The sequence below is a fragment of the Lycium ferocissimum genome, chromosome 8 (assembly GCF_029784015.1).
Source record: "Lycium ferocissimum isolate CSIRO_LF1 chromosome 8, AGI_CSIRO_Lferr_CH_V1, whole genome shotgun sequence".
Classification (NCBI taxonomy): domain Eukaryota; kingdom Viridiplantae; phylum Streptophyta; class Magnoliopsida; order Solanales; family Solanaceae; genus Lycium; species Lycium ferocissimum.
In genome coordinates, this window is record NC_081349.1 from 66,402,415 (window position 1) to 66,474,503 (window position 72,089).

Consider the following 72,089-nt stretch of genomic DNA (forward strand, 5'->3'; position numbering starts at 1 on the left):
CATTTTTGCACCGGCAGCGACTTGAAGATAGAGAGAGAAGCTCCGACGAAGAGAGAGGAAGGAACGCGAGAAAATAGGGCAACATCAAATATATTTTTTTTCACTTTCTAAAATTATTTTGCTTTTCTTTCTTTTTTTTTTTTTTTTTTTTTTTTTTTTTTTTTTCTTTATTTGGACAAATTTTGAGATCATTTTGTTTTGTTTTGAATAAATAAATAAAATGCTCATCCTGGGCGAAATTTAATTTAAAAAAAATCCGGATAGTCAAAAGAACAAGGTTGTTTGACTAGTTTCCTCATTGTATGTGTTGTCTGTGCTTGATTGTCCATGCCATGAGTGCATACCAGTAAAGGTATTATATTGAGTAAGACATTGTTTCACTTGGAATCTGTCTCAAGCGCTCTCTTTTCAAAGTCAATTTGAGGAGAAGTTTGATGCAGTCAGTTCATCTTCCAATCTTTTCTCCGTAGCTGCTTCTTCTATCAAAGCAGGTTATTGTTGATCCCTGCTTTTTCAACAATTTTTTCTAGGACTAGTTTCTTTGTAGGTGTTCTTCCTGATAGGTTGTCCTGGCATTTATTTCTTCGCTCTTCTTTAGAAAACCAGTTCGTCCATGTGGTTTGAAGTTTTAACTTTTGTTATTCACTTTGTGCTTCACAAGTCACAACTAGTGCTTGATCTGAATGCTATGGGAAAACCTTCATAATGAGAGAGAAGTAGTAGATTATGATGTTGAGCCCCAAAGGACACTTCACATAAGATTGCGAGAAACTAAGCTGGCCAAAAAGGCTAAGGAAACTGAGGATCTTACAGAAGATAACCCGAATGGTGTTCCCGTAGTCATTATTGATGAATGAGCACCTACAGTGATGACAAAGAACTTGGAACAGGCAGTGATAGAGGCGACTAGGCCACTGTTGAGAATATGAGCCAAGCCATTGCTAAGTGTATTATCACTGAACACTTTGAGCTAAAACAGAACATGGTGTAGCTGGTCCAACTTCACAAGAGTGAATAAAGAACTATATCGATAAACTTTGTTCCATTCTCCTTGTTGGGGAAAGAAAAATCATGTTAACAGAAGGTGCCCATGAATTCCATCGATACATGGGATGATCTTGATTGAAAATTGTTGATAAAGTTCTTTTCATCTAGGAAGGCTAAGTTATCGAGGAGCGAGATAGCGGGGTTTCAACAAATGAAAGGGGAGACACCATATGAAGCCTGAGAGTGATTCAAGAAATTGATCATTGAGAGCCGAAGTATCTTTGTTAACTAACCAAGTCAGTAAGATGCTTTCGACTTCACACGTTACAAAAACATAACCTTTAGCAGGTACAACAAATGACTGCAGTTGTGAGATTTGTGCAGAAGATCAGAGGGGTGGCCGCTCAATTATGAGTCGATACTCTTGATGAACCAAAATGTGCAATACAGTTACAATCCCAATTAGGTGAACCAGCGTAAAAGAAATAATTATTAAAATTACATTCAGCTTATTACAAAGTGAAATAGTGTTGATATACTTAAAGTATATGTGTCACACCCAACCCCGTAAAAGCCGTGACTAGGAACGTGATGGGCACCCGTACGTACCAAAAGCCAAAAATGATAACTCGTGCGGACTAGAAAATTTTAGTCATACTCACGCTTTTTCTTACTAGCCAAAATTTACATAACACAATTTAAAATACCAACAAAGGCCACACCGGGCCAACATATCCATATATACATATATAGGCGAGCCGACATGAAACTTATAATAAATCGCCCAAATAAATACGTGCATCTAGCCATTTACATAGCGCCACACCTACGTACATATCTACGTACCTCTACATAGAGTATCAAAGTCATATGACGGATAATCCCCGCCGTACCCCGAACAAATATACACAAAGGTAACAAAAGATCGTACCAAAATCCCGGGACAAGGGAGCTCTTCAAGATAGGCGAAAATCTCTAAGTCTCGGCGGCTCACTCAAACGTGGATGCGTACTTGCGCGCATGAAACGCAGCGGCCCCGAAGACAGGGGGTCGCACGAAATATGTACCGAGTATGTAAAGCACGAGTACAATACAATAGACCATAATCATACGGAAATACAATACCGAAATAAGTATAGAAATCCGGAACACAAAAACTTGCCTGTGAATCATATACCATGCGGGTCCATATCATGTCATTAAATCATTATATACATATAACGTACCCGGCCCTTCGGGGAGGGACTCGGTAAATAAAGTCATGTACACATCATGTATAGTAATCATGTAATCACATAATCGTATGCACATCCCGTACCCGGCCCCCTAGTGAGGGACTCGGTGAATAGGATCATCAAATGCCATCCTGGCCGCCATCCCCATATCATCACATCATCATATCATCACATATACATATATAGCGTACCCGGCCCTCTAGTGAGGGGCTCGGTGAATAATGCAATAAGATTGTGCACGAATACATACCCGGCCCGGGACTCGGTGAATAGCGTATTAAGCTTGCACGAGCAGAGTAGTGAGAAAACCATATGCAATATAAAACATACAACACTTCACAGAGACTCGAAGGCGTAACACAAATGATAGAACTCATAGCGGACCTTTAATAATAATCCGAGCATAAGTCTTTCGGATGTCGAAATATTTCGTGTCAGAATAATCTTTCTGGAGTAATTGCAAATTCCGAAGTAGATCATAAAACTCAAATAAATAAGTATAACAGTTGTTCCGTAGAAATTAGAAAGGTAGCTAAAAACTTTCCTTAGTTTCTATTTCCAAAGTAGTTCAAGCGGAATAATAGGGAGAAATCCGGACAAAGTGGGCCCACCTCGGTCAAATGAGGTGGCGTATATAAATTACACATGCCAAACTTCATAACATCATTTATGAGTATTTTAAAGTAATCGGATTTCATTTGCACAAGTTTTAGAGGTTTAAAACAATTTCTCTAACTATTCACACAATAAACCATTCAATTCTACTGAATGAACAAGGAGCGTTTCTAGACGTAGATTCTGAAGAGTAGAGTTGTCCCCAAGGTCCAAATTCGAGCCTAGTAGATCTAAGACATGCCAAGAGAAGAAATGGGAGAGCTTTACTGTTATACCCCGCGTTTTCAGAGCATGAGTTTGACATGTACCTCATCGTAGTAATGGGATGTTTTGAAAGGCACAAGCCATGGAGAATTTTGGAAAATTTCGGGATTGAGCAAATTGAAGAAAATAAGTTCGACGAAAATTTGAGAAACGCGGGACGGATTTTAGTCAACTTTGGAGGCGCATATCTCATAGTATATGTGGAGTTTTAAGGTGTTTCAAAATCCTAAAATGAAGTTCGTCGAGTCTAGTTTGTAATGCAACAAACTGTTTGTTGATAGGACATCGGAGTAGAGAATTATAGACGTTACAAACTGAACTGTCGACGCAGAAACAGCATTCCCGCGGTACCGCTACAGTACCGCTACAGCATCGCTCGCACGACCGCTACAGATCGTAGCTAAGAAAACCGACTTCAGCAGTCCGTTTTAAGGGACAAAAATCACATTTTTTTCAGCACAAAAGTCCCAATATTTCCAGAAAATTCAGCACAAAAAGAGAGAGGAGAAAGAAGAGAAAAAAAAAAAAAATCCTTGGAGCCTTAATCTTTGATCCAAAAATTCCTTTCTTCTTGAATTACTACTAAGCTTGGGACCCTCTTTAACATGGTATAAATTTTGTAGCAAGAAAGTACTTGGGTGGCAAGTGAAGGAAGTTGAGGAAAAGGTAAGAATTCTCATTCTTTTATATGTTATGAAAGGTTTGTTTATGTTGTTGTAAGTAGGAATGGATAGAATTCATGAAAATATGGGAGTTTGCATGGTATTGGTGTGTATGCATGTGGCCGTGTGCATGTGTGGTTGTGTAGACAAAGATGAGTTAATTTTTATGTAGCATTTTAGTTGTTGATGTTATGGAATTTATATTGGAAATGGAAGTTTGGTGATTTTGGTTGAATTGGGGGGGTGTTGGAAGGTGGCCGAATGTATGTGTGTGTGTGGTATGAAATATGAATCAAGTTTTATATAATAATTTAATTGTTGTTGATATGTATTTTATGATGCAAATGAGAATTTGATGGCTTAAATTGATGTTGGAATCGTTATGGGCTGATTTGGAAGCGAATATAATGTTAGTGTCGTTTCTCTATTTATGAGTATAATATTGTTAATGTGTGCATTGTTGAGGAAGTTTATGAATTTGGAGGATAAAGAGGTATTGGTGGTATTCTTGTTGGAAATTGGAGGGTTCGGGTGGTATGAGATCATTATGAGTATTGTAAGTATTGTTGGAATAATCGTTGGAATTGTTGTCAATACGTGGCCGAGTTCCATTCTCGGGTTTGTTGTTGTATTTTTGGCCGAGTTGAATTCTCGGGGATGGCGCATTTACAGGGGAAATGCTTTTCTTGAAATTTTTGTAGACAAATGTTAATTCAAGATTAAATTTCTAAAGGCTCTAATCAATGTTTGGTAAATGTGACCATTTATAGATTTTGGAGAGTTTTGAACTTGGATTTGGAGAAGCGTAAGAGACAAAAAAAGGTATGTAAAGCTATCTCTTTCCTTCTTTTGGCATGTCCTAGGTGTGCTAGGTTTGGATTTGAGCCTCGGGGGTTATTCTGTTCATAGAAATCCGAGCCTGAATGTGAGTACTATTCATTCAACGTAATTGAACTAGAATCTTTCCGTCTTGTTGGAAAAAAATGTTCAAACATCTATAACTTGCATACTCGTAATCGAATCACCTTGAAACTTGTTCTGAGCCGTTAGGTGTCGGTAAGTGAACGCGTCTATCAAGTCTTAACATTGATTTGCGTGCATATGGTCGTTAACCTTCTTATGCTAATTCGGATTAAGTTGAGACGTGTTGTGGTTTACTAGCAATTTAAGAAAATTGTTTTACACTAAAGAAAGTATAAAGTTTGATTTTCAAAACCACTCCGAGGGGGTGCGATATTTTATTATTTAAGACTTTTCAAAACCACTCCGAAGGGAGTGCGATATTTTATTATGTAAGACTTTTCAAAACCACTCCGAAGGGGAGTGCGAGGCTTTAATATTTTATTTCATTTACTACTTATGTTTACGTTATCATTGCTATTCTGCCCGAAGGGGCCACTATTGATATTGAGCCGGAAGCGGCTGCCCGAAGGGGCCACTATTGATATTGAGCCGGAAGCGGCAATGCCCGAAGGGGCCAAGACTCTCATTATGTCGGGACCAGCATGCCCGAAGGGGCCAGGATAGCCGTATGTTGGACCGATATGCCCGAAGGGGCCATCATTATTATGCCGGAAGCGGCAACGCCCGAAGGGGCCATCATTATTATGCCGGAAGCGGCAATGCCCGAAGGGGCTATCATCATTATTATGCCGGAAGCGGCAATGCCCGAAGGGGCTATCATCATTATTATGCCGGAAGCGGCAATGCCCGAAGGAGCTATCATTATTATTATGCCGGAAGCGGCTGTCCGAAGGGACTGTTGTGATACTATATTTAGATTGTGCATTCTAGAACTGGTGTGCTCTGTACTTATATCGTGTATGCTTAAAGAACGTGTATTCACTCGCATTGTTTACTTAAGGATTGTTCTAAGACCCCATGCGTACATTTATGTATCCTCCAGCAAGGGCTGCAGGTAGTGAGCTTGATTGTGATTTCTTCTCTTCTAAATTAAGCTATGGTTATTATTTCTTATAGCTTTATATGCTCAGTACATTTTCCGTACTGACCCCCTGTCTTCGGGGGCTGCGTTTCATGCCACGCAGGTACTCCCAGATGAGCTGAAGTTATTTTAGAAGATGTTCCAGCAGAGATGGCGAGCTCCATTTCAGTTCGGAGTGTTGCCGAGTCAAGCACTTATGTCATGATATTTGTATATCCTAGAGACTTTGCGAGACGTTGTCCGTGGATAGGGTGACGAGGAGCGCGAATCGATTATAGATGTTAAAAGAGTGTGTATTTTCGGATGTTGTCGGTTGGTAAAAATTACGTGATTGACTGAAGGTTTTCACAATCTGTATAAAGACAGTGATCTCTGTTTTGAAAAGTTTCATGTTTTAAAATTTTTTGAAATGACAGGTTTTAGTAACGCGAACGTTTAAGGGTTCACTCGACTCTGAGGAGAGTCGGGTGCCCATCACGCCCTGATGAAGATTGGGGTGTGACAAAGTGGTATCAGAGCAGGTCGGTCTAGGGGTGTCTGCAAAGTCGTGTCCAGTAGAGTCTTGTTTATGGTGTGTTGCGCGCCACATTTATAAACAGGAGGCTACGGGGCATTTAGGATGGATTCTTTTCTTTTTTATGCGAGATCGTGCCATAGAGCCAAGTCATAGGAATGAGATTTCTCTTATCGACCTTTGGTTTCGGCGAAGAATGGCATCGACGAGAAAGAAGTGATCGGCGATATTGGAAGTTACAAAGTACGCAGTAAGCAAAGGTATGAGCGGTATATGTCGGGTAAGATACCGAAATATGATCGAAATGTAAAGTTGAAAACGAAAAAGAAAGTGAATAAGAAAGTGTAACGGTACGGTTGAGCCGGGCATACGAGGTACGTTTGTCATTTTCGTATGATTATTGATATTGGGAGCCCGTGAGGGGTCGTGATATGATATGATATGTGTATATGTATGTTGGCCCTGTGAGGCATTGTTGGTATTTCCTGCGTGCAGGTTTTGAGATAGTGACAATTACAGAGGAAACTCTGCCGAAATTTTTCCAGAAACAAAAAAAAAAAAAAAAAAAAAGAGATATGGGTTTGTAATACGACTTGAAAGGTCGTGCTGATAGTAATAGTGAGATTAAGACAAGAGTACAGAGGAAAAGAATTGTGATGTATATGAACGTATTGATAAGATAGCTTGTGAGCTATTAAGGATAAAGTTGATCAGAAAGGGGTAAAAAAGTTAAGGAGTGGTACACTATGAGATCGAATACGAACGAGACAATGTGAATATAATGAAGATTGTTATGAAAATAAGTAAAGCCTGGGGAGAAGATGACTTGGGGAGTTGAAAAGACGATGAAGAAGAAATATGGTTGGGAGATGAGACGGTATGTCATGGTAATAAAGGAAACCCCCCGAGATCTTTATAAAACCCTATGCGACTAGTTGAACATTCGAGGACGAATGTTCCAAAGGGGGGAAGGATGTTATTGTCACACCCCGATCTTGCTAGGGTGTGATGGGCACCCGACCCACTTACCGCAGCCGAGCGAACCCGCCGTCTCGTATTACTCACGTATTCTCTTTGGATACTTAAATCAAATGAAAGTAAAATACATAGTAAAATTTGCAAAATCTTTTTGTCGTTTTTCAAACTAAACACGATTACGTAAGCGTAAGGAACCGTAACATAATGTATGATAAAACACATCGGCTAGTGGGGCCGTTTTCAAAACTGTCACTCTAGACTCACGACTCTACGTACGCAAAGTCTCTAACTTTATTCCGGATGTCGTAGCGTATATACTCGACTCGACAACACTCCTAATGAAGTGGAGCTCGCCAATCCGCTGGAACGTCTCCGTAATGGCTTCTACTCATCCGGTGTACCGCGCGCATGAAACGCCGCCCACAAAAGCGGGCGTCGGTACGAGCAATGTACCGAGTATGTAAGGCATGGATGGTCACATAGAAAGAAACGTAATCACGTGCAACAACGGATGGAGAGATGTAGAGCATATCATGTAAGAAAGAGTATCCCGTACATATGAGACATATCATGTGTCGGGAGTAAGCTGTACATATAGATCATATCATGTAAAATCGTAACTCCGTACATATGGAACATATCGTATGAAGTCAGAACTCCGCGAGTATGAGGTTTCTTAAGGCGGAATCATGCACGTTAATCGCGGAACGTGCGGCCGATCCATGTACTATGCATGGAACGTGCACCGATCCATTTGTACATACGTACGTATTCTTTCTTTGAGAACATCTCATTTTCATATATAAAGAAAATAGAACATACCATATTGCCGAGGCGTCGGCTCCGATCCATTTAACCACTTATCCCGCGTCCGGCATCCCGCGTCCGGACGATATCATATCGTTCTCCAACCGATCGTGTGGCTGTGCGCCTATAGCGCCTGCCCTTTTCCCCATCTTCCCCATATACATATACATATATCATGTGCATATATCATGTAAGCATGCAGGAGAGCCCAAAGAAAAGTCATGTATCCGTCGGAGTGACGTAAGGTCGGTAACCTCCGATTATACTATGGAATAGCCCGGATCGTCATGTCTACCTCGAGGAACGATTATTTAAGGTGAGACTATCAACGAAGGGCAACATTAAGAGAACATAGAACATAGAACATGTCATGTCGATCATGCACTTTGGAACCTTTAAAATAGTCATTATTCGAAAATAGCTTAACATTTTCATATCGTCGTATCCATGGTAAGAACATATCCTTGACATATTCATCATAGACATCTTCTTATATCTGGCATCATCCTTGTCGTCATAAAATCATAGTCGTCATTTTAGTCATGAAAACTATCAAAACGTAAAACTTAGACTTTGGAGAAAATGAATATTTTTGAAAACATTTATAACTTTTAAGAAGAAATCATGTTTGAAATCATAAATTCTAACTTTTGAAAATAAGGTCTTTATGGGAGCATTTATAATATTTCATTATGTGATTCATGCCGTAGAAAGAAAAGGGATTAGCCTTAACATACCTGCGCCGCGCCTTACTAGCCACGCTATCCATCCAAACTTGTTAGTCTACATTCAAGAGAGTTGACATAATCATTAGACTCATCACCATATACTTATCTCAATCCTTCAGACAAATTCATTTATATCCTGCCGAAATTTCGGCAGCATCTCCTCTCAGAATATATACCATCCCCGAGAATCTAACTCGGCAAATTTTAATCAACAATAATCCGGGAATTCAACCCGGCCAAACCAACAACAATACTAACAATCATACTAACAACATCAACAATTAATTCAAAACAACCCAACCATTATGCAACACTACCCGAATCCTTCCAATTTCAATGGAAACAACAACAATACATTTCTTTCTTCCAAATTCATAAACTATACCAACAACAATTCCAACAATACCAACATTAACCATAATATTTCCAACTTCAAAATACTTCATAAACATTCCATATGGTGTTTGTCCCATATTTCCATCACGTAACCATTTTATAACTATTTTACATACTCCTTCTCCGTAAATAAACCAATATTAACACAAATAGAAAGAGATTCATACCTTTCCCTCGATAATAATGCTATATATTTACTCCTCCACCTTGAACTTAAGCCACAAAGCCTCAATACGCGCTGAAGTCGCAACTATACGCCGTCCGGACCGAATTGGGAATTATACCTCGGTTTCGGGCTAAAAGTTGGTGGTGGAAGGTTGGGGAATTTTCTAGAATATTTGGAAGGTTTTTTTTGGTCTGATTTTTTGGCTGAAAATGAGGGGTTAAGCCCTTTATAAAGTCGCCGAAGTCACCGTAAAAGATCGTAGCAAGATCGTAGCGTGCCCGCCCATCGTAGCAAACATCGTTCATCCGCGGAAATTATTTCGGGACCTAAAACTTTTATACCCCGATCTCTTTATTTGCATACCTGGATATGTCCAAAACTCCATACAAATACCGTATAACTTATTCAACATCCCAAACTTTTCCTTATTCCAAATTTACCCTTAACACTCCATACCAATGAAAAGATGAATATGCAACTCAGGCATTAAAACAAAAACAAAATCGAAAATTAAAACTCTTATCCACAACTTGTCGCAATCCAACTTAAAATATTCCAACGTACAAAATACGGGATATAACATTCTTCCCCCCTTTAGAACATTCGTCCTCGAATGTTCAACTAGCCTTACGGTCTCATAAGCACCTCGGGGGAGCTCCCTTTTCATAGCTATCGCCATCCCTTATACTATCTCTTAAGCTGCCCAATACCATTCTCTTGTCATACTCTTTCTCTTCATACACATCCATTTTCTGGCGTCGTATTATTCAAAGTCTGTGCAAACTTTTCACACTACCTTAAACATTATCCGACTTTTATCCACTTATCATTTCGGTTTTCCCCGACCTTACTAACTCACTTCAAGAAAGGGTCTCATTTGTAGCCCAAGCGTTCATATCAAACACACTACCGCATCAACTGCTCCTATCCCACTCTTGCATTTCTCTCCCAGCTTCCCCCCTTTAGGGGTATGCTTATACCATTGCCCGGTTATACTTTGCCTCATATCCTTATTTCCAATCTCAATTAAGCAGCACTTTTATTCCGACGGTAAGCGTCCAAAGTCCTCTTGAAATGTTATCTTTACTTCAACTTATCTCGGGTATTCCCTTGGTATCCTCTTATCACCTTTCCCGTTCATACTTCTTTTCTTCACCGACCCGATCCGGCCCGTTCTACGCGTCCTCTTAAGGTTTCGGTTACTCCGCCTACTCTAATTTCCTTTAGACTACTCCGCCTCATTTACTTCTTACATCCGAATTTGTAAAATTTTTTTTCGTAAAACTTCCCGTGGGGTCACCCATCCCGAAATTTCCTCACTTCAAAGACACTTAACTTTGAAACTTTGAGAAAATACGATGCTTTAGCGCTCGTATGATTGCGTCCACCTCACCGCACGACCTTCAAAGACATAATATTGAGTAGGTCGGGATCTTTAACATATTCCCAAAATGCCCTCACAACACATCTTACCGGCTATCTTATCAATACGTTCACTATTCCTTTTCCCTCATACCCTTATCTTAGTCATATCACTTTATCCAAACCCTCGCCAATCCTTTCTAAATCATCGCCTAGTAACACAAGTCCTTCCAAATTTCCTTACTACCATATTTCCACCGACGTCTTATTTACTATTTCACCACTCATTCCACAGCTTAACTTATTCCTGAGAGCAAATTTCGTATTTCTTACAGCTTAGTCAACTTTCATCGTGCTATTAACATGACTTTCTCGAAATATCTTCCAAACTTATATCTCATTCTCGTATTATTTCCGGAAAAAAATTTCAAGTAGTTTCCTACGTATTTCTTCCTATCCCAACTCGCACGTGGGAGATACCAACATGGTTGCCTCGCGGGGCCATCATCATATACACATATCATGTCATATCATATCGTATCATAGCCACACAAAGTCTCTCAATATTCATAAAAGGCTGAAAATATTAGACTTACCTCATATGCTCATCACGACTACACGTGTTACACTTTCTTGCTTGCTTTCCTTTCCAATTTTCAACTTTGTATTTCAATCGTATATCAATACCATACTTGACATATAACTTTCATACCTTAACTTACTCGCGTGCTTGGTAACTTCCAATACCGCTAGTCGCTTCCGCCTCGTCAACGCCATTTTTCTCGCCGAAATCAAAGGTTAGTATCCGAATCTTATTTCCTATAACTTGGCTCTATCGCACGATCACAAGACGGAAGAAGGTCAACAATTCCTAAATGCCCGCGTACCTCCGTTTATAAATGTGGCGCGCTTCACACCCATAAACGGACTCTACCTGGACACGACTTTGCGACAACCCTTAGACCGACCTCGCTCTCGATACCACTTTGTCACACCCCGATCTCACTAGGGTGTGATGGGCACCGACCCTTACTCGAGCCGAGCGAACCCGCCGTCTCGTATTACTCACGTATTCTCTTTGGATACTTAAATCAAATGAAAGTAAAATACATAGTAAAATTTGCAAAATCTTTTTGTCGTTTTTCAAACTAAACACGATACCGTAAGCGTAAGAACTCCGTAACATAATGTATGATAAAACACATCGGCTAGTGGGGCCGTTTTTTCAAAATCGTCACTCTAGACTCACGACTGTCGTCCGCAAAGTCTCTAACTTTATTCCGTATGTCAGGCGATATACTCGACTCGACAACACTCCGAATGAAGCCGGGAGCTCGCCAACCGGCCGGAACGTCTCCGTAATGGCTTCACCATCATCGGTGTACCGCGCGCACGAAACGCGCGCCCACAAAAGGGGCGTCGGTACGAGCAATGTACCGAGTATGTAAGGCATGGATGGTCACAGAAAGAAAAACGTAATCATGTGCAACAACAAAGATGGGAGATGTAGAGCATATCATGTAAGAAAGAGTATCCTGTACATATGAGACATATCATGTGTGTGGTGAGTAAGCTGTACATATAGATCATATCATGTAAAATCGTAACTCGTACATATGGAACATATCGTATTTAAGTCGTAACTCAACGTGAGTGAGTGCCTCTTTTAAGGCGGAATCATGCATGCTTAATGTCGGGAACGTGCGGCCCGATCCATGTACTATGCTCGCGAACGTGCGCCCCGATCCATTTGTACATACATGTACGTATTCTTTCTTTTGAGAACATCTCATTTTCATATATAAAGAAAATAGAACATACCATATTGCCGAGGCGGCGTCGCTCCGATCCATTTAACCACTTATCCCGCGTCCGGCATCCCGCGTCCGGACGATATCATATCGTTCTCCAACTGATCGTGGTGTGCGCCTATAGCGCCGCCCTTTTCCCCATCTTCCCCATATACATATACATATATCATGTGCATATATCATGTAAGCACGGGAGAGCCCAAAGAAAAGTCATGTATCCGTCGGAGTGACGTAAGGTCGGTAACCTCCGATTATACTATGGAATAGGCTGGATCGTCATGTCTCACCTTGAGGAACGATTATTTAAGGTGAGACTATCAACGAAGGGCAACATTAAGAGAACATAGAACATAGAACATGTCATGTCAGATCATGCACTTTGGAACCTTTAAAATAGTCATTATTCGAAAATAGCTTAACATTTTCATATCGTCGTATCCATGGTAAGAACATATCCTTGACATATTCATCATAGACATCTTCTTATATCTGGCATCATCCTTGTCGTCATAAAATCATAGTCGTCATTTTAGTCATGAAAACTATCAAAACGTAAAACTTAGACTTTGGAGAAAATGAATATTTTTGAAAACATTTATAACTTTTAAGAAGAAATCATGTTTGAAATCATAAATTCTAACTTTTGAAAATAAGGTCTTTATGGGAGCATTTATAATATTTCATTATGTGATTCATGCCGTAGAAAGAAAAGGGATTAGCCTTAACATACCTGCGCCGCGCCTTACTAGCCACGCTATCCATCCAAACTTGTTAGTCTACATTCAAGAGAGTTGACATAATCATTAGACTCATCACCATATACTTATCTCAATCCTTGGTGGAAATTCATTTATATCCCGCCGAAATTTCGGCGATCTCTCTCCGTAAATATACCATCCCCGAGAATCTAACTCGGCAAATTTTAATCAACAATAATCCGGAATTCAACCCGGCCAAACCAACAACAATACTAACAATCATACTAACAACATCAACAATTAATTCAAAACAACCCAAACCATTATGCAACACTACCCGAATCCTTCCAATTTCAATGGAAACAACAACAATACATTTCTTTCTTCCAAATTCATAAACTATACCAACAACAATTCCAACAATACCAACATTAACCATAATATTTCCAACTTCAAAATACTTCATAAACATTCCATATGGTGTTTGTCCCATATTTCCATCACCAGAACCATTTTATAACTATTTTACGACTCTTCTCCGTAAATAAACCAATATTAACACAAATAGAAAGAGATTCATACCTTTCCCTCGATAATAATGCTATATATTTACTCCTCCACCTTGAACTTAAGCCACAAAGCCTCAATACGCGGTTTGAGCTAAGTCGCAACTATACGCTGTCCGGACCGGAATTTGGGAATTATACCGGTTTCGGGCTAAAAGTTGGTGGTGGAAGGTTGGGGAATTTTCTAGAATATTTGGAAGGTTTTTTTCGTCTGATTTTTGGCTGAAAATGAGGGGTTAAGCCCTTTATAAAAGCCGCCCTTTCACCGTAGCGATCGTAGCGATCGCAGTTGTCCCGCCCACTGTAGCCACTCGTTCATCCGCGGAAATTATTTCGGGACCTAAAACTTTTATACCCCGATCTCTTTATTTGCATACCGGATATGTCCAAAACTCCATACGGTCCGTATAACTTATTCAACATCCCAAACTTTTCCTTATTCCAAATTTACCCTTAACACTCCATACCAATGAAAAGATGAATATGCAACTTGTGCATTAAAACAAAAACAAAATCGAAAATTAAAACTCTTATCCACAACTTGTCGCAATCCAACTTAAAATATTCCAACGTACAAAATACGGGATATGTGTTATACCCCGCGTTTTCAGAGCATGAGTTTGACATGTACCTCATCGTAGTAATGGGATGTTTTGAAAGGCACAAGCCATGGAGAATTTTGGAAAATTTCGGATTGAGCAAATTGAAGAAAATAAGTTCGACGAAAATTTGAGAAACGCGGGACGGATTTTAGTCAACTTTGGAGGCGCATATCTCATAGTATATGTGGAGTTTTAAGGTGTTTCAAAATCCTAAAATGAAGTTCGTCGAGTCTAGTTTGTAATGCAACAAATCGTTCATTGATAGGACATCGGAGTAGAGAATTATAGACGTTACAAAATGAATCGTCGACGTAGAAACAAAGATTCCCCGCGTACCGCTGCAGCATCAGCTACGACCGCTACGATCGTAGCTACGGTAAAACCGACTTCGCGGTCCGTTTTAAGGGACAAAAATCACATTTTTTTCAGACAAAAGTCCCAATATTTCCTAAAAATTCAAGACAAAAAGAGAGGAGAAAGAAGAGAAAAAAAAAAATCCTTGGAGCCTTAATCTTTGATCCAAAAATTCCTTTCTTCTTGAATTACTACTAAGCTTGGGACCCTTTTAACATGGTATAAATTTTGTAGCAAGAAAGTACTTGGGTGGCAAGTGAAGGAAGTTGAGGAAAAGGTAAGAATTCTCATTCTTTTATATGTTATGAAAGGTTTGTTTATGTTGTTGTAAGTAGGAATGGATAGAATTCATGAAAATATGGGAGTTTGCATGGTATTGGTGTGTATGCGTGGCCGTGTGCATGTGTGTGTGGTGTGTAGACAAAGATGAGTTAATTTTTATGTATCATTTTAGTTGTTGATGTTATGGAATTTATATTGGAAATGGAAGTTTGGTGATTTTGGTTGAATTGGGGGGGTGTTGGAAGGTGGCCGAATGTATGTGTGTGTGTGGTATGAAATATGAATCAAGTTTTATATAATAATTTAATTGTTGTTGATATGTATTTTATGATGCAAATGAGAATTTGATGGCTTAAATTGATGTTGGAATCGTTATGGGCTGATTTGGAAGCGAATATAATGTTAGTGTCGTTTCTCTATTTATGAGTATAATATTGTTAATTTGTGCATTGTTGAGGAAGTTTATGAATTTGGAGGATAAAGAGGTATTGGTGGTATTCTTGTTGGAAATTGGAGGGTTCGGGTGGTATGAGATCATTATGAGTATTGTAAGTATTGTTGGAATAATCGTTGGAATTGTTGTCAATACGTGGCCGAGTTCCATTCTCGGTTTGTTGTTGTATTTTTGGCCGAGTTGAATTCTTCGGGGATGGCGCATTTACGGGGGAAATGTTGCCGAAATTTTTGTAGACAAATGTTAATTCAAGATTAAATTTCTAAAGGCTCTAATCAATGTTTGGTAAATGTGACCATTTATAGATTTTGGAGAGTTTTGAACTTGGATTTGGAGAAGCGTAAGAGACAAAAAAAGGTATGTAAAGCTATCTCTTTCCTTCTTTTGGCATGTCCTAGGTGTGCTAGGTTTGGATTTGAGCCTCGGGGGTTATTCGTTCATAGAAATCCGAGCTCGAATGAGTACTATTCATTCAACGTAATTGAACTAGAATATTTCCGTCTTGTTGGAAAAAAATGTTCAAACATCTATAACTTGCATACTCGTAATCGAATCACCTTGAAACTTGTTACGAGTCGTTAGGTGTCGGTAAAGTGAACGCGTCTATCAAGTCTTAACATTGATTTGCGTGCATATGGTCGTTAACCTTCTTATGCTAATTCGGATTAAGTTGAGACGTGTTGTGGTTTACTAGCAATTTAAGAAAATTGTTTTACACTAAAGAAAGTATAAAGTTTGATTTTCAAAACCACTCCGAAGGGGGTGCGATATTTTATTATTTAAGACTTTTCAAAACCACTCCGAAGGGAGTGCGATATTTTATTATGTAAGACTTTTCAAAACCACTCCGAAGGGAGTGCGAGGCTTTAATATTTTATTTCATTTACTACTTATGTTTACGTTATCATTGCTATTCTGCCCGAAGGGGCCACTATTGATATTGAGCCGGAAGCGGCTGCCCGAAGGGGCCACTATTGATATTGAGCCGGAAGCGGCAATGCCCGGCGGGCCAAGACTCGTTATGTCGGGACCGAGCGTGCCCGGGCGGGGCCAGATAGCCGTATGTTGGACCGATATGCCCGAAAGGGCGTCGTTATTATGCCGGAAGCGCAACGCCCGAAGGGGCCATCATTATTATGCGGAAGCGGCAATGCCGAAGGGCTATCATCATTATTATGCCGGAAATGCCCGAAGGGGCTATCATCATTATTATGCCGGGCGGCAATGCCCGGCGGAGCTATCATTATTATTATGCTTGCCGGCGGTCGTCCGGCGGACCGTGTGATACTATATTTAGATTGGCATTCTAGAAGCGGTGTGCTCGTACTTATATCGTGTATGCTTAAAGAACGTGTATTCACTCGCATTGTTTACTTAAGGATTGTTCTAAGACCCCATGCGTACATTTATGTATCCTCCCACAGGGTGCGGGTAGTGAGCTTGATTGTGATTTCTTCTTCTAAATTAAGCTATGGTTATTATTTCTTATAGCTTTATATGCTCGACATTTTCCGTACGACCCCGCGTTCTTCGGTGCGTTTCATGCCACGCAATACTCCCGTATGAAAGTTATTTTAGAAGATGTTCCACAGAGATGGCGACAGTCCATTTCGCCGGAGTGTTGAGTCAAGCACTTATGTCATGATATTTGTATATCCTGAGACTTTGCGATAAAGCAGTCCCGTGGATAGGGTGACGAAGAGCGCGAATGGGTTATAGATGTTAAAAGAGTGTGTATTTTCGGATGTTGTCGGTTGGTAAAAAAAATTACGTGATTATCGAAGGTTTTTCACAATCAGTATAAAGACAGTGATCTCTCGTTTTGAAAAGTTTCATGTTTTAAAATTTTTTGAAATGACAGGTTTTAGTAACGCGAACGTTTAAGGGTTCACTCGACTCTGAGGAGAGTCGGGTGCCCATCACGCCCTGATGAAGATTGGGGTGTGACATTTACATACCTTATTCGCTCCTTACGCTTCTCCAAATTCAAATCCCGTTTCGTCCAAAATCTACAATTGGTCACATTTACCAAATATCAATCATAAGGCTTCAAGAATTCAATCTTAGTCAATACTTGTCTACAGAGATTTGGGCAGCATTTCCCCTATAAGTTTGCCGCCCCGAGAATATGACTCGGCTCAGAATAATACAACAACAAATCCGAGAATTTAACTCGGCCACAATATCAACAACAGTACCCAACCAACAACCAACTACAACATCAATAACCAATTCAAACTACATTCTAACATTAATAGCTCTTCCTACATAATCCAACAACATTCGTTATATTCCATTATACTTACCTCAACCGCCTACACTCAAGCCAATATTCACGTTTATACATTCGACTCCCAATCCAAACCCATTCAAACCATGAACAAGAACACTTTAAGCAATTCTTACAATATTTCAAATAACCCAAATAAAACTCCAACTTACCCGAATTCTCCCCCAAACCCGAGAACAACATAATATACATTCTTTCCTCCCATATTCATGAATTACATTAATGATCCACACATTAACAAGGCAACTCTCACATATACGAAAATTACATAAAATGTGCATAAATGGCCAAATCATCCCATAACTAACGTAGCATTGTTTTGAGTCATCAAACTTGCATTTTCTCATCATGAAACTCATAACGACCATAACGAAAATACTAACGACAATTGTTCATTCACAACTACATTAAGGGGAACCATTCGGCCAACATCACACACATACACCAAGTTGATTTTCATTCTTCTCTTCACTCTACAACAATCAAGACATGCTAACTAAGATTAATTCATGGCTTTGACACACAACACACACACGGCTAACTTCATGCATACGGCTTCAACTTCAACACAATTTCCATCATGAATTTCTTCCTTTTTAGCATACTACAACACATATGAACCCTTCATAACACATAAAACAAGATTAAAACTCACCTTTCTTCTTCAACTTCTTAGCTTGTCCAAAGTTGGTTAATAGAGAAAACGAGCAAACTATCGCCCGAAACAACGACTCCATGTTATTGAGCACCCTTGAATTAGCAACTTTGCTTGAGGAATTTATTTTTTTGATGGCCAAATCTTGGTCCTCCTTTTTCTCTTCTTTGGTCGTGTCTCTCCTTCTTCTTTCTTCTTGTGTTTTCTCTAAGTTTCTTGAAAATTCTCTAAGTGTAAAATGATTCTTAAGATGACTAAGTCATCCTTTAAGTAGCCACACACAACAATTCCATGTGGCCATGGCCCAATAAGTGGCCGGCCCCCTTGCCCCAAATTTTTTTTTTTTTTTTTTGAATTTTCAAACTTTCCCAAAATAGCTCACTTACTAAATATGGAAAATTCCTCCAAGTGTTTTCTTAACATTTCCAAGACATTGAAATCATACACAATTTAAGCCTTTAAAACAATCGCAAGTCTCTCGGGATAGCCTTGTCCCTAACTTCTCATAATTCACTCGAGTTGTCCAGTTACTCAAAATACGGGATATAACAATATGTAACTATTAAAATATAAGTGTTTGCGTTTATGATCTTAATAAATTTCTGGTTGGTTGGTATTAAATTTGAACTTGTTAGTGACTTCGATTTAAAATTTTATAATCCCTCCTACTCCTTTTTGTAATAAAAATAATTTTTTTTAATTAAAGTGTTTGTGCATTAAAGGTAAAAACTTACCCGCATACGAAATTTACAGCAAATTAATGGATCGTGACATGCGTTTGAATATTGCAATCATCACTTAATTATGATATATATATATATATTCACTTCATTAAATAATTTAACTACCATAAATTGTTTGATGCATACACTCGGTTACATTTTCAAATTGTGACCATTCATTATTTCCAAACAAAATATAGGTGTACCCAAATTCGTAGGTGGCGACTAGGGTTTGATAATATTAACAAAGTGAGGAGAGAAAAAAAGGGGTCTGGAGAGAATATGGGTTCGCGAGAGGAGCAGCCAACGCCGCACCTGAGCAGCCTAGTTGTACGCCCCACAAACAGCGGTGGAGAAAATGGAGGTTCGGACTACGAGCCAGGTGAGGTTCGTCCCGATGCACCGTCCTCCTATTCACGTTCCGATCGATTCGATGGTGGTGAGTCCTTTTCTTCTCAATTCCTTCAACTCAGTTACTTAACTATTCCAATCTAGTTGAAGAGTTCTATGAATTGCGAAACCCTAGATCGAAATATTGATTTGATTGTTGGTGAACGTTATAATTGTTTATTTTTGCTGCAATTTCAGAATATAACTCTTTCTACGTCTATGTGGATTCACATGAACTTTAATACTCAATAGCTTTTGCAAATGGATTTAGCAACTATGTACTCTCCTTTTTCTCTTGCTACCTCCCACCAGGTACCAGTACCAGGTAATTTTATCCACTTGGACAGATGGAAAGAAATCACCTAGTGTTTTTGTATCTTTATTTTTAGAGGGGGTTAACTAATGGGCTTTCAAAGGGTCATGGTTGTGATTGCGTACAGTTGTCTCATTGGGGTTGCACATTTATATCTTCGTTATCAAGTTAATTTGACATCAACAATGGTTGGGTCCAATATATGATTCCTACTGTTGGGGCTTATTCCATTCCATTGCTCAATATTTTTTCTTTTCGGACAAAGCAGGAATTCTCCAAGTCTTGCAACCAAAAAGACTCCTAGCAGAAGCCTGGTTTGTTATAAGTGTACCAATAACGGCTAACCTAAACTCCAAATAGTTACTATGGCTTATAACAATTCTTTGCTTCCATGTTGTTTCGTTCTTCATTTAGCCCATACTATTTCTAAGATATAAGACGAATTTACTGTATTTAATTGTAGTTCATCTTCAATTAACATGGTGCTATTATCCATATAGTTCACTGTCTGATGCATTTTGTCTATGTAGTATGATCAAATCATCTTAGTCATTTTTTCTTCTGGTTATGTTCATGTGATCAGTTTCTAATTTTTTAGTAATTTTGGTATGACAGAATGACAGAATCAGCTTAGCTTTCTCATTTCGGCGATGCTCTGTCTTGTGGGTATGTTGGGTCTTAGAGGCTCAACAATCTCTCCATTTAGCATAGATGGTCTCACGACCATTCTCTTTCACTTTGCTATGTATTTCTGTTGCATAACACCCTCGTAGCACATTTACAATTTGGCCTTGTTATTTTAGTTCAATGCCTTACAACTTCATCTATCATGCCATTATTCTAAAAGGCTGAGCATAGATACTTGAATTGTTTTCCTTTTGACACCATAATTCGGTCTAGTCTCATTTCAGAATTTTCTTATGCATGCTAACTTGTTTAGCCTGCACCCTATCTTACTTTTACTTGTCCTAAAACCTGTACTTTCTGGATTACTTCTCCACCATTCAAGCTTTTGGGTTAACTACCTCACTGGTTTCGTCAATTAAAACGATAACATCCCTGAAAGTATAAACCATGAAATTCATCTTGTATACTATTGGTGTACTCATATGCAGCTAGGGTAAAAAAGTAGAGGCTCAACTTCGTTGTGAACATCTATACTTTTTCCCCCTAATTGTTGTATGTTCTAGTTCATACTCAATTCCTTCAATTCCTTCATGTTCAATGCCATAGTGAAGTGGCTACAGTTTGACTCTTCCTATCGACCTTGAATCCACTAGATGTTATTAATGAGGTAGTTTGGGAGATTACAGGCTTTAGGCCTTCAACATGACAAAAATTTGAGAGATCTATTCCATCAGACAAATTTCTTTCATGCCAAGCCTCTGCATTTCTCAGCGATAAATAACACCGTTTATCCACTCACTTGATTCCCGTTGTTGTTCTCCAGTATCATTTACGGAGTGTTGAATTGTGAATGAATTTTGCTATTGTGTTTTACAGCTGAGCACTTTGCCTGGTGCAAGAACTTTGGTCTTGAAGAAGGCACATGGTGGGGTTCTGGTGAGAAATTTTGTTGGGGTATTTGGAACAGGAAAGGGTATATGTCATGTATCATATTTTAAGGACTTTTGCATGAGCTGTAAACTCTTTGTACCGTGTTGTGTTTCATGTGATGCTCTATTGATAGCGCGCTTGTATGGATTCGTATAATTATCTCTTTGAAGGAAATTGAGAATGTTACATGAGGTATCTGAGAGACCTGATCCATCACTGTATGGTTAATGTTGTGAATGAAGTGCCTTTGCTGATTGTCTTAAGAGTTGTATTATTGAGTGGCTGGAAATGCTGCAGGGGCGGTGAGTGGTAATTGGTGAAACTTGACAAAGATCCCAACTCCTTATGAAGCAAGAGATATCATTTGGTACACACTGATTGCCTGGTTATTTGGTGTTTCGAGTCCATCCCAACCCTTGTCATTTGGATTCAGGGAAATGATAGTGTTTTAGTCTTTTCAATTTTTTGCTTTCTCCATTTAGCAGTGGTTTTTGAGATTTATTCTTTTAGAACTTTATTTGCTGGTTAAGTAGGAATTGAATTGGGATGCATGTGCATTATTTGCTTTGCTCCAGATTAAATTTTGGTGAATAAGAGATTCCATGTAAGTTTCGACGCATCAGTTCCATCTAGAAGCTTGAACTTAATAGGTCTTATCAACAAACTGCGAGCTGGTTTGCAGAAGGAGTTCAGTGATGGGATTTTCTCAGCCATTTGCACAAGCGTTTATGATGGTTTTGGTTGGTTTCATTCATTTTACAGTCCTTTGGCTAAGGAGTTGGAATGCATTTTGACTCGATTGTTAGCAGTTTGGTAATTTTATGGCATGCACTTTGCCTGGGTTGTTAGCAGTTCGGTAATTGTAACGCCCCTTGGCTCTGGTGCAGTTTGAAGTCTGGTTTGAAGTTTCCAATTACTGCTTACGATGGTAGTGTTGGTTGTTTCTCATCGATGAATATGGGTTTTCTATTTGTCTCATTTAGAGGGAATTAATGTCAACCGTGAAATGAATGTGACCATGGTACTGGCTTCACATTTAGTAACCAGGTCTATTTTTCTGCGAGGATTTCAATAACTTATCATGTGAGGTGTGGATGATATGGAAAAATATAGTTTTCTACGGTTGATGCTCTGTAATAATTTAATTTGAGACATAACTTTGAAGACAGTCATCCTTTGAGATTCACATTCTCTTCATGCTACTATTTCTCTTATTTTCGACAAGAAGCTCTGAACAATGGTAACAAGTTGCACAAGCGTAATCCAATTGTTGTTGGCATTTCATGGGTTCCACACTTTAGCTTAATTAGGAAATAATATGGGTAACTTTCTCTCATGATAGCACCTCTTATGTTTGGGATTCGCTGGATTTTTTCAGGATATAGAGCGCATGCAGGTTCTGTTTCACCTGTGCGCCATAGGAATGCAGATGATCGGTATAGTCCTGATTTTGATCATTCAGGTGGCCCACCACGTAGTCGTGGATTTGGTCGCGGTAGAGGTCCTGGTAGACATCGACACTATTCACCCCCTTATGGTCGTGGGAGAGAAGCTGGCATGTTTGTTGGCAGAAGTTATGATGGACCTGGTTATGGTGCAGGGCAAGTTAGAGGTCTTCCTAGAGGTAATCCAAATGTTCAGCCAAGAGATGGTGACTGGATGTGCACGGATCCCTTGTACGTTCTGATTCTTTCTCTCCCCTATTTATTTTAGCATTGAATTGTCCTTTGAATATGCTTCATTTCTTTTCTCCTAAACTTACGTTTTGCTTTCATTGCCTGAAAATGTTATCTTGTCTCTGCTAAGATTCTGACTCAGTGGAAGTCCTTGATTGAATGCATTGAATTAATTGAGAGCTTCAATATGTCATTGCTGTATAAGGATCGTTTGTATGGGAGATACTCTCTTTAGAACTTCTCAAACACCAACTTTCATTTGAAGCACTTGAATTGAAACATGATTCTAATCAATGATCTGTTTAAAAGAAAATCAGTGATAGGTTTGAATTGCAGTAAATGCTTTTGGCACCTATTATTGCCACGATTTGCCTTCAGGTCCGTAACTAGTAGCCAGATGCAGCACAACTTATATTGAAAGTTGCTCTTGCTAAAAGTTCTGTTTTTTCAAGGTTTAGAATTAAGTGACAAATAAACCATCATTTTATGCAAGAAGAGCTTAGACAAAGATAACTTTGCTGCTAACTAAGAAACTAGCAAGAACGTTGAATAGATTTATTGTGTTCTTTTCTGATCATTTGTAATGTTTGAACTGCTTCAATAGTATTAAGTTCTAGAAGTAGATTTTGTAAGGACTGGATGTACTGTACTTTGATTTTGAGGAAGCAGAAATGATAGGGGATTACCAGGTAGGCATTCACAGAATTGACATTACATAAGCGCTTTGGTTGTTTCGTTGATGTCTATTGCTGATTACCTGTGTCTGTTGATACTGATTGCTAAATCATGGCCAGAAGCCCAGAACTGTAATTGCTTACTCTCCGAAGAAGGAAAAGAGAAAGTAAAATCTTCTGTTCTAGATGTAATAGTTGTGCATCATACTCGGCTTTCCTGACATTGCAGATGTAACAACTTGAACTTTGCAAGGCGAGAGTACTGTAACAAATGCAAAAGGCCTCGATACACATCTGCTGGGAGTCCTAGGAGGGGTTATCCTGGCCCCCCTCCCCCTCGTCGCTTTCCTGGGCCCCCAATCAACCGTTCTCCGGGAAGGTTTGCAAATGGGTATAGGTCCCCTCCTCGTGGCTGGGCTAGAGATGACCCCAGAGATTTCAGAGCTGGGGGTCCTCATGCCAGATATGAAGGGAGGTTTGCAGGTCCGCCAATCCGTAGAGATAGGCCTGATTTTGCTGATGCTGATTTTAGGGACCGGAATAGGTTTGAAAGGCCCCCAGCCCTGGATTGGGGACATAGAGATCGTGGGAGAGAGAGCTATTTAAGTGAGAGGAAAGGTTATGAAAGGCGAACACCATCTCCGCCTCATCCACCAGTACTATCACCTCGTGGCGAATGGGACCGTGATATCAGGGAAAGAAGCCGTTCTCCAGTGAGAGGTGGCCCACCACCTAAAGACTATCGTCGTGATTTATACATGGGAAGGGGACGAGATGATCGGCGGGTTGGACGAGATGCATATTAGCTGGCGTTGAAATGATTATATTTGTTGAACTAGATGTATGTTACCTGGTTAGCAAAGGTAAAGCGACAGAAATATTGTCCTAGTACTAGTATTATCCAAGCACATATCTTCTATCAAGAAAAGAACCCGTTTATGTAACCTTTTTTGTGCAGCCATTTGCAGTTGTTGAACCCAAAGTTTTTGGGGATCTCCCTTTTTGTTTATTCCGTTTGCCTTAACATATTCTCCGCATTTCTTAGCACGTCTTGTGGTATTGTTGTAGCGATTATTAGAAAATTGTTGCCATAGTGCTGTGATTAGATGGTTAACCTTGGAAGTCTGCTTACCATATTCGAAAGATATGGTAATGAAACGATGGTTCAAAATTTTAATTTGTTATCAAACCTATCTTTGCCGACGAAGCAAAATATATTTATATATATACACCTAAATGATAGCTGGTAGCTAAGGATTGGTCTATTACACTATCCTGTTGATGCCTGATTTTCAAATATTTTTTAAGTTTTTCTGTAATTATAGTTTTGAACCATGTAGAAAATAGTATTTATACAGCTGATCTCGACTTGCTTGAAGTTAAAACACAGTATTGGTTGTTATTGTAGTATGGTCTTAGGAGCTTGGACTTGTCGGTATTAATTGTGTTGATGCATTGTGCTTACAGTAGTCGCATTGTTCGTGTGTCGGCCATATTCCATTTCGAGAATTTTACACGGGAAACCTATTATTAAGTCCCAATTATAATTATATAGGGTATCTACACTTAATTATAAAATATAACAATATTTAGCATATCATAGCAAATAATAAAAAAAGTAAGTGATAGATTCCAATCTTCAAATAATAAAAAAAGTAAGTGATAGATTCCAATCTTCACCATTTTGGGCTCTAATCTTTCCAGTTTCCTCTCCTTGTCTTTTCATCAAACAGAGTCAAAGTTGTGAACTCCACCTAAAGCTCCATTGATAACCATTAAAATCTTTGAATTTTGAATTTAAAAATCGGATTTGCAAAATTGTTATTTGTTTGGATTGAGTGTTGTTGCAAATATTTAGAATATCCTTTGGAGTTTATATGTCACTTTTGAGTAGTTTGGTGTATATCAGAATTGATTTTGATTGGAATTTCATATTGAAACTTGAAGAGGAAGAGCAACTAGCTGTACATACTTTGTACGTTGGGTTTATCTTATTTGTATGTGTAGCATCCCTTCGGGAGGATGCCACTTACGAAACAAAAGCTAATTTCACACTTATAACGTTCAGAAGAATTTATATCAAAAGATATCCACAATAATTTAGTGGCGGAAATAGGCCCATGCGAAAAATGTTTAAAAGTGCGACATTTTCTTTCTTAACAAAACATTTCGTAACATCCCTTGAAGAAATACAATATCAGAGTATCAATTTAATATGGTAGCACCCTTCTTGAATAATCAAAATGTTGAAGCAACTTCCTAATGAAATTATATTTCCATTCAGCACCATTACAGGTTCATATTATACACGAATTTCAAACGTGTGAATATCAAAAGAAAACTAGTCTCCTCCTTGGTACATAATTACAAGACAAATGTAAATTTAGTACATGTCATGACTTGGGTTGAAAGCACACCCTAAAATAGCAAAACAAGTCACCAAGTTCAAGTTACAAGCATATGGTCTTATGTCCAACAAGCCTCCAAAATCACATACATAAGTGTGACATATGGATCATATACAAGTCCCCAAAAATTTACAAGACCTAGATGCATATGCAAATGTGATCTTCACTAAAGCTCCCAAAAAAGTCTACTCCAAATTGCCATCTTCATATCTCTTCCCGTACATTACCTACGATAGAAAACAACTATCGCTAAGCATAAGGCTTTGGGCTTAGAGCCATTAGATTCTCCAATTCCCTTAGCAATCATAGGAGCTCAATGAGATAAAAATAAATCAAGTAAACAAGTAGATCAAAAGTATCAAATATCAAACCTTGAAGAGTTTCAAAATATCGATATCAATACTCGAAGGCTCAAGTGTCAAGAAAGCTTATAATTCGATTCAAGAGAATTTGTCAAATAACTAAATTCGCCCAATAAGTACATCATGCCATCACACCAAGCACAATCAATATCAAGATGGACCGAAGCCCCAAATCAAGTAGGGCCGAAACCCAATAATCAAGAGAATCAAGAACTGTCACGACCCACGCCGGTGAGTCGCAATGAGTGCCTGATCTCTAGTGACCAAACACCGCTATATTGTACCTGGATAACACTGAATAGCAAGGGCCCATAAATAACTCAATCTGAACTATACTAACTCAAGAAAGGATAACATCATGAACTCTGTACCATCAGGATATATATATGAACTGGAAGAATGGTGCAAGCCGACTAGGCCGCTACATTTGCTGTACACAAAAGAATAGTAGCCGACAAGGCTACGTCACATGTCATCTACATACAACCGTCTACAGACCTCTACTGGAGTATAAAGCTATAAAAAGGACGGGACAGGGCCCCGTCATACCCATATACATGCATCTAAAAAAAAATAGCATACCAAAGTAAATTGCAGCTCCGGATCAAGTGGAGCGCACCGACCACCGCTGGATAAAAGTCCTACTGAGCTAGACTGCCTGTTTGCCTATCTGAACCTGCGGGCATGAACGCAGCGCCCCGAGCAATAGGGGAGTCAGTACGGGTAATGTATTGAGTATGTAAGGCACAAGAGTAACATATACATAAAAGTCATGAAAGAAATCTGAAACTCAAAGGCCAAGCCGTCTATCTGAATACATCTGCAGATCTGTACATCTGAAAATATCTATATAAATCCGTAAAACTGAAAATGCCTTCGAGGGCGTATGATATGCATGCTCTCTATGAAAATCATGTATATACATGTAGGTCATAGCGCTGAGGAACGATCAGCCCGATCCATATCTCATATCCTCTCGGCCTCTCTACGGCCATCATCAATATCATCATCACTGTGCACCAGCTGATCAGGTGGTAATGCGTATATAACACCTATCCCTTTTTCCCCTCATATCCCATATATACATATAATATTCGCGTATATAACTCCTTCTAATCATAGGTCAATGTGCATAAATATATATGAATGCAATGCATGAATCAACTGAATACATAGAACTCTCGAAATGACATAAGGTCGTACTACCTCTGATGGACATCTTTGAGCTAATATCATCAATATAAGAAATCTTAAGACCCATGAATAGAAGGAACAATCATAAACGGGGTATAGGAACATCAAAGACTGAAGCACTCCTAGTGCTTCTAAGAGTAGAGTAATATGAAAGCTCGTTTACTCGCTTGTTAGTTCATCGATTTGTCTAGAGAGGGTGTAGCCCAAAGTGGACTCTACTAGAAAGTCAAGATGCTATATAGGCAACTGGCCTTAGAGTAGTGTATCGAACTAAAGGACAGAAGCGCCCCATAATCATTGACGAGGAGGAAGGCTCCCCTTTATTTGAATACCTACCTACGGCTTTGATTGTTATTACTTTTGCAGGAGCTATGACGTCATTCCTTGTGGCAACCACTAGAATATTACAGAATGATCTAAAGAGGGTCGATGCTAAAATGAAAGAATATATTCGCTTCTCAAGCTAACTATGCTAATATCCCGAGCTTGACAAATCTATATACAAGACCAAGTATCAATTATTAGACTAGAACGTATGCATATACCAACCTTAGTCTCGTTTATAACTTAACGAAACTTAAGCAAAGATCTCCTTTGTAGAGTTAATAATTCCTCCACTTCCAATTCAACCCAAACACCAACAACAACAATATCAATACTCACATATCAAAATATAATCAAATCTATCCCAAAGCATTCCTCAAGACGGCGCTTAACCCTAACTTTACCCTTATTCAACTTACCACTTCCTTAACTATATTTCTTTTACTTAAAATCACCAAAACTCTTAATAATAAACTCAAACACAAAGGTAGGAATCATATACATACCTTGAAGAGACTAGAATACCAAGAATCCACTCCAACTCAAACTTCTAAGCTCCACAACTTCAATGAAACCCTAGGAGCAACCTTCTGCTTCTCTAGCTTGGGCTTTTTACGGGTTCGGATCTTACTAAAACTCCTCCAATTTGATGGAAAATGTTGAGGGTAAATATATTAGGGTTTTCTCAGGGTCGGAGGATGAAAATAATGAGGATAAAACGTGAGAGACATTTATATAGAAGTAGAACAAAAGGGTTCTAGTGGTGCGGTTCGGCGAGCGGGTCGACGGCCCGTCGACTTGCACCGTCAATCAGCCACTGGAGATTCAAAGATGGTGGCGTGTCGACGGCGTGGGTTGACACCACCGCCGACACGTAGACGGTCCGTCAAAGGGGACTGGTTTCTTGCTAGTTCCCTAAGTCTTTCCGGCTCGCGGCGATTCGGTTCGTTTAGCTTCTAATCCTATCGAATTGCAAAGAACACATGCTTGTACTTCGTTACACGGGGTAAGACACTTGATATCACAAAACTCGGGTACGGGTCTCCATTCTAAGGGCATACTCAACTAGGAAAACATGGGCTTTCTTACGATAAAAACGAGAGGCGTAACAAGAACCATAGTAAAGATGGCTTTCTAGTTCGTACTTAACATGGAGAAGTTCCATAACTAAGACGAACCACAAATCCAAAGTCAAGATGGCATAAGATCCGAGTCAAGAGGCATGTCGATATCGGTGACAAAGTCACAGCAACAAGAATGCAAAATGATCAAGCAATTCGTACAAGTGGGCGATTTAGCGAATATTTTGCAATACTTGAGATAATAACCATACAATGATATAAGATGAAGAGAAAGGAAACAACACATCAAGATACTTCAAAAATCCCACAAAATAAAGATATTCCAAGTTCAAGCTTATACACAAACCTTGGCGTTTTACCACCCAACAAGTTCTACCACAACTCGAGGTGTTCAAATCGTCTACGCTATAGACCAACCAAAGTCCACTTCGTCAAACAATTCCTCTTAGCTTGTATAAGAGTATATATACCTTAAATACACAATCAGATATCTATTTAAGTTCAATGGTTTCAGCACGTCGAAACTAAACATGATATCAGTGAAAATCACCCTAAACTATCAAAACAGAAATCCGACGACTACCGTCTTGTAACGTGGCTCGATTTCAAAGGGGTAAATGGCAAAAATAGACTTTTTGGTCTTAATGAACATTGTAGATATATGTCTTGGGATTTTAGAGAAATTTAAATCACTCCTATAGCCGTTTTGTGCAAAAAGATATGCTTAAAATAATAACAATAGTACATGTAGGGTTTGCAAAACAATGTAAATGCCGGGCAAAGACTCGCTCGTACTTCATCACCCCTTTTCGAGTAAATACAAGCAAAACTAGGTTTTGGAGCCTGAACGAAAGTTGTAGGGCTATGAAATAGCTTTCTAGAACAGCTTGGATCACTTAAAACTAAATTTTATACTAGGAAATATGCTGAAAACACTAACAACTATCCAGTTCAAAATGGGTTTTGTAACTTACCTCAATCGTGTGGAGTTGTTTGTGGCTCAACCAAAATAAGTCTTGATGATTGACTTAGTGGGAGAATTTGATGAGTGGAGAGGGGTTTTGGGGTTTTATTTTCTTGGAGAAAACGAAATTGGGGTGGTGGAGAGGATATGAACCAAAAGGTATATATGTCCTTGGATAAGGATGAAAAAAAAAAAAAAAAAGAATGCCCAAACTTTTATATATATCTATTGTATTTCATACTAAATTTATCAAGAGGATGATAAGTGGTAAACATAACAACATCACGAAACTTCCTTGTAAATATTAACACAATCTAAAGTAAGCAATTTTCATATATCGTCAAATTCACGTAGGGAGTGCGAAGTAAATATATCCTTACTATAAAGATATGATCAATTGAAAATTCAAGTATTTTTTTTTTTGGGTGTTACAGTATGTCCAAAAGATATTAATGGACATAAAGTTTCATACACAACAACAACATACCCAATATATTTTCATAGATGGGGTCTGGGAGGGTAGAGCGTACACAAATATTACCCCTGCCCTCTTGGAGATACAGAGACAATTGTATGTTTTTTGCATGAATGTATAAACATATTGTAACATTTTGAAAAACAATTCTTTTCGCTAAAGCCGGATAATTAGACCCCTAAGTAGGCGTTTGGACATGTGATTTCATATCATGATTTCAAGTCATGAGATGAAATCAGTGTTTCAACATGCGATTTCATCTCATGAGATGATGAAATCCCAAATCATCCGAAAAGACATTATTTGGGATTTCAAATCGTGATTTCAAAATTTTTAAATGTAAAACTTGACCCATAAGTTTATATTTTATAAAAAAAGACCCATAAGTTGGTAGATATTTTTAACAATTACTCTCACCAATCATTTACCAATCTCATTAACTTTTACCAACCGTTATTTATGTTCGTACTATGCGAGAGGATTATATTAAAGAGTAGTTACATTACTATTCATGTTAAATTTTTCTTTTTATTGAACTAAAATTTGATCAATTGAGTTGTATTTTTTAGAGGCCTTTTAACAATGTATTAATTTTGTTATGAACTATGACTTACTCATTTGGTAAGATTATATAACAACTGGGAAAGTTAATAATTTTCACAACTTGTGAGGTTTTTATGTCTATAAAGAAAAAAATACAAACTTAAAAAATCCAAATTGCATGTCCAAACATGATTTCGTTTCATGATTTCAAATCATGTCCAAACGGCTCCTTAATTTACATCTTTAGGTAAAAGTCCCGTTCTTAAAAGAAAACACAAAATCCAAGACATCATATCTGCAATTCATGTAAGAGCATTAGACTGCATATACGGATTTCAGTAACTCGTCTGCATCTAATCGTCGTTCTTTAGTTCTAAACATAATCTAGTTGACATATTTTAATTCAACTTATGGTTCTGATGAAGCTAATTTGGCTTGGCCAATTTAAATGTAGTTATAGTCATTTCAGTAAAATAATGTATGGTACTAAATTCCTAATTGAATTTAAAGTTGAATATAACACGATGCAGTAACTTGGAATATGCTAATAGTAAAAGCAAATTTATTACATTATCCGTCCGGTAAAACACTTGAATTAACCCCATAATCTCAACATGATAGGAAAAATTGGGCACATTTTCCACATGCTTAGTACAAAGCAAAATCCAAATATTTGCAGAATAACTTGAAATCGCTTCTCCCTATGCTTCAAACGGGAATGTTCCTCACAAAATCTTCAGTGATTTAGCTCTAATTTATAATCTTTTATCCTGCAAAAAGCTAAACAAATAACAAATTATTCATGAGAAACATCGTCTGGGAGCACACTCAATAGGAAGCAACCAATTACATTAATGTAGATGTCCAATTCCAGTGGAAGTACAATTAAAAAGAAAACTGCCTATCCATTAAGGCAGACATTACCAACCGTAGAAAGCACTAATCTGGACACAAGAATTACAAACATCAAGACCACGTACCGAGAAATGACTTTTTGCGTATAATATCTATACCTCAAATATTTCTATTTTAAGGAATGAACTACAAATCCAAGATTATTGTTCGAAGCTTTCATTTAACTTTCTGGTTTTTGTCGCATCAGGACCAACTCAAACAGACTTTCCTTTATGTATGAATTTATTTCAGAGCCGATGAGACAGCTTACATTCATTCAGCATGCATTCACCTCCCCGAACTATATTCTTAAGAATTAGACCCTCTTGTAAAAACGACAAAATGAAAGAACAAACCTAGAGTCGAATTACATCCTGAAAGCTTGATACACAAAACAAACCCGCTAACAGGACAAAATGTCTAGAATAACAATGCAAGCAAGCGCTTTACTTAGAAACCCACAAAGCACAGTGTGCACCCAAGTCTTCACTGTATATTATCAGGCCAAGTGATTATCACAATATAAATCAGAACATGTAAAATTTTGACATCTTTCTTTCATTTTCTTGTTCCCCCTTACCTGAGAAGTCATTTCTACTTCTCCCATTTTGTGCCTAAGCTCCTAGATTAGGATTATAGCATCCAATTTCTCCTTTCTGCCCCATTTTAAAAAGTTATCCCTATCTTGAGATGGGATAAGCTATACTTGTTTGATCTTTTTTTCGTAGGACAGTCACAACAATGAAACATGTCTTGATGGAATATTCAAGCCAATTCCACTAACTAGCTCAAACTCCCAGCTTGAGCACTCAATGATAGGGATGGAACTACCCCCAAATAAGTCGAGCTATAATGATCCATGACCTTCCCTAGAAAAGTAAAAATTCTCTCTCAACCTCATTAATTAACTGGTCAATTCACTATGCTAGGCAAAGTGCAATTTAACTTTTGCTCTCATGTAGTCAAGTTTATAACTGATATCTGACTATATATATCTATAAATATATGACTATATAATATATGTCTATGTGTGTGCGTATTTCATTGCATCTACGGGTGTACATGGACCGGGTTGGTTCGGGTTTTTCAAATACCAAACCAAACCAATTACGTCGGGTTTTTAAATCAATAAACCAAACCAAACCAATAAAAGTCGGGTTTTTCGACTTCGAGTTTTTCGGTTTTCTCGTTTTTTTTTTCCCCGAAAAATCTTCATACAAAATATAACTTTTATGTCAAATATTTCTTTAGTCCTAGTAAGATACAACTATATAATTAAGGTGTTTCTTAAGAAAAAAAAATTTAAAAAAAAAAAAAAAGTGAAAATGAGTTATGACATTTTAATAAAATATTTAACAAAAAAATAATGAAATAGCATAAAATAAATATTGCTAATTAATAAGGCATAATGAAAATGATCATCATCTAAAAATACTAAGTCATACTAAAATAAGTACGACTAATAAGTATTAATTACACGACAGAGGAAAAAAAAAATAAGTTATGTATTTTTATTGTCTAAATTAACAATGCAAAACTAAAAGAATAGATATTCAACATTATTGTCATTCTTAGTGTTAGGATTGAATTATTTATGTTATACGCATTAGTATTGATTTGGTTTTGATTTGGACTTTATTTGAGTTACTAACATCTATGAGTTATAAAACTTATTAGAACATTCAAAATTCTAATTCCAAGCGTGAAATAATATGTTAAAAGACAAAAACTATGAAAAAACTTAAGAAATATTTATAAATTACATTATAAGTAAATCTTTTATGTATAAATATATTAAAAATTTGTATACATGTAATGTCGGGTTGGTTTGATTCGGTTTGACTTTTTTTAGTTGAAACCAAACCAAACCGATTATGGTTGGTTTTTTTTTTTTTTCCTAATACCAAACCAAGTCAAACCAAACCACTAGTCGGCTTTTTTTCTCGGTTTGATTCGGATTGTCGGTTTGGTGCGATTTGTCAGTTTTCTTTGTACACCCCTAATTACATCCACCATCAAGTGAATGCTGGAGTGTGCATTACAAAAAGTAAAAACTAAAATCCCTTAATGTACATTTGAGGAATTGAAGAAGTCTAGTAGGCTGTCTAGCTCAATTACATATCAAGTTCTTACAATAAAAAGCCAATAGGGAAATGCATCTCTTTTCACTCTATATACACTCATATTTTCCTTCAAACAAGTTAATAGATTTTTATAGTCTAACTTAAAGTTCAAGAGCTTAAAATTGCGGAAATGAGGATGTTGCGATGAATGTGCGGGCATACTAGGAGAGATAGGATTAGAAATGAAGATATAGGGGACAAAGTGGGAGTGGCCTCGGTGAATGATAAGATGCGGGTAACGAGGCTGAGATGGTTTGGTCATGTGCAGAGGAGATGCATGGATGCCCCAGTGCGGAGGTATGAGATGTTGGCTATGAATGGTTTCAGGAGAGGTAGAGGCATGCCGAGGAAGAGGGGAGATTAAGGACAGACATGGTGAAGGTCCGACCATCGAGGACATGACCTTAGATAGGAGGCTATGGAGGACATGGTTAGGGTAGAAGGGTAGTAGGTAGTCGTGCGTTGCCCTACTTAGTAGGTCCATAGTAGTAGGCGTAGTATTACTTGTATAGTTTCTTGCCCTTCGACTTTTGGTACATGTTGTTATTTCTTGCACTGCGAGTAGTGTATTCATTTGTATATTGACTGTAGTTACTGCCTTTTACATATTTATCTGTGGTAGCTACTGCTTCTTTTTTTCCAGGCTACTTTATCATGACTTTTTCGCTCTCGATATTTTCATTTAATACTGCTTTGATCTACTTGTCCGTATTTCTGTCAAACTTTCTCTTGAGCCGAGGGTCTTTCGGAAACAGCCTCTCTACATTCCGAGGTAGAGGTAAGGGTCTGCGTACACTTACCCTCCCTAGACCCCACATTGTGGGATTTCACTGTGTATGTTGTTGTTGTTGTAGTCTAACTTAAGCTTGATCAAAGCAGGATAGCCTTGGCACAACGGTAAGAGCCATCATGTGACCAAAGATATCACATGTTCAATCCATGGAAACCTCTTGCAAACATGCAAGCTAAAGTTGCGTATAATCCGTGTTGTCAAAGGGAGCTTAAAGTGCGCTTAAGCCCTGAAGCGAGGCTAAAAACATGTTGAGCACTCCGCCTCACTTAATGTGCACTTCAATGTCGTCATCAAGGCTCTAAGACATACTTTTCCTTGCCAATGAGCATTTCTCGAAGAGGCAACACTAAATAATTAATATTTCACTTTATTGCTATTTTTTTCCAATTTCTTCATCCGTATATTTGTTATTCATGCTTATAATTATTAGTCTTGGACTAAACACATATATCTGTATTTTTCTCCATTTGCGCCTTTTTGCATTAAAACCCACACTTAATTTGCGCTTTGCTTAAAGCCCCAACGGACCTTACAACCTTTTTGCGCTTTTGATAACATTGCATATAATAGATCCAATGTGGTCCGCCTTTCCCTGGACCTCCCGGACCCCGCGTCTAGCGGGGTCTTGGCGCACTGGGTTGCACTTTTAAGTTTGATAAAGAAATTCAACCTTATTTAAAAAAATGAGCTTAAATCAAGATGAATTTGGTTTATGGCTGGGCTTTGGGTACATTGGGAGTTCGAGACTAGCTCAAATCAAAAGCTTCCTAATTGTGTTGTTCTTTTAGAGCTGTACAAGACAGCTCCTGAGCTGTTTAGAATTATCCACCCCTGCAAACACAATACCCTGAGTATCCTAGAGATTTGCAATTGCACAGCATATACATGTATACACACACATGCATGTGTATAAAAAGTTTGTTAGAGCATGAGACCTTCTGTAAAAATGAAAAAAATGATCACTAAAAGACCATCCTAGCGTCAGGATCATCCTAGAGCCACAATCACACCCTAAAAGGATGATGTACAAATGAACCCTTATTAAACACGGCAAAAAAGAGCAAATGTCTAGAATAATTATTTATTACAGCAAGCGTCTTCATCAGACACCAGCAAAGCATTGTGTGCACTGGGATCTATATCAAACTTGTGCTTTTTCATCCAACTTTAACGGTAATAATCTCATCCCAATCAAAAAAAAAAAAAAAAAAAATCTCATCCCAATCATTAAGGCGAGATCAGTTACTTGTTTCATCTATTTTCATCCAAATTCTAGGACAATGAAACATGACTAAATGGATTATTCTTACCAAAACACTTCAATAACTAGCCCCATCTTCCACGGCCAGCACTAAACTTCCCCCACAATTGATTACTAGATTTTCCCTTTGCCTATACCTAGGTAAGACTATTATGATCCCCTGGTCTACCCTAGGGAAGTACAATCATACTTAACCTCACTGATTAAGCAAAAGGATATTTTACTAGCTTCTAGACCAAGTAAAATTCTGTTTTGCTCGCTCGCATGCTTGCAATTGATTCTAGCACTAAAGTAACACATTTACTCTCACTACCTTTTACCACATCATTAACTTTGTGTAATCACATTGCTGGCACATGTTATTTTCTATATAGGTTTCACACCAGGGTACTAAGACACAGGGCAGGAAGTTCTTTATATTCTTCTCATGGACCTGACCAAAAAACAAAAGGGCAGGAATATAAATTTTTTTGAGAAAAATTATCATTTTCTGTTATCAACATTAAGTGAGCTGACTGAAAATACAAATCTGTTCAGCATAATATGAGTAGAATGATAACAAAAGATGTCAATGATTTAGATTTCTGACTTTGCCTAGTTAGTGGACATTTTTAACCTTCTTTTGGTAGCGAGGACAAAGGCTGAATAAGCAGATTACCACAAGTCCATCTTGTGGATTTTTGCTAAAAATTCTGTTAGCCTGCTTACGCAAAGGCAGTGATAGGAATCTACCATACCTAGAGGACCAAGAAGTCACACTTCAAATATGGAGAAAGTGCAAGCAAATATGAGGGGATTCTGACAAGCATATGACAATTTGGTATGTGATAAACGGGAACTCGGCAACTTCCTTAGTTTTTAGGCATTTCAGTTTAAGCGCATGAGGACGAGGCCTTAACCCTAATTGTCAAAATAGAAAAGAACTATAGGGGGAGAAGGGAAGGGGAGGATGATAAAACCCTCCCAACTGCTACAAAATCTCATCATAAAGAAGAATATATTGGAATTAAAGAGATTGATATGTTCAATAAGCTGTAATGGGAGAAACGTGAATTTCCATAATAGGAAGAAGAGAGCGAAGATACGTAAAGCATAAAAGATATTCAGCAAAATAGAGGAGAATTAGGCTATAAGATATAACAAAATCTAGGAGAGGCCATGCCGCGGAGAGAAAGGAAAGAAGGAACAGATAGGGGAAAGGCAAGAGAGTTGGAAGACTGAGTACATCGCTTAAACACAACCAGAATTTGTTAGAAGAATAGGATTCTCCAGTATCGATTGGATGTAACATATTGGAATAATTGGGGAAGTTTACATGAGTGAAAGTAGTTTTTTGAGGTGTACCCCTTTTTATACTGTATGTCTAGTTAGAGTATGATTTTGCGTTTTAGGTTAACAGTTAGTTGAACTTGTTTACATGTCAAATGTACTCTCTAGTTGTATACGCTAGCTTCATGCATTAGAGCAATATTACTTTGATAGTTTGACTTATAAAGAAACCATCCCCACTTCCAAATCAAATCAAGGAAAAAAAAATCGGATCAGATCAGTGTCATAATTGATTACTTTCTGCAAAGGTTCATGCAAAAGTGACACCACAATTTTCATAATATAAAAAGGGCAGCCTGGTGCACTAAGTTCCTGCTATGCATCCCCATTTCTGCAAGAGGCTGTTTCCATAATATGCTACTACTATAATCTGATGACATTTACATACATAAAAAGGAACCATATTAAAGTAGGCCAGCTGAATAATCTCTATTTCGACGTACCTGCGCATCAGCCCCTAAGCGAAATGTTGTCAGTCTCATCCTCATCTTGATCGTCATCATTTTCATCGTCGTCCCTTATTTTAGCAATTTCGGCCTGCGCCCTGTCAACAATCTGCTTTTTCTGCAACTCCAAGTCCCTCTGGAAATCCCTTCTCATTTTCTCCAACTCCATCATCTGTTTCCTCTTACTATTCTCAATCTTCTCATATATCAGCCCAAACCTTTGAATCGAATCCGCTAACAACTTAGCCGATTCGTCATCACCACCCGAACCCTCCTCCTCTTCCTCATCCTCATCATTATCCTCAGCATCCGATCCTGCTGGACTATCCCTCATCTCATCCAACACGTTCGACTTATCCAAATACATTCGCGGGTCCATAAACACATACTCACCCGAATCGAGCCCACAACCCAATCCACAATGCCCTTTCATCCTCAAATTCATCAACATATCCATTTTCTTGAAAAATGGCCACTTACTATAAAACCCCCCAACTCCATTTTTCTCCATTTTCGTTATCTCCTTCTTGTACTTCTTTTTCAACACATCTAATTGATTCCTACATTCAATTTCAGTCTTATCAACACCAATCATTTCAGTTACTTTCTCAGCAACTTCACTCCAATCTTCAGCACGTAAACTCCTTCGACCCAACTCCAAATACCTCTCACCCCACACTTCTAACAACACATAACTCTCTTCTTCACTCCACATACCATGACGAGGGGCAAATTCGTAATTTGAGACTAAAGTTTCAAGCTTTCTCTTCTTTTTGTTGTGAAAAGAAGTAGTATTATTATTATCATAGCCATTTGTTTCTCCACTGCTAAATTCTTCTTGGTTTTCTTCTTCTTCTTCTTCTTCTTCTTCTTCTTCTTCTTCTTCATCTTCATCGGATTCATCATCATCGTTGTAATATTGAAATTGATTGTTATAGGGATATCTTGGATAAGAAAAAGAAGTAGGGTTTCGAATTGGGCGAGTTGGTCGAAGAGAAGAAGTGTAGGGTCTTGAAGGGTACCCAGTTTCATCATCAGAATCATCCATATTTACGACAAAGGTGACTATCAAAGTGAAATTTAGCTAGGATTTAAGGTGAATTGCAGTGAGAAAATCCCTGCCTTAGGGTTTCTACAAGGATGGCGTCGGTTTTGATGGAGATATGCATTTAGGGGTTTAGATGAATTTCTCCCACGTTGCAACTTGGAAGATTTAAGTTACGGTGACAAAAAAGTCTGATAATTAGAAATGGTGATGTTTTACTCCATTTTCCTTAAAAATGCGATTAACTAAAATCGATCAATTATAATTTTAAAACTTATAATCTTTTACAAAATACACAAAAACCCATACACATTATACAAAAACTTCTTCCAACCCACACACATCATACAAAAACTACATCCAACCCACTTCCCCCCACGATCCCAACTACTTGTTCATCTTATTTCAAAAAAAAAAAAAGTAGTTCCAGTCCTGTCTCTCTCTCTCCGTTCGCAAAACCGACTCACCACCGTTGTCGTTCATTCCTCTCTCTCCATTGTCGCGCCGCTCTCTCTCTCTCTCTCTCTCCATTCTTGTTGCTTCTCTATTCATTCTCAGGTAAACCTTTTTTTTTTTTTCACTTGGTTCAAAAGTTAGGGTTTTGAAATCGAGAAAAACGATGATTTTGGTTAGAGAAGATGAAGAAGAGTATGGGTTTTTCTTGAATGTTGTTTGTTTTATCGTAGTTTCGTGTATTCGTTGCACTTGTCAGTTTGTAAATAGTGGTTGTGGTTGTGAAATTATGATTTTTGGTGTTGTTTTTGTTCTTCTTCTCCTTGTTGTTTCGAAAAAAGGCTTGCAATTTTGTTGATGTTTTCTAACAACGCATGTTGATGTTAAAGAAATTCAACACTTGTTTGTGATGCTTGCAAACATCCGTCGAGGTTGCATGGTTTGGTGTATTTTGTTTAAGTTGTGAGTGAGATTTGTGATGGTTGTGTGTTTGTAGTGAAATATAGATGTTTTGTAGTTAAATTTAAATGTTTTTGCCGTTGTTGTTGTTGTTGTTGCGAAAATTCAAGACTTGTTTGATAAACTGGCAAACATCCGTCGAGGTTGCATGGTTAAAAAACCTATTCGTGTATTTTGTTTAAGTTGTGAGCAGATTTGTGATGGTTGTGTATTTGTAGTGAAATGTAGATGTTTTGTAGTTAAATTTAGATGTTTTTGCTGTTGTTGTTGTTCTTTGTCATGCTATGGTTTAGGAAAAAGTTTTGATTTTATCCAACAAATTTACCGGATAAAATCAAAACAATTGTCGAGGTTTTTGCAAAGAATCACAGCTTGTTGTAGATATTAACAAGTCATTGTAAAATCAAAACAACTTGCTAAGGATTTGCTACATCGTTTTTTTCTATTTCCAACATATTAAGATTCTCGCCGCAACAAGTAATAAGTTGTTGCAACATATTTCTTAATCTGTTGCAACAATCGATTACTTGTTGCAACATATTCCTTTTCCCTTTTACTAATGTTGCACTAACCAATTAAAAGCCGTTTTTCTATCTCCTGTGTGTAGATAAAATGGCTCCAGTTAAAAAAAAAGGAGAGAAACCAACTGAGGGAGAAAGTAGTAAAAGAGCTAAGGTCCAAACACCATTAGATAAACTTGTGACTGCTATTTGTCAATCAACAACGAGGAAAGAGTTAGTGAAACCTGGGGGCTTCGTAAAAGAGAGGAAACTTCATTGGGTATGAAGAAGAAGTGATAAAATGAACAAAGTGAAGAAACTAGAGAAGAAAGTGAAAAGATGTATGAAAAATCAAAGGAGATGAAGAAAATGAAGAAAATGTCACGGAAGGAGATGAAGAAGAAGGAGATGAAGAAGTAGGTGAAGAAGACGAAGGGGTGAAGGAGATGAAGGGGTGAAGGAGCCGGGCGGGATGAAGGAGGTGAAGAAGATCGAGAACCGAAAATGATAATGAAGAAGAAGAATCAACGATCGTACCTTGGCCGAGTTAAGAAGAAAAAGGAAACATAATATGGATGCCAATCTTGTCGAGTCTTCTAGTATTGCTACGTATCCCAATAGACCTTCGATTGAGGAGGTGGTCAAGAGTTTCGATTGAAAAGTACGGCGTGACGATGCCGCCGAATGGAAATAAGGATTTGTCTCGGTGATTTTGGGGTTAGATCAACCACGGGCAAGGGCTTTGATACCTTTAGGTGGCATTCTCACAGGCAGGGGTTGGAGAATTTCTTTAGGGCTAGTCGCTTTGGGCCCTATTTAGATTTGCTCAAGATACGGCCCGATTTCAAATGACAATGGTTTCGAGCTTTTGAGCGTAAGATTATTTGTGATAGAAAGGATGAGATTTGGATCAATTATCGTGGCACGCCGGTTTTGGCGTGAAGGAGTTTGCCATAGTTACCGGATTGAGATGTTATCTTGTGAGCCTCTTCCTACCGTTGTATTAACCAAGCGGCCGACACCCAAGGCCCAAGAAAGCAAAGGGTTCCAAAGCTAAGAATGATGTCTCTTTGGTAAACTTAGTGGGAAAGAGCTACACTCAAAAGAAATTGTTGCAAGATTTGGAGTCCAAAACATTCTCAAAAAAGCACAAAGGAGGCACCGTGCTTAGTTTGGTTTGCGTACGTATTCTTTGGGCAAGAGACGTAAACTACAACATACCGCTTTGATTGATTAAACTTGCCGAGGACTATGATGCCTTCAACAACTATGCCTGGGGTTTTCAAAGCTTTAGCTTGATCGTTGAATATTTGATGAAGCATTTGAAGCCAACGGGAAGACACAAAACCTATATGACTTCCCCCTGGCTTTCATGGTAAATTTTCTTCAATGTTTTACCTTTTTTTTTTTTTTTTTTTTTTTAATTATTTCAATCACTATTTTAATTTTTGATGGCATCTTTTTTCTAGGCTCGGGCATTTAAGCCATTCCTCACCTCGTGCATCAAGTCAAGGAATACTCCGGAAGTTACCTATCCAAGAATTCTTAGATGGCTCACTTGCCAGAACAACACAAAATTGAGTGTTGACCTTTTCAACCCCCTAAGGAAGTCAGAAGCATTAGAACACAAATGATGACTAGGTGTTGCAACAACTTTTATAATCAGCCGCAACAACACATGCATTCCGTTGCAACAAGTTACCTATCTCGTTGGAAAATGTCCAACAGATAATTAACTCCGTTGCAAAAAGTTACCCAACATGATAAATCGTTATAACATGCAACTAATTTTTTACAACAAAGAGTAACCCGTCGCAACAAGTTACCCATCCGTTGGAACATGTCCAAAGCAGATAATTAACTCAAGCTGTAACAAGTTACTCAACAGATGAATCGTTATAACATGAAACTAGTTTTTTACAACGGAAAGTAACCCGCCGCAACAAGTTGCCCATCATTGGAAAATGTCCAACAGATAATTAACCCGTCGTAACAAGTTACCCAACGATGAATCGTTATAACATGAAACTAGTTTTTTACAATAGATGAGTAACTCCGCCGCAACAAAGTTACCTATCCGTTGACAATGTCCATCAGTATAATTAACCCGTTGCAACAAGTTACCTAACGTATGAATCGTTATAACATGCAACTAGTTTTTTACAATCGATGAGTAACTCGTCGCAACAAGTTACCCATCCGTTGGAAAATATCCAACAGATGATCAACCCGCCGCAACAGTTACCCATCTGTTGGAAAATTTTCAACAGATAAGATACCTGCTGCAACAAGTTAGCTATTTGTTGGACATTGTCCAACAAATGTGTAACCTTTTGCAACAACCTGATAATTTATTTTAAATAGGATTTTTTTTTTATGATTTAGCACCATTATGATATATCTACTTTCTTGTCAGGTTGTGAACCCATGGCTTGTACCAACAATAAGAGAGTTGGAGATGCCATGCCTTGTCACCTTTGTGCCTAAAGAAATCAGCATCGATATTGATGGGTTCAAAGGGGGAATTGTCGAGGAGTGACATCATCACTAGGGGTTGATGATGTTGTAGCCGGTGCGGTGGTCATGTTGTTGTTGGCCTTCAGATGTTGCTGTTGGTGGCGCCGATGCTTGTTGGTGGTGGTGTTCAACTGTTGACGTTGTTGTTGCGTGGTGGTGGTGGTGGACTTGGTGATGATGTCCCGCCAAGTTTGGGGAAAAAATTAAGTGGTGATGATGCTAATATTGGTGGATTTACTCCGAGCCCCGGATTGAGTGATTTTTCCCATTTGGTGGTAATTTTAGTGGTGGTGGATTGAGTGGTAGAAGATTTGCCGATGTTGGTGCCGGTACTTCTAAGGTGCCCTCATGTGCTTGTGAGTGCACCACTTGCAAGGACAAAAATGGATAATTTGATTAGAAAGGTGGAGGGAATCGCGTACAGCTCAAGAAGCCACAAACACTTCTATGCAGAGGTTGATATCCAAGAGGGTATCAATCCATCAAAGAATCTTTCCTCACCTTATACTCCCGTTCATGTTTGGAGGAGGGCAAAGAAATTGCCAAGTCACTTGCACGCTAGATCAAGAAGACCCGTTGCTACTCCCGCAAGTCAATCGAGACTCCTTTCTTGATGTTGGGCCAAAAGTGCTAAAGAAGGTGGATATTTTCAAGCCTGTACATGCCCAAAGAAAGAAAAAGGTTGAGACTGCAATCAAGTCCAAAAAGAGTGGGAGAACCATGTACTCAATGCATGAATTTGGAGCAGCAGACTTCAAGGCTATGACAAGCATGGAAATTTGGTGGGAGGATTGGGTAAGTTTCAACACTTGTATATATCTATCTAATTTAGTATGTTGTTGCAACAAGTAGATAATCTGTTGTTAATCGGTCGTTGCAACAGCCTTCCTTATTTTGTTGAATCGCTACACCAAGTTAACTAGTTGTTGCAACAAGTAGATAATCTGAATCTCGTGCACTAAGTAACTAATCGTTTTACTACTTTTACTTTAGTATGTAGATGAAGTCCGTTTAATGCGTATGAGGCAAATCAATTTCCCCCGAGTACTATGATTCCACCGACATAATCCTCGGACCTCAACTTTTACAACAACATGTCCAAGAGGTACGCAGTAATTGACAAAAGAGAGTATGGCCTAAATGTCGTGCTCAAGGTTAGACTTGTCGAATTCAAGTGGGATGATGATATGGTCGACTATTGTGGGGTGTCGACCCTACCCGGGAGGTCGCTCGCGGGCTGTGCAAAGAGGGTTTTAACAAAGGATGAATATTAATGTCACACATTTTGTCACTCTCGAATTCATGATCAAGGAGTGGTAAATGTGTATGACCGCAACGTTCCCGTCTACGAAGAATCCGATTTCTTTGTTTCATGGAGCTTGATGGAATTGTGGCCCAAGTTATTGCAACAAAGTGGAATGTTCGCACACTTGCCTCGGCAAAGTTACTCAATGAATCGTGAATTCAATAAAGGCGTAATCGCCCCGCAATGTCACTAGTAAGGCACGTGGTTCGTGGTCAATTGCTTTATAGAGGCTTCTTGCTTTACGGCACAACCGTGACAAAACCCGAAAGTCTAATCGACAACTCACAGGGAGGATGCAATGGAGATGGGCATTAGGTATCATTGAAAAGGTGTTGGAGCCCCAAGATGGGTTGATAATGTCACGACCCAACTCGGCCGTGACGAGTACCCGATACTTGTACCGAGCACCCTTGTCAAACCATGTTACTTTTATTACGAAGGGGGCCATATGAATCGCACCATTTTTTTTTTTTTTGACATATACATTGGTAACATAATAATATACATAGACTAGCCAACTTTGACAACACATTATACAAATGGGCAAGGAAAATCGAACACAAAACACCCATGCATAGCTGTCCCCCGAGCCTCTAACATAGTATACATATACATAGGGAGGCCGAGTACCGTCGTGTTCGAATACATATACAAGAGTAGTACCAAAAGGACTCGTGGCTCCGGAGCAACCGGAGCCTCGCTATCCGTCGATAGAACTCCTAGAAACCAGTTCCGTCTACTCCGCCGACTCGCGCGGCATGAACGCATTCACAAGAAGGGGACGTCGACAAATAGTGTACCAAGTATGTAAGGCGTGAAGGTAAACAACGCAAGTATAATCATAAGTAAGAATCACCGTGTCATAGGTTCAGAGGATATACAATGAAGTAAGAAAATATCCTATACATAGGAAGGCCCTTTTCGTAAACGGATACTATGCGTGCTTATCTTAAGAAGATATCTCTTATCATAGACATAGAAAATAGAGAGTGTAATATGACATACCTTGTCTTATAATATCATGTCGTACTATATCATAGAGATCATATCATATCATAGCATGGCGTGTCATAGCATATCATGGCATAGCATAGCGTGTCATAGTATTTCATGACATAGCATAGCGTATCATAGTATATCATGGCATAGCATGGCGTATCATAGCATATCATGGCATAGCATAGCACCGATCGACGTCGGCTCGCCCACATAGCACCGAATATATCGGCTCGCCCATATATCCCGCGCGTCCGGCATCCCGCGTCCGGATGATAAGCCGACCGATCGGTGGCGATGAAACATAGATTCCTTTCCAACTCCCAAGTGTCCCTTCCCCCATGTCCCCATGTGCATTTACATATATCATATTATATTATGTCATGTCATGTTATGTAGTGTCATAGACATTTCCTCATCTCCAGCATCATCATTTCTATCATAGAATCCTAGTAGTCATTTTAATCATAAGGATTTGTCACAAATTGTAAACTTTGATTTGGAAAAGAATAAATATTTTAGAAAACATTTACAAATTTTAGGAAGAAAAACAAGTCTTGAAATCGATGAACTAGTTAAAACAACTATTGTTTTGTAGTCGAATAATAACCCAAAAGTTTCCTTTAGATTCTACTTCGCAATACGTTAAATAGAATAATGAAGAAAATCCGGGGAACAAAGAGGCCCACCTCGGGCCAATTGAGGCGGCGTGTCAAATTTACGTATTCTATAGTTCATGGCGTCCCTTATAAGGATCTTAGAGTAATCGGGTCCTATTTGTGTGAGTTCTAGATGTCTAGGAACTTTTTCCAACCATTTGCGCAATTTTTAGTTCAATTTACCGAATGAATAGTAGCGAATTTCAATCTTAGATTCCGAGAAAAGGATTGGTCCCCGAGGCTCGTATTCGACTTAGTACGCCTAAGACATGCCATAGAAAGAAGGGTGATGTTAATACCTCTTTCCACTCCTTTTGCTACTTCAAATTCACCGTTGCAATCTCGTCAAAAGTCTGCGAATTGGTCATGTTTACCAAAACTCTCATTAGTATACTAGAGTTAGAATCTTAAGGAATCACTTGGCTACCGAAATTTCTAAGAAAGACTTCCTTTGTAAATATACCATCCTCAACATTCAATTTAGTCAAATTCTCATCAAACACAATCCGGGAATTCAAAACATGCCAAACTATGAACAAGCTCAAGAATCACACTAACAATTCACATATTTCCTTCAATATACACCATCTCCCTATTATCCATACTTCACCAAAGTTATCAACCTTTAATTGCGATACAAAGTCTACAATGATTACAACTTCATTTTTATTATGGAATTCATGACGACAACAATCAAACACTACATAAAAATCAATTCGATTGTCCAATACAACAACATTACATTCGGCCACCATTACCAATCAACACAACAACCAAAATACTAACTAGCGCTTGCTTACCATTTCTTCATGCTTCAACACATACACACTACTATACATACAATATACACGGCCATGCACTCACCATATACCTCACGGCCACAACACAACTACATTCTACAACTTCTCAAAATTCATGCAACTTCCATTTTCTTCACATATCATCCACAACAATAACAACAAACACTAAACAAAGTAATTGAAATATGATTCTTATTCATATAGGAACATACACGGCCACATACTAATGTCCCTCCTTCATGAATTTCATCCATCTTAGCATACTACAACACATATAAACCATGTATAACACATAAAACAAGATTAGAATTTACCTTTCTTCTTCAACTTCTCACTTGCCTAACTCTTGGCAATTTGTATGATTTTGAACCTTTCTTATTCCAACAACAACTCCACCTTGTTGTGCACCTCTTACTTAGTAGGAAATGATTTTTGAAGAATTTTTATCAATTTTTTTCTTGAAATTTCTCTTGGCCGAAAGGCCTATTGATTTTCTCCTTCTTTTCTCTTCTTCTTATTTCATGAAATTTCTAGAGAATAGTAGGTAATAAGATGACTTAGTCATCTTATATTAATTCACCACATGAATTAATTAAGGTGCTTTTCAAGCATGCGTTTTGGCCACCCCTATTCTTTTCCTCATTTCCTTTGATTTTTGTTGAGCCCAATTAGCTACCGATCATGTTTTATAATTTCCGAAACTAATTCCCGGCATTCCAAATTTACCCTTCGTCTTCCTCCATAATTCTACGGGGCTTATTACGAATTTCCCTTTATGCCCTTGACCTTTCTCAAGAAATTTCGCTTTCTAAATACGTCATGAGCCATTCATATGCTTATCAAAATAAAAATGTGGCCTTGCTTGTCGTCCTCCCGCGATTGTCTCGAATTATCCGATTGCATAAAATGCGGGATATAACAGATAAACAGTTCATTGATTTTGCATTTTTTGGAGCCAAAATGTGGCCTGTTGAACAATTTAAGTATATATTAGGAGTTTTTTTTTATGACATTATGTAATTTAAGTATATATTAGGTGTTCGGACTTTTCTAAGACATTTTATTAAGTATATATTAGGTGTTCATTATTTAAGTTGTGTTCAATATATTATGTTCGGTGGTTTTAGTTTTAAACAAGTCACAAAATCTAACAATGTTGAAGAAGTTGCAACAATCGATCTATCCTAAACATGTTTTTAATATGTCAGAATGGATTTAGTAAGAATGTTGCAACAAGTTGTTAACTGCTGCGACATGGTTCGACGTTGCAACATATGGGTCGATTGTTGCGACAAATCTAATCAAGTTGTTGAAGAAGTTGCAACGACCAACCCATCCGCCGCAACAAGTTTGTAATCGTACGAATAAACATATGCTACTGTTGCAACAAGACGTAAATTTGTTGCAACGATGGTTCAAACTTGTTGCAACATATAGGTTAGTTGTTGCGATAAATCTAATCGTCGTTTTAGAAGTTGCAACAAGTTGATAATCTGTTGCAACAAGTTTGTGATCTATTGCAATGATTAGTCGATTGTTGTAACAAATCTTTCAATTGTTGAAGAAATTGCAACAACTAAACCATCCGTTGCAACAAGTTTGTAATCTGTTGCAATGTAACAGATGTGTTAGTTGTTGCAACAAGTTCATAATATGTTGCAACAAGTGCATTATCATGTTGTAACGGATGAGTAACTTGTTTAAAAGCTTCATATTTAGTAAACAATAAATATCATTGGTTTTCGTTGTTTACACCTAAATATGGGTGAATCAAGTAGTTCTCATCAAATTACACCAACGATCACTCGATTTGGGAAGTATACGCTTAGTTGATCATATGTCCTGACTCAGAATACCATCAAATTGGCTAGGAACATTTAGTAAACAATAAATATCATTGGTTTTCGTTGTTTACACCTAAATATAGGTGAATCAAGTAGTTCTCATCAAATTACACCAACGATCGCTCGATTTGGGAAGTATACGCTTAGTTGATCATATGTCCCGACCTAATACCATCAAATTAGCTAGGAACATTTAGTAAATAATAAAGATCATTGGTTTTTGTTGTTTACACCTAAATATGGGTGAATCAAGTAGTTCTCATCAAATTACACCAACGATCGCTCGATTTGGGAAGTATACGCTTAGTTGATCATATGTCCTGACTCAGAATACCATCAAATTGGCTAGGAACATTTAGTAAATAATAAAGATCATTGGTTTTTGTTGTTTACACCTAAATATGGGTGAATCAAGTAGTTCTCATCAAATTACACCAACGATCGCTCGATTTGGGAAGTATACGCTTAGTTGATCATATGTCCTGACTCAGAATACCATCAAATTGGCTATGAACATTTAGTAAACAATAAATATCATTGGTTTTCGTTGTTTACACCTAAATATAGGTGAATCAAGTAGTTCTCATCAAATTACACTAACGATCGCTCGATTTGGGAAGTATAGAATTTCCCATCAAATCAATGAAATTACCGTCTAATCCATTAAGGATGTTAGTAGATAAATATATTGATCACTAAATATCATTGAATCCCTTTGTTTAACACTAAATATCGTTGGTTCCCTCTCGTTAATAACTAAACATATGTGACTTATATCCTAGTTGTTGCAAAGAATTTTCATGATATGTTGCAGCAATTACATAATCTAGCAAAGAATTGGATAACATGAAGAATTGCATAATCATAGTAGCTTGCATAACATGTTGCAACAAGTACATAATGGTAAAGAATTGCATAATCAATGCTGCAAGAAGCTTGCATAACTGCTTGCAACAAGTACATAATCATTGCTGGGTGATAAATATAGCTGTTGAACAAGTCATATCACTTGTTGGATGAAACAACTCATTCCATTTGTTGGATGAAACAACTTAAGGACTTCTCTCGCAACAACTCATTCCATTTGTTGTAAAAACTCAAAACACTATAGGAACTTACGTAACAAGTCATGTCACTTGTTGGAAAACCAAGTTAAGTTAGTTGTCAGCAACAAGTTTGATTATTTGTTGGCAAAATCCCAACAAGTTACACAAATTGGCCAGCAAATGTGTAATTTTTACTTGGTGGAAAGCTGCTAAATTACAAAACCACATAACATACATTGGTGATTTGAGCAAGATCAACATATCATTTAAACCAATTTTACTAACAAACAACCTAAAAATGTCATAAAATCCAATTTCACAAACACAAACAATAGTAATTATTATTACAAGACATTGCAAATTTAACAACTAGGGAACAATTCGGTTTGGGCATGTAGTTTTTTTATGGCCAACTGTTTTGCATATGGAGTATTTGTTTTTCCTCGTTGCAAGTGATTCCCCAATTCCACGCCTCCTCTTTGTCCGTCTTCTTCCCGGTTTGCTCTGATCAACATGCGGAGGAGGTATTTCTCTCTCTAAAATCTCCATAGGAACTTCCCAAGATTCTTTAGAAGGCACGAGATTCATTTCCTCACAGTATGCAATTATGTAATTCTCCACCCTATAATATGGAGATGAGTAGTCACAAATCCTCCTTCCAAAGTCTTCACCATATTGGACTCGAAGTCGCCATAGTACGTGGGCAAGGTATTTTGTCCAGGTCAAAAACTCTACAAGTACAAGATCTTCTTTGCAGATCGACTGTTGCAACTGAACCGTGGCTGATGACGCTGAACTTGTAGTTGGCAATTTGATGGGCCAATAACTTATTACCCAAGTTGAGAAATTTTGATTTTTTTTTTTCCATTAAGGGAACAAAGATGGTTGGTGAGTTGATGAACTCCATACGCCTCTCATGAAATTTCTCGAAACCTCCCGTTTATGGAATCAAATAGAGCAAAGAATGGAAAATTCTCTTTCAACATTGAACATTGAATTCACCGACTCGGCGGCGTTTATCGTCATAAAATTATACCCGACAAAACAAACATATTAGTGTTGGAACACGTGGCCGAGGCTCACTGAAACAAATCAAACAAGTACAACATCCGCCGCAACAAGTTACCTATTAGTTACAAGCAGATGCGTTACTTGTTGGAAACAGAATGTGCAAATACCTATTTCCGGCGTAATGCCCCGCTCCATCCGTGGAATCCAAAGACGTTCAAGATGTTCGAGCGGCCCCAGAACCAAATCTCTCGATTTGATTGAAATGGTCATTGAAGACATCAATATTGTACGCTTTTTGCTGCTTTATAAAATTGAGATACGACCGCACCATTGTGAAAGGTGGTTCTCGATTTTCCCAGGTGCCTCATGCAAAAACCATAATGACATGTAGGGAAGACAATTGAAACCGCCTTTTTTATACTTGGATGTCTATCGAAATTATGCACAACTCGTGGTATCCTCTATATGGCTTCTCATTTGTTCAAAAAAATATTTGTACGAAGCATCACACTCCTTGTCCACTACACAAAATGCCACCGGAAAAATATGATTCTCCGCATCTTGCGCGACCGTTGGCAACAACACTCCTTCGTACTTTGCTCCCGGGCAACGTCCCATCGACGTTCTGGCGACTTTTTTCATTTGCGCAAAACCAAGCATCCAAGCCTTATAGGCTACAAAAAAGTACTTGAACTTCCCATTTTCATCAACCTTCAATGTCGTTTTACTTCCGGATTTGCGAACGAAGCATATAACGGTACGCATCAAGCACCGCATACCCGTGCTCACGTGTCCCCCTTGTCAAAGCCTTTGCAATCTCCATGCCCTTCCGTACCTTCCAATAACTTACCTTACAACCCAAATCGTACGGATTGATTGACTCATATCTTTTGTAGATGGGCCTTTACCGTAAGGAAACTTATCTTTGAAGTATTCACCAATGACTTTCGCAAGAGCGTGTGGATTATGGCTCGTAATGTGCTCGTGAACCACATGTGTGATGCTTTATGTAGGTTCCTTCCGATACAAAATCAATAACTTAAAAGCTTCACGTACCCTCAGCCACCACTTGCACTCCGGATGTACACATCTGAAGCAATACACAGTACGCGAATTAATTACCTTCTTGATTCTAAAATCTTTCTTCAAGCAAGCAAGTTTCAACCAAGTGGCTAGTTCTTCCTTGTTCTTGAATGACATTCCTTTATAAAAACCTCGTTTCATCATCTTGAACATGGTGTGTGTGTGTGTGTTGATTGTGTAGTGTGTGTGTGTGTGTGTGTGATCCCACCGTATTGCTCGCTACTTCGTATAGGAATCGGGTCGGCCCACTTCCATTATCCGTGATATCCATATCCACCCCATCTAATTCATCATTTAACACATCTTGTTGATCTTGAGATAAATTGTGGTTCTCTATCGGCTTCCAACAACGTATACCTTAAAATGGGCCTAGCTACATCATTCAAATAAGCACGCAAACGAACCCGATCGCTATCTTAAATGGCAAGACATTCTCGATTTTCAAAAGAGTCAGTGGCGTAAAGTGATGGCAAGATCTTTTGGTTCATAAGTTAATTCGGCAAAGGTGATGATTAGGTTCACAAAATCATTGAACATAACATCTCTTTGGACAAATCGCTATCGTCTCTAACGTGTCACTACCCTTCCATCGCCAAATATATCGATTGTTCTTCTCGATCCATTCACCATGGCAATCAACCCCTATTATTATTGAGTCCTCCATTAGTGGTGTTCGAGGTACCTGAAGATATTTTGTTTAACAAAAAATTGGTCATGAGAGTACATACCAATCTATAACAAAATGAAAGCAGTTACAGTAGCTTGTTCCAATGATTATTGACTTGTTGGAACAAGTGGACTACTTGTTGCAGCAGGTAATAAACTTGTTGCAACAAGTCACTAATCCGTTGGAGTCGGCTTGCTTTCTTGGGGTAATGTTTCGGATCGTTGAAAATATCCAACAGATTATCGAGTTGTTGCAACAAGTGTATTACTTGTTGCAACAAGTAGTACACTTGTTGCAAAAGAAGTCAATAATACCGTTGAGCCAGCTGCTTTCATTTTTGCCCCGTTTCCGGTACAAAAAACCGAGCCGACTCCAACAGATAGTCGAGTTGTTGCAACAAGTGGAACACCGTTGCAACAACTATACAACTTGTTGCAAAGAAGTCAATAATCAGAGCAAAGGTGTTCGCCTTTTTAAGCTACGTTTCGCAAAAATCAACCCGACTCAGATAGTTGGAGTTGTTGCAACAAGTGGAACACCCGTTGCAACAATTATACAACTTGTTGCAAGAAAGTCAATAATGTTGGAAGCGGCTTCAGTTTTTTGGGTTCTGTTTCAGATAAAAACTGAAGCTGACTCCAACAGATCGTTGAGTTGTTGCAACAAGTGGAATAATTAAGTAACAACTCACTCGCTTGTTTCAGTTATTTATTTAACAATTACAACAACTTCATAATCTGTTATAGAAGTTGCAACAACCACATTATATGTTGCAACAACTACAACAGCTACTGTAAGTTGTTGGAAAATCAGTAGATTTATACCCAGGTGAAAAATTGAAATAAAAAAACAGCATTGTTGTACTTACCAAATGAGCGGAAAACACTTATAAAGTAATTGCCGTTAATTAACAAAACCCGGCCAAAAATTGCAAAATCGGGTGGTAACGTTTTTTTCTTTCTTGAGCAACAATGGCGGACGAAGAAGAAGAAGAAGAAAGCAGAACAATGGAATGAGTTGTGAAGTAATTCCCAGTGCTACACGAATGAAATCCAGTAAAAAAATTGCAAAATCGTGTGGTCTTGTTTCTTTCTTGAGCAAAATCCAGTCAAGATGATGATGATGATGATGATGATGATGATGATGAAGAAGAAGAAGAAGAAGAAGAAGAAGAAGAAGAAGAAGAAGAAGCGAGCAGCAGAATAAGAAGAAGAAGCAGAAGAAGAAGAAACGAAGCAAAAAGAAGAGCCAAAAATGGTGGAAACGACGCAGTAAACAGAATTTTGGCGCGTTTTTTTTGGCTCGTAGGGTTTATATGGGTTGGGTCAAAGTGTTAAAAATAAAACTTGGGGGCAAAGTGTAAAAAATAAAGCTTGGGGTTAAAGTGTTAAAAATATAACTTGGGAGCAAAGTGTAAAAAATAAAGTTTGGGGTCAAAGTGTTAAAAATATAACTTTGGGGTGAGTCAAAACTCCCTAATTACTAATCCAAAAATTATCACCCCTACTCAATTAAAAAAACTAGAGTTACTTCAACTCAATTTTAAAACTTATTTGTCACCAATAATTAAAAGCCCCGTTGCAACTTTGACTGCAGCTTGCTCCCCCTGCCACCTACAGTCCGGAACCAAAATGACCTAAAAAAAAAAACTTTTTGAACCAAAATAACCCAACAAAAAAAAAATGTGACATAATTACCTTTAACAAAAAAAAAAAAGGCGACACAATTACCTTTAACGCCGTAATTTACTGCGCTAAAAGAGTTAACTGCAACGGCGACGTTAACTCCTTTAGCACAGTACATTTCTGCGCTAAAGGGTCCCTTTTTTTTTTCCCTCTTTTGGTTAACTCCTTTTTCTTTACGCATTTTAATATACTTTAGCCATAGATTAATCATGCTTGGGACCCCGAAACTTCAATATTTTATATAGAATCCTACTTATTTTTGTGCGACTAATAAGGTAGGCTCAATACATCAAGGATAAGCAAAACTTCGGATTCACATTTTAGTAGTTGAAAAGTGCTCAAACTCCATTTTTGTTTGAAGACTTGGTGTCATTAGCTTTAAGTTATAACAAAATTTAGGGTTTAGGTTTAAGTGTGCTATTTTTTAGTCAAAATTGCAGCATTTATCTCAATCTCAAAATAATTTGTAACGACCCGACTAGGGGCCATGACGGGTACACGGAGCAAATCACCGAGCACCACTCATTCTATTACTCATCGTACTCACCTTGCGTTCATTCATTATTCTCACGCTTATAATCATAGGAAAACCATTTTCACTTTGAAACATATTTACCTTTATATACATAAGCCCTTCGGCTATCAAAATGATATACATACAATAAGGACATCGTGAGACCATACTACCCACACATACGTATCTACGAGTCTCTACTAGAATATTAGACATATGGACGGGACAGGACCCCGTCATGCCCAAAACATATATATACACAAAATAATAAATCAATGGCACCTCCGGAACAATGGGGTGCTCTCAAAGTCTGCCGATAGCCCCTACGAATCTGGGTCACCTCCCTGTCTACCTGTGGGCATGAACACAGCGTCCAAAGAAAAATACGTTAGTACGAGCATGGTACTGAGTATGTAAGGCATAAACAATAATGATACATCAGTGAAATAGGGAGACATCAAGTGAAGAACAACCTGTAACTGATTGTCAATCATGATAGAAATAATGCATGTTGACTTACTTCGTAAACATCATCATATCATGTATGCATATATATGTATATAAGCTGCCTGACCATATATGTACGGCGTGATCATCATTAGCCCGCGTCCAGGCCTCCAGCGTCTGGGGTAACCATCTCATGCCGTCCACTAGTGTGTCTGCCCATGCCACCTAGACATGGTGTATATGCTGCCCGCCTTAGCGGTGTCTGCCCGGCCATATAGGCATGGTGTAATATCATCATCATGTACTCATCATAATGCATGCATAGGAACTCAAAGTTAACTATACTTTATCGGGGTGACATAAGGTTGTGAACCCCCGATTCCATTATGGAGTTTCATAAGCATTCTGCTTCACCTTAGAGGAATTAGCATATATAAGGTGAGTGTAGCACAAAGAATGACATCAATTAATCGTAATTAGGATCATTAGCTTGTAGAAGCATCATATCATGAACTTTAGAATCTTTAGACTTAAGCTCATCATCATCATTATCATACTCATAACGTATCTCTTATCTTTATCTCATATGAGGCTCTTCATGAACATAGACTCATAATTTCCGGAATGTGAGAAGGTCATGGAGAATAAAGGAAAATCATGTCATAAGATTCATGCCTTAGAAAGGAAGGGACTAGCCTCACATACCTTTTTGTTTAGCTACACTATCGCTTGAACGTTCTCCTTCAATGCTCACGTTTCTACCTTCAAGAGAGTTCGTATCAACATTAGATAATCGATAGCTTAGCATACTTGACTAAAGCTAGAGAAAATTGGGCAGCATTTCCTTTGTTTATACAACTTTCCCCATATCATATATCAACTTCCAAACCTCTATAATGACATTTACAACATCATAAGCAACAATCTTCATACACCTATATTATCCACATTTCCCAAATTTCACTTCAATTCACCCATAACCATGGTCTTAGTACACTATTTCATTTACTCACAATATAAAGTTTATCCCATGTTCTTAATATCGTTTATAACATAATTATGATCACAACATATCAAGAATCATGACTCATTCCAAACTACAACTAAAAAATGCCACTATTCTCACATTCATGACCCATTTTCTATCTCCTTCTACAATCCAAGTCTTTCAAACTCTCAATACTTTAAACAACATGGAATGATCATAAAACTTACCTTTTATTGAGTAGGAATGAGCTTGGGGTGGAAACACTTCACTTGAAGAAACCCTAGCTTCCACTTCCAAGAGAATTCTTGACTTGGATGAACCCTAGTGAGCTTCTCACACTTGATTCACTTGGATTTATGATGTTGATCTTTGATTCCCCTTGTATTCTTGAAGATGAAATGTATAGAACCCTCTAGAAGCCTTGAGAGAGAGATGGAGAAGTGTGGAAATGAAATTAGTGAAGTGGGAACATGTACTTATACTTGGAACTTATTCAGCCCGTCGGGACTTCCACGGACACTTATACAGTCCGTATAACATTGTACGGCCCGTATAAGTGGTCGTGGTTCACCATCAGGCAAACACACCATCTCTGTTGGGTGTTATACGGACCCTTATACGGACTGTATAAATCGGTCGTATAAACCCATTTCCCTGAGATGATTTTCATCGTTCGTTTGATCGCCAATCCTTATGGAACCTTCTTGACACTTGTTTAACACTTCATTACCAATTTAAGGATTGTTATAACTCTTTCTTACTTGTAGGAATATCGTATACTCCTCGCACTACGTTGGTCCATTTACTAGGCAACGACATGGAATTTTCCGAGGTGTAACATCCTTCCCCCCTTTAAAAACATTCATCCTCGAATGTTAAGTTCTCGGGAATTCTACAGAAATTTCGCCAGAGTTTCCCCCGTAACTTGGCGCTATTCCCTGTCACAACAGCCCATAATAAACATGCCTCATAGGGCTATGACACAATAGCAATAAAATTTTGCCACACACGACCCAAAAGCATAAAAAGAAAATATACATACCTCATAATCTTGACATTTCATCTTGGATCTCTTCCGGGGTTTGGAACAAGTGCGGGTACTTGGACTTCATATTTTCTTCCGCTTCCCAAGTCATCTCTTCTCGATTATTGTTTCTCTATAAAACCTTAACTGAGGCCACTTCTTTGTTTCTAAGCCTCTGTACTTGCCTGTCTAATATGGCAATGGGTACCTCTTCATAAGCCAACTTTCCTGTCACTTGAATGTCATCTATTGGCATAATTCTAGTGGGATCTCTAACACATTTTCGGAGCATTGAGACATGGAAAACTGGATGGACTGCTTCAAGTCCTGAGGGTAAGTCTAATTCATAAGCTACTTGACCCACCTTACGGATAATCTTATAGGGTCCAATATACCGAGGACTCAATTTTCCTTTCTTGCCAAATCTCATCACACCTTTCATTGGTGATACTTTCAGAAATACCCAGTCATCAACTTAAAATTCTTGGTCTCGCCGACGGTTGTCCGCATAGGATTTTTGGCGGCTTTGGGCTGTTAATAATCGATCTCGAATAGCTTTGACCTTTTCCACTGCTTGTTGAATCAATTCTGGGCCTATTAATTGTGTCTCCCCGACTTCAAACCACCCAATTGGGGATCTACACTTTCTTCCGTATAGAGCTTCATACGGGGCCATTTGAATACTGGAATGATAGCTATTGTTGTAAGCAAACTCAATAAGAGGTAAGTGGTCATCCCAACTACCACCAAAATCTAGAACACATGCTTTTAGCATATCTTCCAAGGTCTGAATGGTACGTTCGGCTTGTCCATCAGTTTGTGGATAAAATGTTGTGCTAAGCTTTACTTGAGTACCCAAACCTTCTTGGAAAGATTTCCAGAACTTAGCTGTAAATTATGCTCCTCTGTCAGTAATAATGGATACCGGGACACCATGAAGTCGCACAATCTCCTTAAGATATAACCTTGCATAATCTTCTGCCGAATATGTAGTTTTGACTGGAAGAAAGTGAGCTGATTTCGTGAGTCTGTCCACAATCACCCATATGGAGTCATATTTACTTCGGGAATGAGGTAACCCCACGATAAAATCCACGTTGATCGCTTCCCATTTCCAAGTTGGAATCTCCATTGCTTGCAATAATCCTCCTGGCTTTTGATGCTCGATTTTCACTTGCTAACAATTTAGACATTGAGCTACAAATTCTGCTATGTATTTCTTCATTCCATCCCACCAATACATTAACTTAAAATCATGATACATCTTTGTTGCACCTGGGTGAATAGAACACCGAGAATAATGAGCTCCTTCTAGAATTTGACGGCGTAATTCTGCAATATTCGGAACACATAGCCTGCCTCGGTATCTAAGAACTCCATCTATAGAAGTTTCAAATGGAGACTTCTCTTTTTCATGAAATGTGTCTCTATAGTGGCTCAACTGAGGATCTTCATATTGACGCTCTTTCACCTCTATGTCCAAGGATGAAACAGTAGGATTATTGATATCAATTCCTATATTGCCTGAATCAATTAGGCGAATCCCAAGACTAGCTAGCTGGTGGAGTTTCTCCGGAGGAGTCTCACATAGGCTACCCATTGATCTGCGGCTAAGTGCATCGGCTACTACATTTGCCTTTTCGGGGTAGTATAAAATACTCACATTCTAATCTTTCAATAATTCTAACCATCGCCTCTGCCGCAGATTCAACTCCTTCTGCTTGAAAATATATTGAAGACTCTTGTGATCTGTGTAAATATCAACATGAACACCGTACAAGTAATGTCTCCACATCTTTAGTGCATGAATAACTGCAGCCAACTCAAGATCATGAGTTGGGTAGTTCTTTTCATGTTTCCGTAACTGCCTTGAAGCATAAGCAATGACCTTACCATGCTGTATTAATACACATCCTAACCCAACACCAGAAGCATCACAGTATACAACATAGCCATCTGGCCCTTCTGGGAGCGTCAGGACTGGGGCTGAGGTTAATCTGTCCTTCAACTCTTGGAAGCTGCGTTCACAAGCATCATTCCACTGAAATTTAGCTGACTTCTGGGTTAGCGTCGTCAATAGGGATGAAATAGATGAAAACCCTTCCACGAATCTCCTCTAGTAACCTGCCAATCCCAGAAAACTACGGACTTCCGTGGGCGTTGTCGGCCTTGGCCGAGTTTTCAGAGCTTCAATCTTCCGAGTATCCACTCGAATGCCATCATTTGAAATAACATGGCCCAAAAATGTCACAGAATTCAGCCAAAACTCGCACTTTGAAAACTTTGCATACAACTCTCGAGTCCGAAGAATTCCAAGAACTATACGTAGATGGTACGTTTCGATTCCGTCCGAGAGTATACCGTAATATCATCAATGAACACTATCACGAATAGGTCCAAAAGAGGCCTAAATACATTATTCATCAAATTGATAAACACTGCCGGAGCATTAGTTAACCCAAATGACATCACCCAGAATTCATAATGGCCATATCTCGTTCGGAAAGCTGTTTTGGGAATATCTTCTTCTTTAAGTCTCACTTGATGATACCCTGACCTCAGGTCTATTTTGGAAAACCACTTGGCACCCTGTAATTGGTCAAACAAATCATCGATTCTCGGAAGAGGATATTTATTCTTTATCGTCACCTTATTCAACTGCCTGTAATAAATACACATTCGTAGGGAACCATCTTTCTTTCGCACAAATAGGACAGGTGCTCCCCATGGTGATGAACTAGGCCTAATAAACCCTTTCTCAAGCAAATCCTTCAATTGTGCCTTTAGCTCTTTCAATTCTGCAGGAACCATTCGGTAAGAAGGGATAGAGATAGGCTTGGTATCCGGCAACACATCAATAGCGAAATCAATCTCTCTTTCTGGAGGAAGACCTGGGAGTTCATCTGGAAACACATCCGGAAATTCGTTCACTATCGAAACGGATTGAAAAGTCGGCGGCTTTGCTTCGGTGTCACGAACTCGGACTAGGTGATTAATATAGCCTTTAGCTATCATCTTCCTTGCCTTAAGGTAGGAAATAAACCTACCTCGTGGAGATGCTGTATTACCCTTCCATTTAAGCACGGGCTCTCCCGGAAATTGAAATCGAACTACTTTCATTCGGCAATCAACATTAGCATAACATGAGGCCAACCAATCCATACCCATAATCACATCAAAATCTAACATTTCCAGCAACTAAATTAACTTTAGTATGGCGGTCACATATCACAATTACACAATTCTTGTATACTTGTCTAGCTATCACGGGATCACCAACCGGAGTAGATACCTCGAAAGGTTTAATTGGCTTGGATTTCACCCCAATACGACCAAAGAATATACGGAGTGATATAAGATAGCGTAGAACCCGGATCTATCAATGCATATACGTCATAAGAAAATACGGATAATATACCTGTAACCACATCCGGGGAGGACTCAAGATCCTGACGTCCAGCCAAAGCATAAATATGGGGCTGAGTACCACCCCGAACCGGACGCTCCCTCTCGCCCCCTACCTCGACCGCCGGAATCGGGGGAGTCCGACCCATCGCGCACGTGAACCGCCCGCCGATCCCGTGGGCTGAACCCCAACTCTACCACTCATCGAGAGGGCAATCTCGCATCATATGTCCAACCCGGCCGCAGCATAGCAAGCATCCGAACCCCGACACCGACTCGACGTAACTTACCGCACTGACTACATCGCGGTACTGGTGGTCTCCTCTGACTATAATCACCCCCAAACTGAGGACCTGAGGCTCTCGAACTCTGAGCCTGTCCTGAATGAACGGAGTGATCAAATCTCCTTCCTGCAAACCGGGGAGGTGCACTAGTCGCTGACTGGCCTGAATGTCTGGAATATGTCTGCCTTGATCCCTCTTTATAGTCGCTACCGGCACCCATAGATCTGGCCCTCTTACCTTGCCCTCTATCAATATCACGTTCACCCCTTTGTGGATGTCGTCGCTCTTCTAAGTTCTCGGGGGTACGTCCGACGCGGGAAATATTCATCCCATCTTGCAATGAAGCCGTTAGATATTTCTTAAACAAATGCGGCCCTAGACCACTCACAAATCTGTGCACTCTATCTCCCATGTCGGCCACCTTGGTCGGAACATATCTAGCCAATGAATTAAACTGATGACTATATTCCCGGGCACTCATACTTCCTTGCCTCAGATTTAAGAATCTATCCGCCCTAGCTCGACGGACCTTGGGTGGCAAGTAGTGGCGGATGAAGGAATCTACAAACTCTTGCCAAACTGGAGGAGGCACATTCTCTTTTCTTGAAGATATGCAATTATTATACAAAAGTACTGCCACATCTCGGAGTCTATAAGACGCCAACCCATGTATTCGGCCCGGAGGCATGAATAATCTTCAATGTTCTCAACATTTCATCAATAAAACCTTGCGGTCTTCATCCGCTTTGACCCAAAGAACTCGGGGATTCAAACTCATGAAATCACGGGCCGTAGTACTAACTGCCCTGCCACTTGGACCCGAACTCTACTGTTGTACCTGGGCGGCAACCAACTGCGTCAATAAATGGATAGCTTCAGTCATTTGTTAACCCGAAGCAGCCGGCGGAGGAACTGCAAGCATAGGAGCTGAAACCGAAGCCCCCTCTTGTTCTTCTAAAACAGGCGGAATGGCAGAAGTATTAGATGGGGCCTCATTATGTGATTCACCCTCCTCCATATTCGTCGGCGGCTTCCTTTCTACCCGCCTTTCAATCGTAGTCTTGCCCTTCTGGGCGGCCGTAGCTTTTCTCTTTATCGGCATTTCTGAAATCATAACACACTATTAGGGAGGAAAAAATCTTATAACACGGCTCTATCGCACGATTTCGTAAGAAGAAGAACGATCATTTTTCCCAAATGCCCTGTAGCCTCTTGTTTATAAGTGTGACGCGCAACACACCATAAACAAGACTCTACGAGACACGGCTCGTAGACATTTCCTAGGACTGAACTGCTCTGATACCACTTTTGTCATGACCCGACTAGGGGCCATGACGTGTACACAGAGCTAACCACCGAGCACCACTCATTCTATTACTCATCGTACTCACCCTGCATTCATTCATTATTCTCACGCATATAATCATAGGAAAACCATTTTCACTTTGAAACATATTTACCTTTATATTCATAAGCCCTTCGGCTATCAAAATGATATACATACAATAAGGACATCGTGAGACCATACTACCCACACATACGTATCTACGAGCCTCTACTAGAGTACTAGACATATGGACAGGACAGGACCCCGTCGTGCCCAAAACATATATATAGACATAAAATAATAAATCAATGGCACCTCCGGAACAATGGGGTGCTCTCAAAGTCTGCCGATAGCCCCTACGAATCTGGGTCACCTCCCTGTCTACCCGTGGGCATGAACACAACGTCCAAAGAAAAGTACGTCATTACGAGCATTGTGCTGAGTATGTAAGACATAACAATAATGATACATCAATGAAATAGGGAGACATCAAGAGAAGAACAACCTGTAATTGACTGTAAATCATGATAGAAATAATGCACGTTGACTTACTTCGTAAACATCATCATATCATGTATGCATATATATGTATATAAGCTGCCCGACCATATAGGTACTGTGTAATCATCATTAGTCCGCGTCCAGGCCTCCCGCATCCGGGGTAACCATCTCATGCCGCCCACTAGTAGTGTCTGCCCATGCCATCTAGACATGGCGTATACGCTGCCCGCCTTAGCGGTGTCTGCCCGGCCATATAGGCACGGTGTAATATTATCATCATGTACTCATCATAATGCATGCATAGGAACTCAAAGTTAACTATACTTTATCGGGGTGACATGAGGTCGTGAACCCCCGATTCCATTATGGAGTTTCATAAGCATTCTGCCTCACCTTAGAGGAATTAGCATATATAAGGTGAGTGTAGCACAAAGAATGACATCAATTAATCGTAATTAGGATCATTAGCTTGTAGAAGCATCATATCATGAACTTTAGAATCTTTAGACTTAAGCTCATCATCATCATTATCATACTCATAACGTATCTCTTATCCTTATCTCATATGAGGCTCTTCATGAACATAGACTCACAATTTCCGGAATCTGAGAAGGTCATGGAGAATAAAAGAAAATCGTGTCATAAGATTCATGCTTTAGAAAGGAAGGGACTAGCCTCACATACCTTTTTGTTTAGCTACACTATCGCTTGAACGTTCTCCTTCAATGCTCACGTTTCTACCTTCAAGAGAGTTCGTATCAACATTAGATAATCGATAGCTTAGCATACTTGACTAAAGCTAGAGAAAATTGGGCAGCATTTCCTTTGTTTATACAACTTTTCCCATATCATATATTAACTTCCAAACGTCTGTAATGACATTCACAACATCATAAGCAACAATCTTTATATACCTATATTATCCACATTTCCCAAATTTCACTTCAATTCACCCATAACCATGGTCTTAGTACACTATTGCATTTACTCACAATATAAAGTTTATCCCATGTTCTTAATATCGTTTATAACATAATTATGATTACAACATATCAAGAATCATGACTCATTCCAAACTACAACTCAAAAATGCCACTATTCTCACATTCATGACCCATTTTCTATCTCCTTCTACAATCCAAGTCTTTCAACCTCTCAATACTTTAAACAACATAGAATGATCATAAAACTTACCTTTGATTGAGTAGGAATGAGCTTGGGGTGGAAACACTTCACTTGAAGAAACCCTAGCTTCCACTTCCAAGAGAATTCTTGACTTGGATGAACCCTAGTGAGCTTCTCACACTTGATTCACTTGGATTTATGATGTTGATCTTTGATTACCCTTGTATTCTTGAAGATGAAATGTATAGAACCCTCTAGAAGCCTTGAGAGAGAGATGGAGAAGTGTGGAAATGAAATTAGTGAAGTGGGAACATGTACTTATAACTGCCCAACCAGCCGTAGCATGGTGGTAAATACATAACTGCCCAACCGACCGTAGACCGGTGGTAAATAAGAATGCATTTGTTTCAGAACGTGCAACCCAATCCAGATATGAAAGCATGTGCTGCGGAACGTGCAACCCGATCCAAATACGAAAGCATGTGTTGCGGAACGTGCAACCCGATCCAAATATCCCCTATAGGTACTCTTTATAAAGATCTGGCTCAAGACACGTCTATTTTATATGATAGATTAAAAAAGATTTCAAAACCTTGGACTGATGCTCACACGCAAGCAGTTCAAAAAATCAAGAGGAAAGTTAATAATCTTCCTTGTCTTACTTTAGCCAATCCTAATTGGCAAAAAATTATTGAAACTGATGCCTCTGATATTGGCTATGGAGGAATACTTAAACAGCTTTCTCCAATTGATAAATAAGAATATTTAGTCCAGTTTTATTCTGGCAAATGGAATAATAGTCAAAAGAACTATGCTATTGTAGCAAAAGAAATTCTTGCTATAGTTAAATGTGTTCTTAAATTTCAAGGTGATTTATATAATCAAAAGTTTTGATAAAAAACGATCGCTACAGCTAAATTTATGTTTAATAAAGATTGCAAACATGATGTTTCTAAACAAATGTTTGCCAGATGGCAAGCTCTTTTAGCACCACTTGATTTTGAAATCCATTATAAAAAGGGAATTGATAATAGTCTCCCTGATTTTCTCACTAGAGAATATTTAAGTTCATAACTGTCATTTTCTCATTTGCAGGATGAGACCCACACTGACACCTCCCTCTAATAGAGAAAGGGGACAAGGACAAAAAGGGACGGGCAGAGGCACTGTTCTTGCTCAAATGGGTAACAAAAGGCTAATAGCCGATAATATTGCAGAAACTTCTGGTAATACCTAGAAGCAAATCACTTATGCTGAATATCTTGCTTTTATAGAAGCACAGAAAAAAGGGGATAATATGCCTCCATCATATTCCAGTGCTCTTGTGGTTGATGATAATGAGGACACAGATTCATACGAAGAAAATATTCATCGAGAGTTAATAATTCTCCTTGAAAATGATGATCTCCAATGGAAAGATGAACCTTGGCAAATAATGCAAAGGTATTTTGATACAAGCCATACGCTACTCCGACTTATAAATATCGATGAATTATGAAATGATCCTTTCATATACAAAAATCACCGAATTCCAGCACTTTTATCTTGATAATAACAAAAAAGTTTATAACTTTTCAAAAATTATCATAAAAAAGATATTTTCTCCAAATGAATGGGGAATAAGTCCATTAAAGGACAGGAATTATATCCACCCTGAACAAAAAGTCCCAGTCAAATTTAATTATTGGGATTATGTTGACGGCTTTAATAAAGCTTTTTTATATGAGAATCCTAAAAGGAAACACTGATGGTTTATAAAAATTTGTGCCAATGTTTATAAACAAGGTATACAAAATTGGTTTTATCAATGGTGGATCCATTACGGTCCAACCATAAAATCTTTACCAGAACCCTTCAAGAGTTTATATACTGAATGGGTTGATGTTTCTCCAAAAATTATAGATTTGAAAAATAATATTAATTTCTCTGAAGAAATTTCTAATATGTATTTCTTCATTGAATTCTCTATTCCATGGATTATGAAATGGTCAGTTGAGGTGGGTTATACCCCGCAAAATATGCCTTGCTTAAACAGAATTTTTTATACAAAATTCTGGAAAAAATTGGTTCAAAAATCAAAAGATGGAACTATCCCAGGACAAGATTTAATAAATCAAATTAAAACCACCATTGCACATTATAAGGACTCCATTAACTCCAGACAAAAGGAGGTTCCTAGTCCCTTTAAGCACACTGCTCGAAAAATCCAGATGAAGAAAGGAGCGATTCCCTGCATGAATACTTTATAGCCACATACGTGGAGGAATTTAAAACTAATTTAATGCAGCATCTTAATATGGAAGTAATTTCTGATACATCAATGGCATCTGTTGGTCATACCACTGATAATGATGATGAAGAAGAAGAAGAAAAAGACTATAATACTCAAGTCTTAGCAGGAGAATCTCAAAGTCCAGCTAATACCGAGGACTTTGCACAATTTGCGGCCCAATTCCTTGGCCAAACGGAAGAATCTTCCAGCTCTACAAAAGACAAGGGCAAGACACCGATGAAATAATTGGTGGGACCCGCCACTAGGCGGCTACTTTAATAAAGTAGGAATCTGCTTTTATAAAGCAGCTTTAATTATTAGTATTGTAATAATTATGTTTTTACTTTCGGCTACTTTTGGCCGCTTTTGCTTTTTACTTTACTTTTACTTTTTATCTGGCCATCATGTTGTCGGCCATTTACTTTTTAATTTTGTTGTTTAGTATTCATGATCCGTTATATAAGGATCATTCTTGTAAGTCTAGAGGCAAGTCTGGGATCCCCCAAGCACGAGCTCTCTCCCATCCTTGTAAAAGTTTTCTTATAAATAAAAAAGCTTGTTTATATAAACTCCTTCTCTGCTGAGCACAATCTTCATCCATAAGGTATAATTTTTATTTTTCTATTAATTTATTCGCCATGTTTAGCCTTATAGGCCGAATATTCCGTTGAATTACGTCACACTAGATTGCATCGAGATCATGGTAAATAATGCTTTAATACAACATGATCAAAACCAAAACATGATGTTCAAGGTTAGGTAGAGATCGACTCAGCAGATCGTTCATAACTGGGCGGTGGTCCTGTTGTTGGCCCGCTTAGCCGAGGATGGCGTTTTAGGGCGTTTTTGTTGACTTGTTCTCGTAGGAACAACCCCAACGCCGTGGTCAAGAACCTAGTAAACCGTCGTTACCTAGATGGCATCATGTTGTTGTTATTATTATTATTATTATTATTATTATTATTATTATTATTATTATTATTATTATTATTATTATTATTATTATTATTATTATTATTATTATTATTATTATTATTATTATTATTATTATTATTATTATTATTATTATTATTATTATTATTATTATTATTATTATTATTATTATTATTATTATTATTATTATTATTATTATTATTATTATTATTATTATTATTATTATTATTATTATTATTATTATTATTATTATTATTATTATTTCATAACTTGTTGTCGCACGATACTCGCCATTTTTGAGCATTTACTTTGAAAACAAAAAGGAGTTGTGTTTGAGAGACAACATTACTCTTTATTGCAGTCGTTGTCTTGGTGCTTATTTTCTTCTCAGTACGAAGTAAAATTTGTATTATTTGATTTTCATTAATTTCGTTTTAACTTGAAAGTGCTAAGGGTATTCCATTGAGATTTACAATGGCTTTTGCCAAGTCAAATGAGAATGTCAAGTGAGTAAAGTATTACTCCACGTGTTTTGAATTTTTCTATACTAATGATATCCACGTTATTGGGTTCATCAGATCTGAGGGAACCTAATTGGTTATGGACCATCTATGCCTAAAATTTGTTCATGAGAACAATATTGTTATGAGGGATTATGATGTTAATTTCATATCATTTAATGGCTAAATGAGAGTTTACAAGAAATATATGATCACCAGAGGTGATTTCCTAAGCCTTGTTGTGGCTAAATTCATTTATGCATATAACCATCAGAAGTGGTGATACTTTTATAGGCTTGTTGTGTTACAACTGAAGATAAGTTAGCAAAAAATTCTCTACACATCATATGTATATCTCGAGTTGCTCCTGAAGTAGAAATATATTAAAAGCGGTTCTAAGTTATCACAATTAGGTATGCTTAAGGCACGTTCAGATGATTATGCTCCATTTATGAAGAATGAGAACTATTGATAGATGTTACAAATACAGATCCATTACGTGAAGTGAATGTAACGGTATTGTCACGCCCCGAACTTGAGTGTAGAGGTAGCACGACTCTCGGTGCCTTGCTGCATGTGGCCGAGCAAACCACATGGCTTGGTGAATCAACATGGGACATGTACTAATGCAAGTTATAAGCTAAAACATGATAAGTCTGAATAAAATATGTAACACTATAACAATACTGAAAATACTGTTTTTAAAACATAAGTGCAGAAATAGTCTGAAAACATGATAGTGCAGCTCAGAAGGATAAACATAATTGAATATCCAACGTGACATGACTGACTAGTCTATGAAACCTCTAACATGAGTCTAAAATAGTAAATCACTGGGACAAGCCCCCCAGCATATCTGACAGTCTAACATGACATGAATACTGAAAAGTAATGACAATGCCCTGAAGAAAGTGGGGCTTACCGATTAGCGGATATGGTGAAGTCCTAATGAGTAGATCTGTCGTCCTGTAAATCAATGCCTACATCATGAAATGCAGGCCCCGAACAAAAGAGACATAAGTACATTTGAATTGTACTTGAATGGTAAACCAATTGAAAGAAAAAATAGACGAGGGGTGCTCGAGGAAAGGACAACCCAAATCAATGAACATGAAATATACTGATACTGAAATTGAAACTGAAATTGAACTGAACATACATATAACTGAACTGAACACGTGAATCATAATCACAATCACCCCTTACTGAATAAATAGGGAAATTGCCTATTTTATTTGAATTCATTAACTGTGACCTCGGGTCCATATATATATATATATATATATATATATATATATATATATATATATATATATATATATATATATATATATATATATATATATATAAAACCGTGATCTCAGGTCCATATATGTATACAAATAATTGTGACCTCAGGTGTCACGCCCCGAACCTAGGCCTGAACGTAATACGACACTCGGTGCCTAACTGCATATAACCGAGCGAACCATATGGCTGGCTGACTCAACATGAGACATGTACTGATGCGAAATATAATTTGAAACATGAATAGTCTGGATAAATCATGAGTTATCATAATAACACTGAAAATATTATTTTAAATACAAGTCTGGAAAATAGTCTGAAAACATAGTTGTGTAGCTCACAAGGCTAAACATAACTGAATACTGAACATGACATACTGAATAGTCTAGGAAACCACTAACATGAGTCTAAAAATACTTAATTGTTGCTGGGACAAGGCCCCCAGCATATCTGACTGTCTGATATAACATGACTTTTGCAAAATAAATGATAACGCCTCGAAGTAGTAGAGCTCACCAACTAGCTGATATGGTGGAGTCCTAGCGAGCAGATCCATCGTCCTGAAAATCAGCACCTGCATCAAGAAATGCAGGCCCAGGGCAAAAGAGACGTAAGTATACTGGAATTGTACTTGTATGTAAAGCAACTGAAAGAAAAAATTGTCAGTCGAGTGCTCGGGAAATGGGCTCCCCAAATTAATACCATGGATACATGCAGTAATCTAAAACTGAAACTGTAACTGTAAATTGAATCTGTACAGTAAGTTGTAAACTGTAACCGAATACTGTAAAGCTGTAACTGTAACTGAAACTTGGACATGACCATGATCTGCATGGTCAAGCTGTAAACTGAGTAATATATTTTAAGTGGGAGAGCCTTATACGTGACAACAAATTCGATTACCACTGACAAATGATTTCGTCACTTATAAATCAAATTTCGTCGCAAAAAACCTTGTATGACCAAAAAAAGTTCGTCAATCAGTCATCCCTAAATATGGGTCACTAAAAGTATATAAAGATTCGTCCCTAAAAGAGTTATATTAACTAGAAAAAAAATATCATGCGTAGCATTTGTGACGAATTTGTTTGTCATAAAAAGTGTAATTTTTGTAGTTGATAGTATGTTTTTGTCACTAAAAAGGTATTGACGCCGACAAAACTACATTGTCACTAATTATTTAGTTCAATCAGTGATGACACCGATTGTCTCTAAAGTTATATGTATTTCATAGTTGAACAAATATAATTTCGTCACTAAAGAGTGTCTTTTATACACAAAAAAATGTTTCGTCCCTAAATGTATAGATTAGTGACAAATTTGTTATTATAAATTTTTTTTACAATTTTTTAGTTAAATCTATCATGTTGTCACTACAAGTATTTCTTTTACTGACAAAATAGAATTGTCAATATAAATTGTCATGATTAGTGACAATTACAGTTGTCATAAAATAAAGCATTAATTCATACCCAATAAAAAGGAGGATACTAGGACAAATATATTTTTGTCACTAAATGTAGTCAACTTATGACAAACTAATTTGTTTCGTGACGAAAATATATTTGTCTAGAAAAATTTAATTTAGTCATTGCTAAAAATTAATCCTCTAATGGTAAAATATGTTGTCACTAATTACAAACATTTGATGACGTTTAATTATTTTTGTCATACCCCAAACCGGAGGGGTGAGACCGGCACCAGCCTTACTGGCGGGGCACCAACGTACATTACGTATTACTCAACTCGAACGAGTCATGGACCAATAAGGCCGTCACATGATAGTCAAATAAAAGATGGACCATACAAGCAGCAAAACCCAGAGAAACATAAGTATGTATATCAGAACACAAGGCCGACAAAGCCGCACACACTACTAATCACAAGAAACATGTCTACAAGCCTCTAGGAGTAGCATGACTGTAAGAAGGTTGAGACACTGCCCCGCCATACCCGTAATGAAAAATACATATACTCAAGAATCACCTAATATACCGACCTCTATAGCAACTCTGGGACAAGCGGAGTGTGACCATCAATGCTGAGCTGCGCCTACTGGGAAGATCCTTCTGTATGGCTATCTGCCTGCGGGCACGAAACACAGTGTCCTAGCAAGGGACGTCAATACAGATAAATGTACAGAGTATGTAAGGCAAGAACATATAAGTAAAAGCAGTGAAATAAGGAGAAGTAAGGGAGAGACAACTTGAAACTCTGAATACCGACGAGGGTGTATGATATGCATGCTTTCGTAAAAAGAAAAAGATATATATATATATATATATATGTAACGACCCGTTTGGTCGTTTAGGCCTTTTACCCTTTTTACCCCTGTTGACCCTTTTCTCAGTGTCGTTAGAGTGTTTTTGACTTGTGGGGATGGGTGGAATGGTCCCCGAGGTGGTCGAATGAGTCTTGGTTGATTTTGAGCAATTTAGAAGTTTTTAAGTGAATAAGTGAAAAATGGTTGACCAAAAGTTGACTTTTGGGTAAACATGCCCGTAATCGAATTCCGAAAGTTCCATTAGGTATGGAGTGTGATTTATGACTTAGTGGGGTCATTGGTTTGGTTTCTGAAGGGTTCGGGTGTGATTTGGGTCATTGGTTGAGAAACTAGTTAAGTTAAAGAATTGGAGTTGACCACGGTCAACAACGGGTCAAGATGACTTCGTTTCGGTGTTTTGAAAGTTCCAAAAAGTTCGTATGATGATTTTGGACTTGTCCACAAATTTTGGTTACATTCCGATGAGTTTTGGATGAGTTTGGGTTGTATGGTGTTTGTTTTCGGTTTCAACGTCGATTTGAGCAAAAAGCTTACCATATTGAGCAAACGACCTTTGTTTTGTGTTTCGATTGTACCTTTAGATTCGTATCGTAATTTTGGAACTATAGCAACAAGAATCATCGCATTTCACATCGTATGAGGGATTTATGGTCATTTTATTAAAGATTGGCTTGGCAGTTTTTTTGATGTTTTGTGCTGGAAATTATGAAATTTCCCTTGAGATCGTCCTTAAACTTCTACATTCTTCCAAAAATTGAAACCACCATATCTCACTCATTTTAAGGACAAATGAGGTGATTCAAAAGCCTAAATTAAGTGAAATTTCGCAAGGAATCCATTGGAGTTATCAAAAGTGAGCTTTGGGATCGTTTTAGCACCAAATCTGGGTAGCTGGGCGTTTTTTGTTCTTGTTATTTGCTTAGGGTTTCTCACAATCTTGAGAGCTTGGATTTGGGAAAGTTCAAGGGTGTTCTTCAAGATTCTTCATTGGGGTAAGTTCATCTAACCCTATCCTTCATTTATGATTCATAATCCACCTTAGAAACTCCCTAATTCATGCTAGAGTCTTCCAATAACATAAGGATTAAAGAGAGTTTTTGGGGTTTCTTTCTTGAATGAATTTTTTATTATCAAACCTTGAATTGTTGATGGAATAAGCTTATTTTAGTATGGAATTGATGGGTAATAGCTTTATAAACATGATTCCTTCATTATTAGTAACCAAT

General features: G+C 38.2%; 2 protein-coding genes across 5 annotated transcripts; one reads left to right on the forward strand and one right to left on the reverse strand.

Moving 5' to 3' along the window:
* The first annotated feature begins 19,283 nt into the window (after window positions 1-19,283).
* LOC132068837 (uncharacterized) lies at window positions 19,284-24,712 on the forward strand. 3 transcript variants are annotated; one of them, XM_059462578.1, is made up of 5 exons: window positions 19,431-19,532; window positions 19,682-19,808; window positions 21,300-21,720; window positions 22,732-23,029; window positions 23,933-24,712. In XM_059462578.1, exons 3-5 carry the CDS (start codon window positions 21,699-21,701, stop codon window positions 24,507-24,509), a joined length of 897 nt encoding a protein of 298 aa, XP_059318561.1. In that variant the 5' UTR covers window positions 19,431-19,532; window positions 19,682-19,808; window positions 21,300-21,698; the 3' UTR covers window positions 24,510-24,712. The 3 variants fall into 3 exon arrangements, with proteins under 3 accessions (XP_059318559.1, XP_059318560.1, XP_059318561.1); XM_059462577.1 differs by lacking the exon at window positions 19,682-19,808 and having other exon boundaries at window positions 19,392-19,532; XM_059462576.1 differs by lacking the exons at window positions 19,682-19,808; window positions 21,300-21,720 and having other exon boundaries at window positions 19,284-19,532.
* Window positions 24,713-31,585: 6,873 nt separating this feature from the next.
* On the reverse strand, window positions 31,586-39,104 carry LOC132068839 (trihelix transcription factor ENAP2). 2 transcript variants are annotated; one of them, XM_059462580.1, is made up of 2 exons: window positions 37,899-39,104; window positions 31,586-31,825 (listed from the first exon to the last, which is right to left on the reverse strand). In XM_059462580.1, exon 1 carries the CDS (start codon window positions 38,947-38,949, stop codon window positions 37,906-37,908), a length of 1,044 nt encoding a protein of 347 aa, XP_059318563.1. In that variant the 5' UTR covers window positions 38,950-39,104; the 3' UTR covers window positions 31,586-31,825; window positions 37,899-37,905. The 2 variants fall into 2 exon arrangements, with proteins under 2 accessions (XP_059318563.1, XP_059318562.1); XM_059462579.1 differs by having other exon boundaries at window positions 31,586-31,835.
* Window positions 39,105-72,089: the final 32,985 nt, after the last annotated feature.

Bases quoted from the DNA above. Each gene is read 5' to 3' on its own strand.
- LOC132068839 (XM_059462580.1), bottom strand. From the start codon at position 38,949: ATGGATGATTCTGATGATGAAACTGGGTACCCTTCAAGACCCTACACT.
- LOC132068837 (XM_059462576.1), top strand. From the start codon at position 19,376: ATGGGTTCGCGAGAGGAGCAGCCAACGCCGCACCTGAGCAGCCTAGTT. The intron at 19,533-22,731 runs GTGAGTCCTTTT...GGATTTTTTCAG, and splicing joins TTCCGATCGATTCGATGGTG to GATATAGAGCGCATGCAGGT. The intron at 23,030-23,932 runs GTACGTTCTGAT...CTGACATTGCAG, and splicing joins TGGATGTGCACGGATCCCTT to ATGTAACAACTTGAACTTTG.